The sequence below is a fragment of the Acomys russatus genome, chromosome 2 (genome assembly GCF_903995435.1).
Source record: "Acomys russatus chromosome 2, mAcoRus1.1, whole genome shotgun sequence".
Classification (NCBI taxonomy): domain Eukaryota; kingdom Metazoa; phylum Chordata; class Mammalia; order Rodentia; family Muridae; genus Acomys; species Acomys russatus.
The window spans coordinates 36,080,777-36,152,865 of record NC_067138.1 but is presented as its reverse complement, the minus strand read 5'-3'; the positions used below and the strand labels follow the sequence as shown (position 1 = coordinate 36,152,865).

Below are 72,089 nucleotides of genomic sequence, written 5' to 3'. Positions count from 1 at the left end.
CACAGAGTGGGTTAGTGTTGTCACTTAGATAACAATGTGTTTACAGGCATGCGACAACCCTTACTCAAATAGTGTTAATTAAAAAGCAGGTCACAAAATAGTTCACATTGTATAAATCTTCTTGGGGGGAACCCAAGCAGGTGAATTTGTGTTATTTTGGCAGGTAGGGTTGAAAGTTGTCGGGTCCCTGTTGGTATCGCCACTGGCAGGGAAGCGAACCGGGAAGAGCTGAGAATGAAAGCTAGGTACAGCCAGACTTGATCAGTCAGACTGGATCAAATGTCATGGTTTTCTCCTCCTCCTCCTCCTCCTCCTCCTCCTCCTCCTCATCCTCCTTCCACATTTAAGAACAGTAAAACATTGGGAAAGGGTTTCCATGTGTCAATTATCACAACAAAGCTTTAGGCATGGCTACACAAGACCCTCCTTCTAGAGTAGCAAAGCACCTGTGACCTTTGCAACAAGACTAAGTTCTATTGGCTGATAAACAGAGCTGAGCCTAAGGAGGAAGGACTTGTAATAAGCATAGATTCTATTGGCAGAGGATGCAAATGGGCCTTCTTTCATAAAGATGAGTTCAATTCACTGAGAGACCATGGGGCCCAAATGAACAATGTTTAGCACTTTGGAGCATTCAGGAAATCTGGCTCCACAGAGCAGCAAAAAAATCACCAGGTTGTCAGACAGCATCCCTCCAGCCTTCTGGGTAACCAGTCACCATACATTTCCTTCCATTGAAGAAAATAGACTCTCACGTTGACAAACTTGGTTTCTCCAGTGCTCACTCTAAGCTATGCTTCCTACAGCAAGTGTTTTCTCTTCGTTCATTTTTAATTATTGTGAAATAAACATTTTTTTTTTTCAAAATCAAAAAAGAGTGGTAGTAGGAGACAGTGTCAGGAAAAAGATCTTTGGGGTAGAATTTTCCAGAATAGTAACGCATTCCGAGATTGCTTCATAAATCAAGCGTCAGCAACTAATGGGTATTTTGATGTGTGAAGATTGTTTATGAACTCGAAAGAATACTTCTTATAACCAACCAAGAGCTCCGGGACCCCTGAGAAGCATTTGAAAAAGACTGCCTGTTGTTCAGGGAACTCAGACATGTTGACTGAGAAATGACAACAAGATGCCTGGAAAGATGCCCGGCAGCCACCAGCCAGGCCTGTTTCCTTGTCAGTCTGGAGACAGCAGCCACTGGGCTCTGGAACATGACAAAAGGTGTGTTCGACCTTTTGTCGTTTTCTGCTTCGGTGCATTGTTTTTATGAGCTTTCTGCTAGACTCAGCCTTGCTGTAGCTAAGCCAAGTACCTGTGCTCACTGCGTCAAGCCGGGAGCCTCTTCTTATATGTGGCAATCAGATCCTCCTTCTGAGGTGCCTTTGCCTTCCAGACAATACTTGAAAGCCACAGAAATGGACATTTAACCTTAAAAATTATTGCATCTATGTGTGTGTGTGTATGTGTGTGGGGCTGAGTGCCATGGGCCGGCTGTAAAGGTCTGAACATAACTTGCAGGAGGCCGTTCTCTCCTTCCTCCATGTAGGTCTTGGGGACTGAACTGAGGTCCTCAGCCTGGGCAGCAAGTGTCCTTACCTACTGAGCATTTTCACTGGCCAAACATTTTTTTTAACTTTTTAATTTAAAAATGTACAAACTGTTGAATGAAATACATAGAATTCTCTTGGCTACAGTATGTGAGTATTAGGAAGATTAACTGTTTTGAATAAACTATCTAGCATAGTGCTGGCTGCTGATAATTTCTCACTCTAGTTTTTAATAGAAAAGTAAGCATGTTAATTCTCCAAATCTATTTACTTTGAATAGTTGAAAAGTTAGCTTAACTCTTGGCCAACGGAGAGTAGACGTCTTAGATCATCAACTAAGGCTTTATCTCGAGTGTCTAGCATAGATTCCTTTGTTTTCAAACCAGCCAACTGCCTTTCCTGATTTCATTTAGAGTTACTTTGCCACTCTTGAAATAGGCTGCGGGGGCATCGGTCCCAGGAGAATCGACCTTGATGTCATCAAGGAGTTATTCGTGACTGTTCTTGACACCCCCTGCCCTGCCCTGGAAAACCTTAAGACTGTGTCACCTTAAGCATAAGCTTCTGAGACAGATGGTCTTGTGAAGGGGGGAAAAAAGTCTATTCTTTGGAATGTTCTAACATGGAAACCAATATCCAAGAACGAACTGTGAAAACAGTGTCTCTGCTATTTTTAGAGCACCTACCCTCCGCCTTCTCCTCCTCTTGAATAATGACCCTGACCCTGACACCCAGACTTACAGTTCGAGGACCAAAAGCCGATGAAAACCATACCAGATAACTCTGCCGAAAAGGATAGCGCAGCTGTATCAGGTGGTCTGGAGTGCTCCTATTAGGTGGTCTCAAGAGCTCATGGATAACAGTGGGGCTTGGGGGTTGTCTAGTGAGGGTGGAGAAGAGAGCAGAGTGAGCAGCTGATGGCCAGGCACCTCTAAGAACAGGTGTAGTCACTCTCCTCCTGAGTAAGGCAGCTAGAGCTCAATGCCTCAAAACAAAGGAGACTCGAAGTTCTGCCCTCATGGTGGGCAGAGTGCCTTTGTAGGCTGGGCACAGGAGCAAGGTTTCAGACTTGCCTGATGATGGCTTCAGCTAAGTGTTTCCTTATTTGGGAGCGGTCTCGCCATTTGGCTATGTGTTGCTAACTACGCTCTTAGGTCAGATTTAGTTCACATACTAAGTTAGGTTGTGGTTTGCTGTGTTGGAACTCAAAGTATGGAGACAGCCTCACAGGAAAATGGTCTCCCGTTTATAATCCTGAATCCCAGCTTCCTTCTTAGTGTGGGCCTTGGGCAAACTAAGTGCATGCCTGTCCTGCTGCTGGGCCTGCTACAGGGTAAGCCTCCTCCTTCCCAGTGGCTAGCTTGAGAGCAGGCACGTATGCCTCTCATTTGGACAGTGAGATGAGAGGAGGTTGCCCCTGAAGTCGCCTTAGAAAGTCTCCTCTTTGGTGCCTGGAATAAATTCGACACAGAGCTGGCCAGCTATGCAGAGCCAGCTTCAACCTGGCAGAGGCAGAAAAGGGGAAAAATTCCTGAGTCACCCGGGTGAGGCACTGAATCAACAGCCTTCTGTTTATGTCCGTTTGTTTGCGTTCTTTCTGATTAAGTCAACTAGAGTTGAATTGTTCCACTGCTTGGAGGCAAAAGCCTCCTTCCTATCTAGTGATATACTGCTACCATCTTCTCCATTCGCCAGTGAGGACAGAGCTCAAAGCCATGCCTCTCTCCTGCAATGACAAGTTCTAACCTGCTAATAAATCTGAGAATGGCACATAGTCCTGGGAAGGCAAGGGATGACAAAACTGGTCCAGACACTCAAGGGACTGGGCCATCAAAAGAAGTGATCTGGTTTCTCATCAGATGGGAGGCCTGAGGCATATCCCCTAAGTAGTCAGAGTGACACAGCATCCTGACCTTTGGGTAGGACGGGAACAGAAAGGACGCGCCGCCCAGTAGATCTTCAAAACCAGTGGTTTTCAGCCCTCAGGTCTCAACCCCTTCAGAGGTGGAACAACCCTTTCACAGGGGTTGTATATCAGATATCCTGCATATAAGATATTTACATTATGATTTATAACAGTAGAAAGATTACAGTTTGAAAGTAGCAACAAAAGTAATTTAAGTTTGGGGGTCACCACAACATGAGGGACTGTAGTAGAAGGTCACAGCATTAGGATATTTGAGAACCACTGTTCTAAAGGGACATTAACCACTCTCACAATATTAAAAATACATGTCTGCAGCATTTTTCTATATACAAAGTGCTTTTCTGATAAGACCTTAGTTGTGATTCTTTGAATAATCCTACTGAGGTATAAGTTTGCTCCCATTTTATGGATGAGGAAACTGAGTTTGGGACTTGTTCCAAGTCTCTCGTTTAGGTGACAGATCTGGGAATGAGATTTCAAACCTCATATCCTTTCCTTGTCGTCACTGTATTTGTGAATGTGTTTTGCGTTCCTCAAAGTGACATGCTCAAGGGCATATAGTTTTAAAATTTTGCAAATAGTTTGGGGAATTGCTATTTAAATGTTATTGCTGTAACTCTAAGCATCTTGAACTGGAGCCAAGTCTCGCCCTTCTACCAACTTCCATGACAGTTTCCAAGCAACGTCCATCCCTGAAGCCTAGAATCTCCTATTGTCTCTGGGCAGGGGAAACCTCCTCCATGAGTCTGTTGGTCAAAACTCCTATGGAATTAGAACCTGCAGCGCAGACGGCACTCTCATGGAAAGATCTTTGCCCTGTGCAGTTCCTTAAAAGTGTGAGGGAGGAGTCTCTCACATCTCTTCTGTTCCTCCCTCCAACCAATTCCCCAACTAAACAGTTTTACTAAGAAGACAGACCTCTTGCCGTGGGTTCATGGAGAGATTAAGTGTTGGCTCCTTAATGCTGCTGGCTGAGGTTTCTCTTTGCTGGTCCATGAACATGATTATAAACCGGCTTGCCTCAAGTGAGAGCACTTCCTACTGTCCCCTTCTTCTGTCCTGATTAGCAGCAGTGCACACTTCTAGGAGGTGCACCTCCTTGACTTTCCTGGAGAGGATTTAGCTTTTTTTTTCATTTCTTAAAATTTTCTAATTGTATTTCTTATATCTTTAATTAATTAAAATATAATCACATCATTTCCCCTCTACCTTTTCTCCCTCCCACTCCTTCCATATCCCCCTTCCTGGCTTCCTCTCAAATGGCTTCCTAGACTTTCATTAGTGTGGGGGGCTGTGGGGGGTGTAAATAAATATATAAATGCAACCTACTGAATCTACTTAGTATTGCAAATATATGTATGTATATATGCATACACATATACATATATACGTGTATATACATATGTATACACATATATTATGTATTATATATATTAGGTGTACCACTTGGTTCTTGATAACCATTTAGGGGGACTCATCCTTGGGAAAGACTAATTTTTCCATCTTTCAGCTCTCTTTAATTGCCAGTAGCTCTTCATCCCGGCATGGGCCCTATGAGATTCTCCCCATTCACATAGGCATGTCAGCTGGTGTTGTCATTGTGCTGGTCTTGCTTAAGCCGCCATATTGTTGAGATTTCATGAACACAGCTTTCCTATCTAGAAGGCTCGATCTCACAGCACACTTCCTGGCTGCTTCACAGAATACTTCCTGGCTGTCTCAGCACACTTCCTGGCTGTCTCAGCACACTTCCTGGCTGTCTCAGCACACTTCCTGGCTGTCTCAGCACACTTCCTGGCTGTCTCACAGCACAGTTCCTGGCTGTCTCACAGCGCACTTCCTGGCTGTCTCACAGCATACTTCCGGGCTGTCTCACAGACACTCCCTGGCTGTCTGGCTCTTACAACCTTTCTTCCTCCTCTGAGATGTTCCCTGAACCTCAGGTGTGGGGTTGTGGGGTAACTATAGCAGTTGGAGCTGGGCACCTCACAGTTGCTTGTTCTCTGCGTTTTGACCAGGTTTTCCACAACGGTCTTCGTCTGATGCAAAAAGGAACTCTTATCAAAGAGTTCCTCATCACTGACCTGCTTCCACGCCACGTGAGTGCGCTAGAGAGAGGGGTTGGCTTTTTAGAAGACATTTTTTTAATACCAAGTACCAGACACTAACCTTGTCTTTTTAAAAAATTTACTATAATTTATTCAGATTACGTCCCAAATGTTATCCCTTCGCTTGTATTTTCCTGTTGCCATCCCCTCCCTCCTCTGCCCTGTTCCCCTCCCCTAGACCTCTTTATTAACAGTACCTGTTATTGGCAGTGGATTTCTGAGGAATCTGAAGATTCCTGAAGATTTACTGAAATGCAGGTTGACTCAGTGAACCACAGTAGGTCTGAGATAGACAACTAAGGGTCCCGTGAGGGTGAGCTTGCATATAGTAGCCACCATGACAAGACCCTTGCCACAGGTGCCAGATCAGAATCTCAGAGCAGGTCTGATTTATGGAGCATCAAATATGTACTATATTACATAAATGCTTGGTGAATCTGGCCGGCCCCCAGCCTGGCCCACAGTGTGTTTCCACTGCACTGGAGGCAGATATCAAAGGAGGAACTGCCAGTTAAAATAAAATATTAACTGCCCCACCCCCTTATTCCAAAGTTGTAGAATTTTTAATTGAGTATATGGTTATCAAGCTAAACTTCTAAGCATCCTTTGCAGCTACATGTGGCTGGCCCTGTAACAAAATTCTGGGTGGTGCACTATTAAAAATGAATCTGTAGAGTGTGTCAGTTGTGCTTTTTAAAAAAAGCATGTGTCCCCCCCCCATCACCCTACCCCACCCCCACCTTGCCTGGCTTTGCTTTCCTTGGAATGCAGACAAGATGGCAGGTGTTGGAGACACCACCCAGAACCATGGGATGGAAGCCAAGTGTGATTCTGTCAAGGCTGCAGAGTAGAAGGAACCAGGTCACTAAGAGCTGCACACCTGCTGTGGCAGCCCTGGACCAGACCCTAGACTTTCGCATGAGGCAGAAGTGGACTTGTCACTTCTATGTCGCTGTCTGTTAAAAACACTAAGCAAATATGTGCTTACAAACAACATGCATTGCTGCTGAAGGTAAGAGTCACTTCACATCAATTTCTCAGTGAACACAATAAGCAAACATAACCTTAAGCTTCTTGGGCTGCTTTAGTGGCTACTGAGGAATTTGTATTATATTAAGCCTCAACATTTCATGACTTACGAGATTCATCACAAACTAAGTTATCTCCAACAACGCAAAAAGGAAACACACTCGCCAGCTTTTGAACGCGTTTTTCACCAAAGGCTCTGTTATGACAGCAGTATGCGTAGTGAGGTCAACACACAGCTCTTCCCTTCAGTGCCTCAATAGCCTTGTTTGTGTCACTTAAGGAAGTATTTGCCACTGGTCCCGGGGGTCTCCAAAGGTGCAGCACAAGTGCTTCCAACCAGTCACTCCCTTTTCTATATCCCACCATCCTCACAGCCTCACAAGTTTCCTCTGTCATGGCTTGTCACCCAGATGCCACCGCCCAGACCAGGAGTGCTGGTTCTCTCTATCCAAACCCCCAAACCTTTTGGGGAGGGGAGAGGGTCCACAAGTTCTTTACAAAACCAGAAGGACTTGTTTTGCCCCTTTGGTCACTCTGTCTTTCTTGGACTGTCGGGTCAGTTCTGTCTAGACTCCTTAAGATGCCGCTGTCAGCACTGGACCCGCTCTCTCCACCAGGGGTGGCACTTATCCAGAGAGCCAGCCCTGGTAACAGACATCAGCTAATCTCTTCAGTAGTCTTTCTTTTTTTCTCCCCTTCTTCTCCAGGACCCCATCTCCACTGCTGACCATCCCCAGACTGACAAGGGGAAGAATAAAGGTAAGTACGTATAAGATGCATCGAGCACATGCAGAGGGGCAGTCTGGCAGGGTGGAGGCCCAGGGACAGCCAAAAATGACTAGGAAGTGTGCAGACATGGGTGTGTAGGAGTGTTGGGCAGTAGGGGTAATGCATTAGCCTAGTAGCATGCTGGAGGCATGGAGAACAGAAAGAATGTTCAGGAAGAAGCATTGCCCAGGTGCCTTCTCAGAGGAAGCATTCTTTTCCAGACCCAGGATGGCTGCAGGGAACTCAGACACAACAGCCAATTTTCCAGCCACTCCAACCTCATCAACGTGACCCGGTGGAAGCTGGTGGCCAAGCCGGGCGGAGAACTTTTAGAAGCCGTTCCCTCTTCTGCTCAGTTGCCCCTGTAGGTTTATCAAGGATTCCAAAAACCTTACATGCCTGCCTGCTATGGCCATGAATGAGATGCCGTTGAGTGAAGGACAAACTAAGGTCACACGAGCCCTGAATTCATTCCAGGTTACGTGCTTATGTGAGGGTGGGAGATAAAGTCAAAGCTGGGACCAGCGAGGACCAAGGCAGTACTCTACAAGGACAAGTGTGATGCAGACACGAGCAATTGCACACAGGGCTTGTTGGGGCATCCAGGATGGCTTGAAGAAGTCACCTTGTCCAGGGTGAATAATATAAGAAAGCAAGAGGAGAGTCCACATCACCAGAGGCTAACTGGGTGATGAAAGCTAAGCTATGGTTATTGACCAATAAATGGGTCACAGGTTACCTAAGAGAGGGGATTCTAGCAGTTAATGGGACTGAAGCAGGGATGGAGCTGAAACTACGAGTAATAACAGTAGAGACGACGGACTGCTGCAGGAAGTGACACGGGATGAAGGTTAGAGGAATCGATTCCGTATCGTCAGAAGGGGTGGGGTTGTGACATCATGGGAAGAAGGGATGCAGGAGCCAGTGAAGTGGATGATACAGGAAGAACAGAATGCAGGGAGGAGGAGAGGACCCAGGGGAGGAACCTGGTTGGAAGGCAGGAGGCCTCTGGGAGAGAGAGGAGTCATGTCTCTGAAGATCTTGCAAATCACAAGACTACTCGCTCCTCCCACCCACCCACTTTTTTTTAAACAGCAGCAATACAAAAATCTGTGTTGGATAGTTGCCAGAAAGAAAGGGAAAAAATATTTTAAAATGATTTCCGTAGAAGTCCCATAAAAGAATAAATCTCTTTGAGTACAGGGAACATCTTTGAAGAAATGAGAACTTGGTGGAAAGCTTTAAACAGTGTTGGAGGCAATACAAGTTACAGATGCATAAAATCCAGCCTGGTGAAAGAGGAAAATGGCAGGGGTGGGGGCGGGGGTTTAACATTAAGTACATCTAGAGCAATGGAAAAAATGTCCTAAAAGACCATATTAATAGAGTGGGGTTATCTGCAACGGGAGAGACATTAGCTAATGTTTCTCTGGTTGTGAAACAAAAGCAACAGGCTTAGAGCCCTGTGGATTGTTTCAAGAAGGGTTGGGAAAGTTCTGTTGCAGTGCGTCACAACTCCCCTTACCAGTGGGAGGAAATGGCTTTCGCCCGCCTCCTCAGCTTGACTTTGGGTCTCCACAGTAGACCCCAGCACCCCAGCGGCTAGCTTGTGTGGACTGTTTTGTCTTTCCTGTACTTTCTTCAGTTTCTTTTTTTTTTTTTTAATAATTTATTTACTTTTATTTATGTGCATTATTGTGAAGGTGTCATATCTCTTGGAACTGGAGTTACAGACAGTTGTGAGCTGCCATGTGGTTGCTGGGAATTGAACCCTCGTCCTTTGGAAAAGCAGACAGTGCTCTTAACCACTGAGCCATCTCTCCAGCCCCATTTCTTCAGTTCCTTTAACAGTGAATGATGATGGTGATGAAAATAAAGGATGCTCTGTGCCATAGAGCTGTAAAGGGCAAATGAGCTTAACACCCTCCAAGTGCTTAAAACAGTATTCTCTCAATGACTGCTTGCTACATCATCATTATTGGTAAGGGACCATTATGTCTATTTTACACATTAGGAACTTGCATGTTTAAATTTCCTCACTAGCGTTAACTCAGACAGCTAGGAAATGTTAGGGGCTGGGCGATGCCAGGGACTGTCTTTTTATTTAAGTAACTAATTAGAGTGGTGAACTAACTGCTCCAGGCACCAAGAGAGAAAACTGAGGCACCAGGATGTGTGGGTACCAGCCTCTTGCCCAGCCTACCCTACTGCAAGCAGTGGGCCACTCACTCTTGCTCCTTGGACTTGCCATCTGCTGGGTGGCCATGGCCTCTCCTGGGTGGTAGCTGTCCTGCGGAATTGTCTGAGCATTTGTTTCTCTCTAAATGAGTAGAGAGGAAGCCATTTATGGGCAAAATCTCTAAACCTTGACCACAAATATCTGCTAACTGGGGGGGTGGGGGGGCGGAAGGGGGTTCTCCGTGCCTGGGTGGCTTATCATGTGAAACACAGCATGAGGTCACGGCATTTGCAAATGAGTCACAGACTGAGATTCCATGCTTAAACTGAATGCTGCGTGAGGTTCCGCTGCGCTGTATGGAGACTCACAGCCCACATTTACGGATTCTGGTGTACAATGACGTCCCCAGCTGCTGCCATTGTCATCTTTGCATGACCAAAGGAGAGCCTACTGCCTCTGTGTGCTGCTCCCTCTCTTGCCTCCATCTTTACCAGAGAGTGTGTCCATGGTTACCGTTGTCACCATCTGATATCAAAACCCAAGTTTGTCCAGGCTAAGGGGTGGGACTAATGCTGCCATCAGTCAAGGGAGGAGATAAATGAGTGGATGCCCCCTCCCTTTTGGCTTTTTCTTGTTTTTTTTTTTTTTGTTTGTTTTGTTTTTTTTGTTTTCCTTCTTATCAGCAGGGTATATAAATGTAACATAGTCTATCATAATTGTGTAAGGTTGCAAGTAAATAAAAACTGGACTTAATACGTGTTTAAAGGAATGGAACTTTTTTCACAGATTCGGTGGCTCATACTACCATCTCTCCAACCCTCCATTCCCAATCGACTCTTTAAAGCCAATTTTATACATACTAAAGTAGTTCTTTGTAGCCAGCATATATTTGTTTGCTTGTCAAGGGTCCGGTAGAATTCAGCAATGAGTCCATGTAGTCCTGGACTTTGTTCATTGGGAGATGTTTTCCTTACTCCTCCAATCTCATTAGATGCTCATGACAGAGCCTGGTGATCGGCCGGGTTCAGTGATGCGTGTTATGATGTCACCTATCATGTCTGGCATTATTGGTTTGGCTCTTTTCTGTCTTTTGGCTTATTAGATTAAGGGCTTGTCACTTTACTATCTTCTGGGGACCCTCGCTTTATTTCACTGATCCATTGTAGCTTTCTTTTTTTTTTATTTTATTAATTTATTCATATTACATCTCAATGGTTATCCCCTCCCTTGTATCCTCCCATTCTTCCCTCCCTCCCATTTTCCCCTTACTCCCCTCCCCTATGAATGTGTCTGAGGGGGACTTCCTCCCCCTGTATATGCTCATAGGGTATCAAGTCTCTTCTTGGTAGCCTGCTATCCTTCCTCTAAGTGCCACCAGGTCTCCCCATCCAGGGGACATGGTCAAATATGAGGGACCAGAGTACGTGTGAAAGTCAGACCCCACTCTCCACTCAACTGTGGAGAATGTCCTGTCCATTGGCTAGATCTGGGTAGGGGTTTGAAGTTTACGGCCTGTATTGTCCTTGGCTGGTGCCATAGTTTGAGCGGGACCCCTGGACCCAAATCTGCCTATCTTAATGTTCTTCTTGTAGGTTTCTAGGATCCTCTGGATCCTTCAACTTTGCCATTCTCCCATGCTTCTCTCATCTAGAGTCCCAATAGGATGTCCTCCCCTCTGTCCCAGTTTCCTGGTTAGTGAAGACTTTCATGGGACATGCCCCTTGGACTAGTATGCAGATATAAGTGAGTATATACCATTTGAGTCTTTCTGCTTCTGGGTTCACTCACTCATTATGATCATTTCTAGTTCAATCCATTTGTCCACAAATTTCAGGAATTGCTTGTTTTTAATAGCTGAGTAGTATTCCATAGTGTAAATGTACCACAGTTTCTTTATCTATTCTTCTACTGAGGGACACTTAGGCTGTTTCCATGTTCTGGCTATTATGAATAAGGCTGCTATGAACATGGTTGAGTAAATTTTCTTGTTGTGTGCTGGAGCATCTTCTGGGTATATTCCATGGAGTGGAATAGCTGGGTCTTGAGGAAGCCCTATTCCCAGTTTTCTGAGATAGTGCCACATAGATTTCCAAAGTGGCTGTACTAGTTTGCATTCCCACCAACAATGAAGGAGTGTTCCTCTCCACATCCTCACCAGCATGTGGTGTCGTTTGAATTTTTGATCTTAGCCATTCTGATGGGTGTAAGATGGAATCTCAGAGTTGTTTTGATTTGCATTTCCCTGATGACTAAGGAGGTTGAGCATTTCTTTAAGTGTTTCTCAGCCGTTTGATATTCCTCTGTTGAGAATTCTCTGTTTAGTTCCAAGCCCCATTTCTCAATTGGGTTATTTGGTTTGGTGGTGTTTAATTTCTTGAGTTCTTTATATATTTTGGATATTAGACCTTTGTCAGATGTAGGGTTGGTGAAGATCTTTTCCCAGTCGGTAGGCTGTCGCTTTGTTCTCTTGACAGTGTCTCCTGCCTTACAGAAGCTTCTCAGCCTCAGAGGTCCCATTTATTAATTGTTGACCTCAAGGCCTGGGCTGTTGGTGTTCTGTTCAGGAAGTTGTCTCCTGTGCCAATGTGTTCCAGTCTCTTCCCCACTTTTTCTTCTCTTTGACTTAGTGTCTCTGGCTTTATGTTGAGGTCTTTGATCCATTTGGATTTAAGTTTTGTGCAAGGTGACAAATATGGGTCCAGCTGCATTTTTTTACACATAGACCTCCAGTTAGACTAGCACCATTTGTTGAAGATGCTATCCTTTTTCCATTGAATGAATTTGGCTTCTTTGTCAAAAATCAAGTGACCATATGTGTGTGGATTCATATCTGGGTCTTCGATTCGATTCCACTGATCAACCAGCCTGTTGTTGTGCCAGTACCATGCTGTTTTAATTACTGTTGCTTTATAGTACAGCTTGAGATCAGGTATGGAGATTCCTCTGGAGGATCTTTTATTGTACATGATTGTTTTAGCTATTCTGGGTTTTTTGTTTTTCCATATGAAGTTCAGAATTGAACGTTCAATGTCTCATTGTATCTTTCTTATGGTCTCTGTTTCCTCTCTCTCTCTCTCTCTCTCTCTCTCTCTCTCTCTCTCTCTCTCTCTCTCTCTCACTCACACACACACACACACACACACACACACACACACACACACACACACACACACACCAGGGTTTCTCTTTGTAGCCCAGGCTGTCTTGGACTCACTTTGTAGACCAGGCTGGCCTTGAACTCACAGCAATCTGCCTGCCTCTGCTTCCCAGAGTGCTAGGATTACAGATGTGTGCCACCACACCTGGCTTGCTTCATTAATTTCAGTCTGATCCTTTATCATCTATTTCTGTCTATTGGCTTTGTGTTTTCCATGTTCCTGATCTTCTAAAACCTTGAGATTAGATTATATAAAATCTCTGACTTTTTAAAATATTTTATTAATTTATTCATATTACATCTCAATTGTTAGCCCATCCCTTGTATCCTCCCATTCCTCCCTCCCTCCCACTTTCCCCTTACTACCCTCCCCTATGTCTGTGACTGAGGGGGACCTCCTCCCCCTGTATATGCTCATAGGGTGTCAAGTCTCTTCTTGGTAACTTCCTATCCTTCCTCTGAGTGCCACCAGGCCTCCCCATCAAGGGGACATGGTCAAAATTGGGGCACCGGAGTTCGCATGAATGTCAGACCCCACTCTCCACTCACCAGTGGAGAATGTCCTGTCCATCGGCTAGATCTGGGTAGGGGTTCGAAGTTTACTGCCTACATTGTCCTTGGCTGGTGCCATAGTTTGAGCAGGACCCCTGGACCCAGATCCGCACGTCATAATGTTCTTCTTGTAGGTTTCTAGGACTCTCTGGATCCTTCTATTTCCCCATTCTCCCATGCTTCTCTCACCTAGAGTCCCAGTAGGATGTCCTCCCCTCTGACCCACTTTCCTGGTATGTGAAGACTTTCATGGGACATGCCCCTTGGGCTAGTGTCTCGATATAAGTGAAATCTCTGACTTTTTAAGCATAGACACAGAGTAAATTTTCTTAGAAATGCCTTCCCTGTGTCCTACAGATCACACATTGTCCCTCATCCTCCATTCTTTCTGGGATTATAAGTGCCCCACCCCCACCCCATGTCACTAGCCACTGACTGTTCAGAAGCACTTTGTTCAATCTCCATGGCTTCTTTTAATGCTGATTTCTTATTTTTTATTAACATCTGATGAGAAAATGATTTTAGGTTTTTATTATACTTATTTTGACTTGCAATTTATGGCCTAAATTATGATCTGTTCTGGGGAATGTTCCATAGAGTGCTGAGATGAGTGTACGTTTTGCAGATGTTTCCTTGGTTTTTTGTTTTTGCTTTTGGTTTTTTTTGTTTTGTTTTTTGTTTTTTCCTGAATGACTATTGGAGAGTATGGAGCCACCTACTAATATTGTTCTGTGGCCTCTCTGTCACTTACAATCCACCAGTTTTTCTTTGATGAAATTGAGTACATTGACATTTAGTTCATAAATAGTTACAATGATTACAACTGCTTGAGGTTCTAGTCTGTTTAGCAATATGCAGAGGCCTTCTTTATGAGCAATATCTTAATTGTACTTCTTAGAGTATTTTTTCTAGTCATGACTGTAGTTGATTTTAAAGTTACCATTTAACTATATGTCTTCTATTTTCTCCACTTATACTTTGCCCTTTGCCCCCCCCCCTTTTTTAAAAAGAACCACTTCATGTAGTTTATTTACATACTTAAAAATACAGTAAATATAATGTACATATGTGGTGCTGGCATAACATGTCCTACTATTTAACAGTAAATGTTTTTATGAGTAACAGGAACACACCCTAATGATAAGGTACAGTACAAATCAGGAACATAAGTATTAGTATCAGCACTATGTACTGTATATAACTGTATTGTGATGCTGGTATGAAACTAGCAGCGCAGGGGGGTTGTATACACCGGTGTCCTCACGGGTGTGACTAATGTGTTGCCTTATAACACAGCAGGGACCCCCACGTCATGAGGCTTAAAATATGCCCTGCCAACTTAGAGCATCCTTCACGTTATATTGTACCATTTTGTGCATAAGATCCCTCACCACTATACTTCATCACCTGGTAAACTCAGTGGGATGGAGGTGAATATATATGAAGCGAGGGGAAAGTACTGAGGGGGGAACTGGAAGGAAGGGACTAGGGGTGGATTTGATGAAAACACCCACTCATGGGTGGATGTCTCGACTTAAAAGGAGGTAGATAAAAGAAAATAAGACACATGAGACACGCTGGGCAGGAGGACCACAATTTGAAAACTATTTGGGTGCCGACAATGTGCCTCCTATGTTGTCTCTTTAATCAAACTAGACTGGAATTTATTAGGATTTTCTTTATTTTTGCTTTTTGAGAATAGGTTTCCTGTGGTCCAGACTAGCCTTGAAACAGCTATGAGGTTGGCCTCAAACTCCTGGTCTTGCAGGGTGCCTCTACAAGTACTGAGCTACAGTGATATACCACCACAGCCAGATCTCGATCGGAATGTTCCTACCAAATATTAAAGCCATGAGTTAAGAGACCAAAGTATAAATTAACTGTGCGGAGACATTCGACATGCCGGTTGGTTCAGCAGTGATGTCCCCCCTTTTGAGTCCCCCCCTTAAGTCAGCAGGGCCACCCCTTGTTGCTGTTGTTGCTGCTAGATGACGGAAGTGCAACAGCGCACTCCTCGGCATCAACACTGACGGATTTCCCACACTAGAGGAAGCAGCCCACGCCTACTGGTGCAGCGCTTAACATTGTCATAACAACAGCACTACCCTCCGTGAGCTTTTGTTTCACTCTCAGTCACTGTTTCCAGCCACGCACAAAGAGCCACTCAGGACAAACTTCCAAAGTTTTCGAAGTATATCCTCACTTTATCCTCTTCACCGGAAGTTATATTTCACGTATTCACGTATTAATTAAATGAACATTTACTGATCATCTAACATGCATTAGAGGCCCCAAATCAATTGTGTTAGATGGTACTGCCATCTTAAAGATTAGATTCCTTTGAATCAGAGCTCTGCGGTTTGTGTAAACTCAGACTGTAGCTTTCAAGGGCGGAAATACCCAAGATGTCTGCTGCCCAGCCTGCTGCTGTTCAGCCTGACACCGCCTTCAGAAGCAGGTGGGGAAGAATTGGGTTATTCATCTTTTCCTGTTTTCCGTTTTGCTCTTGGAACATACGATTCCATTTTAAAAATTGGTAATGTTTGTCCTGAATTTGTTCATCTGAAAGAGATTTAAGGCAACTTTTAATTTAATGATTGGAACATTTTGGGAGCTTTTTCCAGGGCACCAAAACTTTTAACATGGGTTATGAATTCTGTTGCGCTTGACTGACTGTTCCCAGCTGTTGTGGAGCCCTAACCAGCTTCCTCTGCATTCTCACAGCTGGACCTCACAGGCACCAGCTTCTATCCTGATGTTTAGTGTCGGTCTTAGAACGAGGCACTCTCTGATTATGGTAAAATACCACAGATGACCTGAGATGAGCAAATATCACAGTAAATATGGACTAATTGGTTTTTTTAAACTATCTTGGATATACCTAGAAATGAGTCATTCTAAATAAATTATTATCTAGATGAATCCTTGACCCTAGAATCTGGGAACATCCAAAGTTACACACAAAGACCAGAAAGGGCTACAAAGAAAATGGAAGAGGAAAACAAAAAGCAAAAGCTGTTGCGGTTGCTGCTTATGAATAAGAAAGTAATAGCTGGTCGTTTGTGGGTTAAGCTGTGGGAATCTGAAGAGCTTCTTTAGCTGGCTTGGAGCAAACACCCTGCCCCCTGAGAGAACTTTTTGGTGAGGCCCCACTGAGGCAGGAGAGGGCTTACTTCCCTGGTTTCTTTCCTCACTCCTTTCCTGATCCTGAGAATTTTGCCATGCTTCCTTTGTATTCTAAATATTCTTTAATTACAGGGGAAAATCCTAGATATATTACTAATATTAATCTGTTTTTAAGGAGCTGAACATATGTCAAAAAGAAAAACATTCAGGGCAGGGAATGACTGTCTGCTGAGCGCCAACAAGGACACATGCAGATGACAAATCTTGATTTTCTCTTCAAAAGACTTTGACCTTCAAAATCTATGATATGGACAGTCAAAGTAGCAGAAGTACATTTCTATGTTAAAATGGATTTTTAAAAAAAGACTAAAGAACAGACTATAATTGGTGAGGTCTATCAATACTTCTAAAACCTCAGATGAAGTCCACAATAAAACCACATGAGAGTCTTTCTGAACATGGGGACTTTCTTTGTCATGGGACATAAGAGTGAGAAAAACATCCATAATTGTGTTTCCAGAACATCCTCCTTCCTGTGCCAAAAACTTCATGCAAGTTCAATTCCACGATCCCTCAAGGGAGGCCCCCAAACTACACTAGAAGAATCCAGGTAAGTCTTTATGCTTTTAGCCTCGTGTTCCAATAAAGGAAAGGAGAGGGAACTCAGATGATCACGGAAGCCAGGACGGATCCAAACAACAAAAGAGCATCAAACCTGCATGGAACAGAAAACTGCCCTTTATCCCCTCATGGGAATTCTCCCCTTCCCCCAGCCACCAGATTTTTCTTCTCTGACCACCCCCAATTCTTGAAGCCGCACACTATGTTCACACCTTACAGGTGTAAAGCATCGTGGCAGGTGAACACACATAAATTCTTTAAATTGTCCAGCACATTGTTTCCTGTGTCATAAGTACATCTTGACTCTATAATTAGCTTTTCTGTGTTTGTGTTCGTGTGTGTGCAAGTGCATTTTTGTGAGGCCATAAGTCATGTGTGCACATGCATGTGGAGGTCAGAGAATGACTTCCAATGTTGCTCATGGGCCTTCCACCTTATTTTTATGAGGTAGGGTCTCTCAGTAGCCTTGGACATCACCAGTTCTGCTAACTCAGCTGCTGTCTTCACCTCCACAGTGGTGGGCTATAATCACATGAGCATGCCCAGTGTTTTTAATATGAGTTTTGGGGCTCAAACCCCCAGGTCCTCATGCTAGCATGACAAACAGCTTATAGACCGAGCCATCTTTCCATCCCCGTCACCGAGTAAACTAAGCCAGTTGTTAATTCACAGCAGAGTTCCTTGTACATCACAGGCACCGCGCCCTCTTTTGGGAGATGACAGTCACCAAAACCCCTGACCCAAGACACAAACTAATACAAGATATAGCTACATATTGCAAAATGTCATAGGCAGAAAGTCACAAAGTGCTATGCTAGAAAACGACAGGAAGAGTGTCTCCGCGGAGGCAGCCTTTAAACCGAGTTCTAAAACAGGAAAACAACTACATGAAGGGAAGTGGGAGTAGAAAAGCCTTCCAGGCAGAGACACACTGAAGGAATAGAAGGAGCGCGACCTTAAGGAAGCCGCAGATGGGCAGAGTGACAGAAGATTAGTGAGCAACCATGAGGAGGCAAGAGACGAACGAGAGGGTCAGAGCAAGCAGGCCAGAAAAAGGACCCAGTGCTCCACGTCATTCGATCCCTGGGGCTCAGCCAAGGCCTCCACAGTCCTCCTGGTACCCAGCACAGAGCTTTGCTTGAGTGGACCGGGCAATGGGAATGACTCACAAGTCACAGTCATGGGCTGGTACTTCTGGAAACTTCCTGCCCATCAATCACCCCCAGCATGACTTTAGATGAGCTAAGAGGCTCTCCAGGGTCTCCTTCAACCTTGTGTTGGCCACATTCAGGCCTCACTTGGTCTTCCCCAAGGAGGTGAAGAGTTTGGTGGATAAGAGTTTGGTCTGGGTGGGCCAACAGCATGGAGTGCATCTGAAAGCTGAGAGCCACACTGCCTCTTTATTCTGGCTTCAAGCTTATGCAATTTGAGGAAAACATTTAACCCTCAAGCCATGAATTCCCAACCTACAAAATAGCTCTAAGAAGGGCACTTTCTTGGGGTTTCTGTGAGCATTCGTGCTCAATCCATGAGCATCAAGTTCAGCGAGAGACCCTGTATCAAAAAACAAGATGAGTGAGTGAGAAGGACTTTTGATGTCAACCTCTGGCCACTACGTGTGCACACATGAACCAACATTAAAAATGCACATAGCACACACACACACACCAAAAACAGCAACAAAACAGGGGCAGACACACAGACAGACAGACCTTGCTGGGGAAGCTGACAGGCTAGTGGTCTCCCGCTGCTATAACTTTGGACCATGACATCATACTCCCAAGAAAGCAGGATCACGCTGGAGCTAAGTAAGTGACTTCTTCCCAGCAGTTGTCCCACAACAGACAGTTGCACAGCAGCACTCCACATCAGTCTTAGAACTATGTTACAGCCTGTGCCTCCTGATGACTCTTGTCGCCTGTCAATTATCACACTTGCATCTTGGACTCTTGCCACCTACTCCTGAAGACCTGTGTGTCGTCTCTGGTCTCTCCTCTGAACGCTTTTGTTCCTTACGGCCCCTGCATCTTGAAGGTCTAGAGAACTGCTGAGAACACACTGCTGCCTTCTGGAGCCCAAATAACAATTTCTAAGTCCCTTGCCTGGGTATGGCCCTGCCAAAGAAGCTGCCCTGAGAAGAAGGATAGACAGCCATGAAGGATTTAAAGCCTGAGGGGGTTCGTGTTCAAGACAAACCATGCCAGGACTTTGTCTGGTACTGACTGATACTTGTTTACATACAAACCCCGCTCCCTGTCTGTGTGCCCTACAGTGCCATCAGAGATCTCCTTGCAGAAGGGAGAACCTTAGCCGGGGCCTCCTCATCCTGTCTGATGCTGACCTCACTATTCCAACACCCTTTCCCTGTTCCAGTGTGCCCCAGGAACCAAAGCCATGACCACCTTTGGCTGTGCCTAAGCAGAGGCCCCAGGAGGTTCTGCCTTTGAGATCTACTCTTGGTCAAGAGCCAGAGAGGCAGTATTGGTTTATGCTTCCAAAAATACCCCAGTTTCTTCTCAGCCCTGTGCCTAATTTAAGAGTAACTACAAATACAGGGTAAACACATGTGCTATTTTGGTCCCCAGTACACATCCCCTTTTCTTCCAAATGCAGCACTGGATTATAGCCCCACACATCAGCCCGGCTGTTGCAATGGCAAACACGAAAATGGTCTCTTGGGTCAGATGAGCACTGGCTACAGGAGCCAGCCTGTGACTTTCCTGCCCCCACTGTCCTCTCTGCTGGCACTCCTAGGGCGGTGAGAGGGGCCTTCAGTGTCTCTCCAAAGAAAGCAGTGACTTTTCAGGACGGACAACACATGGAATCTGAACCACTATTTGCACTGTAGCCATCACCACTAAGGCCTTAGCCCTTGAAATCTCAGAAAGCTATCCTCCCGGCCTTAGAAGCCCAGAGAGGTTACAGAGGACTGACACCCAGCAGGTCCTCAGGAAGTCATTTAGAAATGTTAAATGGTTCTACACCATGCTAGGTGAGAAAACCCAAACACGGAAAAATCAATAAAATGAGAAGTAACCACATTGTAAAACTATCCTGTTAAAATAAATATTGTCAAGGACGTTAAATAACCATGTCTCCAAGGGCATGCGCAGAGGGTGAAGAAGAGGTCAAGTTGGAGCATCTCTTCTGATGAAGAGGGACGTGGCCACTGTGATGCTCAGCTTCAGCCTATGAGGGGACAGCAGGAGTGGGAAAGAACCAATACCTCCTCAGCTTCATCGAGGGGTTCATGGGTTTGGGGGTGGCAGCATGATCCAGGCTACCATTGGCTGAAGGATCTCTTAGGTGGAGGGATGGTTTTCCTCTGTCATCCCTCTGCCTTCCCCAAGTCTCAAGTATGTCTGTGGGAAGTCTGCACGGGTGGTGTCAGGGGCCATGTGTCTAAAAGCTGAGGCAGGCAGTGATTTAAAAGTTTGCAGACCCATCCTCTTGAATTAACTCTAGATGGAAGACAATTGTGAAAAACAGCAAATAACCAATTCTGGACATACCTGCCTCCCTACACACACACACACACACACACACACACACACACACACACACGCATGTACACACGTACGCACACAATAATACAGAGATCTGAGAAATAAAAACAACTGAAACCAACATTTATTTCTCATTTCCTCACCACTTCCATGCTTTCTCATTTCCTCCACACGATAAATATATAACAAAACTTGAAAGTACAAATAAAACATGCCCAGCATACATGTAAGCACTTACGAGTGAACAAACCCAGACAACTCATCAGTTCCTGTACCCAGGTTTATGAAGTACATCTTCCTCGAAATAGTGCAAGGTCTCCAGGGTCTGCTCCATCACAGCAGGGTGGAGGACCTCCATTAAAGATGGTTGGTAACACAGAGAAACTGTTCATACCAAGGAACAAAGCTGCCCACTTATCCCCCCACCCTCACCCATGCCCCGGAGCTTTGCTTTGTTCTTTTGTGTGACACATTCTAAGTTCAGTGTAATACCAAAAGATGAAGGAATGCAGGATGGAATAGAAAAGAGGTAAATCGTGTCTCAGACGTTGGTGCTAGATGACGGATATGTCTCTGAAACACCAATATACAGGATGCACAATCAGCTCACCTTTGTCTCAAGGGAAAGGTCAGGTTGTGGAGCTAAAGCTTTCATAAAAGAGGAAAATGTCACGGGAAAATGGAAAATAACTCTAATGTCGACAGAACATAAAATACCTAAGTAGTATAAAATATTGCAGGACAAAGGAGGCATGCTATCAAAGAAATTATAGCTCACATTTTGGATGAAATTATGAGATTAAACAGATGGGTCCCTGATATAGCACACGATGCATAAACTCTACCAATTATAGTTCACATTTGGATGAAGTTAAACAGTTGAGGCAGTGATATAGCACGTGCATAAACTTGACCATTTCTTCTCAAATTCAGCTTTTCAGAGGCCTAGCATCAGGGGACTGAGGGTTTTCAACTTTATCTTTCTTTATGCGGATGAATACAACTGCTAAAATTATACCTGAAAAGAGAAAACTCAGGGTCAAACAAGTATAGTCATCAGATGTCCTGTCACTTCTCCAGTCGTGATGAGGGTAGGAATGGGGAATGACTGGTGACCCTCCATCTGTGGGGTCAGATGGTGTTTTGTTGTTCTAGTGGCTGCAGAACTCTGGGTATCGGCTCCCTTGGATAAGTAAACGGATCACTTGTTATCAGTATGTAGGAAGCCCCCAAGTTATAAGCAATCTGGAAGCTGACATAATTTTTGCTGAGGAATAAAGGAGCGACATCCTAACGCCTCCGAGGAAAAGCATTTCTCCTTCATAGAAGGTTGCTAACTTGGCTCAGAATACAGTAATTTGTATAGAAAGCTTGGTGTGGTTTCAATTTTGAATGTCCTTCAAAAGTCCCCAATTCAGCTTTACTAGCAGGTGGTTTCCCCCTGGACAACATACCCTGAAAGGGAACAATAGGACCCTAGCCCCTTCCCCAGCTCTCTCACTTGTTCCCAACAGAGAGGTGAGCAGCTTTCCTCAATAAAGGGCTGCCTTCCTGTGGACCCCAAAGCAACAGGCCAGTCAGTCAGCTATGGACCTCTGAAGCCAAAAGTCAAAAAGAAGCTTTCTAAAAAGAGTTGATTATCTTGTGTATTTGTTACAATAAAGACCAATCAATATAAAGAGTTTAAACATCAGCAGAAAATCCAAGCAAGGCAACGACAGGTAGTGTCTCTAAACCAGGGTACTTTGATCTGATTGACTGGTGACCGATACTCTTGCTTGGTACTCAAGTCAAGAAAGCCCCCCAAAACACCCCCTAAAGTGATGACACGAGGAGCTAACATTTCTGAGGCCCGGGACAGGGATCCTCGGCCCTGAGAAATCATACTCACCAATGACCAGGAAAGTGGTTAGAAGTATACCAACTGCCATGCCCACAGTGGGTATCCCATCCTGGCTGCCTGCTGGCCGGAAACAGCTTCCTTCCACACACTGGCAGAAAGTAACTGAAAGCAGACAGTGTTTGGGAGGATAAGGTTTTCAGTGAATGGTTGCAGAACCAATCCCACTTTAAAGACAAGCATTTCTTGAACTGCCCATGGTGACAGATATTCCACGGTGCCTACCTGACAAGGAGACAGTCCCTTCCATTGGTGGCCTCCCCCCATCGTTGACGCGGACTGGGACTTCATAAACTTTTTCCTCAAAGCGCGTGTGCTTGGTGGAGAGTCGAGCATGAGTGCCTGCCAGAATAGGAGCAAAATGAATCACATGACCACACTACTTCAAGACCCCCACTTGGCAGGAATAACGCTCAATCTTGGCATTGCATATGACTGGAGAACAGTCTGATATAGGTGATATTTCAAGTAATTTAACCTGTATTTTCCCATGACTCTCACCATGAAAAGTGTGTTAAAACCTCATTTAACTTCTTCCTTACCTATTTGTAGCACCTTTATCTCCTTCTTCTGTCTTACTGTTCTAACTTTATAAGTACTATGCTGACCAGGAGGAGTCAGGGAGGGTGGCACATCCTTCTTTAAGCATGATGTTGGCTGTGAGCTTGCTGAGTATCGCCTTTGTCATACTAATCTATGCCCCCTGTGTTCTTAGATGCTCCAGAACTTGTACCATGACGCCCATTGTCCTTACGTATCTAGTGAGATGATTGTTGGTTTTTGTTTTGAGTTTCCTTATATGATTCTTACTGATATATATGTGTTAAATCATCCTCCAAATCTCTGGGATGAAGCCGACTCGGTCTCGGTAGATAGTTGCCTTTGGTGTGTTCTTGAGTTTGGTTTCCAAATATTTCATTGAGATGTGTGTGTGTGTGTGTGTGTGTGTGTGTGTGTGTGTGTGTGTGTGTGTGTGTGTGTCCAAGTTCACAGAGACACTGACTTTTTCTTGTTGTTGTTGGGTCTTTTAATGGTTTTTACATCAGGGTAATATTGGCTTCATAGAAAACAGAACATTTCCACATTCTAAAATTTTTATGTAAGTTGGGCAGTACTGGCACACATCTTTTACTGCAGCACTGGGGAGACAGAGGCAGGCAAATCTCTGAGTTAGAACTTGCTGTCACCTTGTAGGGACAAGAAACCCAGGCTTGACTTCCCATTGCAGCTTCAGTAACACAGACCTAAGAGAGGACTATAGCTCTCAGGGAGGAGAGTTTGCACACACATGCTGTGTGGATCCATAAAGGGCTCATGGGGCTCAAATTGCTCAGTGGGCAAAATTCTTGCTGTGCAAATGTAAGAACCTGAGTTGTCATTCCTAGAAAGCCAGGCATGACAGTGTGCCTGTGACTCTGGCAAGGGAAATGAAGAGGAAAAGAGGCAGAGACTGCTGGATCCCTGGAGTTCATTGGCCAGCCTTACCCAGTGCACAAGCTTCAGGTTCACTGAGACCCTATCTCAAAAATAATTAAGCTGGAGAGCAACTGAGGCAGGCAGGTTAACATCAAATTCATACACTCAGCAGACATACCGAATACAAGTTCCAAGTAGTTCAAGCACAGCGTCCCCAAGTCTTCCACTAAGTGTTAGTGAGGGAATGCACACAAATGAAGTTCCCAAGGCTGGGAAAGAGCCACTGCCAGCTCTTGGGACCCTTTTCCTCCTACTGGGTTGCCTTGTCCAGTCTTGATATGAGAATATGTGCCTAGTCTAATTGCATTTTGTTATGCAGTATTCAGTTGATATCCCTGGGAGGCATGATCTTTTCTGAAGGGAAATAAAGGAGTAGTGGATCTGGAGGAGAGGGAAGGTGGGGGGAGGGAGTGATGGAGGGAGGGGAGGCTGTGCAGAGCTCAGATTGAGCTCACAGAAGGATTTTTAGCTCAGGTTGGGCCAGGGCAGACTTTTCAAGTTGCTAACCAAATTTAACTACAGTTGAAAATGAAAGTCAATATTAGCAGGAATTTTTAAAGTGCCCTATATTTAATAAAAATTTGTCCTGGGTGTGGTGGCACACACCTTTAATCCCAGCACTCAGGAGACAAAGGCAGGTGGATCACTGTGAGTTCGAGGCCAGCCTGGTCTACAAAGTGAGTCCAGGACAGCCAAGGCTACACAGAGAAACCCTGTCTCGAAAAAAAAAACTTTTGTCACCAAATACATACATGATAGAGTAGATAAGGACAAGAAAATAGTCATATATTCAATAAGCTAGAAGCTTAAGAATATTATGTATAGAAATGAATACTATGAAAAAGGCACAAATTAACTTGCATCAGTGACAACTAAAATGTTTGATGTGAAAAATACATTTGATGGAATAAATGAAAATAGGATATGACAGAAAAATCAGTGAGCTTAAACACACAAAAATTGAAACTACCCAAAATGATACACACAAAGAAAACAGAAAAAAATGTACATCTCCAAAATATTCATAGACAGAGTTCTAAGCAACCCAAAGGACACGAAAGATAATTCCGTGGTATTATAAATTAGAGAAGATGTGAAGGCAGGCATAGTAACCCAAGATAAGTCTGTAGCACTACATGCCCACCTCAACAAAGAAAAGATATCCCAAATTAACTGCCACCAACTCCACCTTAGTAAGCATAAAATAAGAGCAAATAAAGCACAGCATAGGAATAAGAAAGTAAAGATCCAAGCAAGGACATACCAAAGCACAGAGAAACTCTGATATCCAAAATATGCTTCTTTGAGTATGTGAACAAAATAAATAAACTTGTCCCCTGATTGATTAGGAAAAAAAGAAAAAGAAAAGAAATAACTTGCCAATATCAGAATAAGCTGACATCAGTATACACCTATGTGTATTGAGAGCAAATGTTATGAGTGACTGTAGAGCGATGGATCACACAGACAGAAATGAACTAGAAAAAATTACTTGAAAACTACAGACTAGCAACCTTACCCAAAAAGAAACATGTGGTCGAATAGACTTGTATAACAAAGAAATAAAATATGCAGTTATATTTTCCACCAAAAATCTTTCTGATCCCAAATGTATTAATCATCAAATAAATTCTCTCCTGGACTTTAAGGAAGAAATGGTCCCTCTACTTTTATTACAAGAATCTACATCTTAGGTGTGGCAGATAGATATGATTCTATAGAAAGATAAGGTAGGATAGTTAGATAAGGTCTTCAAAAACCTCAGAGACGTGCAGAATATGGCATTTAAAATTTTTTTTTATTTTAAAAATTCACTGACAATGAGACAGGTTAAATCCTGGCAATACCTAGCCTACCTCAAAGAGGATGATGAGCATCAAAGAACCTTCTTATAGAAATGGCTTCAAACGTGGCAAACAAGCCACTGGGACAAATGTTCTCATTTCTATCACAGACAGAATTCTGCCTAAAAAAAGGCAAGCTTGGATGCGGGCAGACTCGAAGGCCAAACTCTGCCAAGACAGGGTAAGCAAGTCCTCAATATCAATAGTTCCTACCTCACATACATGTCTGACAGATACATTGCACCAGGATGCTGAAGAAGGTTCTCCAACATTGTTGAGAGTTTTGGGTGACTATTCAGGTAGAAAACTGTCTCTGTCCTCTTCTCATTTGGAAAACTACTAACCTGCACTCCTGGCATACTCAGGTAATCAAGTTTATTCCTTCTCAAGTCTCTGAGGGGGTTGAAGACCAGGTAGCTTAGTTTTACAATGAAGCTTAATTGTTTAGGGGTTAAGATGTTTTTAGATCTAGATAGATGTTTTAAGTTGATAACGACAAGATGTGATGGAGACTGATTTACATTCAGAATTTTAGACACACCAAGAGAAGAAAGATGTTCTCTTCAAGGCTGTCAAATACAAATAGCCAAAACACTAAGAATGTAGGATTTATATTATTTCTGATTGTGTCATGATTCTTCCTGCTATAGGTAGTTTATTGTATATATGTGTAATAATATAAATGTATATGTAAAAAATAAAAAAATATTTAAAAAGAAAAAAGAAAGAAAGATTAAAGTCTATAAAAACAACAACAAAAAAAGAAAGAAAAAGAAATGGTCCCAGTTTCACACAAAGGCTTCCAGATACATGAGCAGAGAGAACCTCTCCCAACTTACTCTATTGGATTGGCTGTTGCTGATATAAAAGAAAAGATTTTAAAAGCATTGTAAGGAAATTTTATATAGATTTATTGTATATATAGATTGATGTATATGTATTTATTATATAGATTTATTGATATAAACACAAAAAGTCTTAATCTTAACAAATTAAAGTTGAAAATTACATGAAATACTCCGTTATCAAATAGACCTTATGCCAGCAATGCAGTTGTCTAAGATAAAAGGTAATGTAGACCACCAATTGCTGACAAAACCTCCAACTTAATGATACAAAGGGAAACAATGCTCAGCAAGTTCTGAATAGAAAGCCAAAGTTTCAAATACAGGGCCCCTACAGAACATACTTACTAGTGGAAGACGGACAAGTCACCTTCTACACTAAGAGAACAAGGCAAGCATTTGGGTTCTCATTACTTCTACTCACCTACTCAAACTTTCAGCCAATAATAAGGCAAGACTGGAAGGGAAGAAATTAACCTCTGTAGAAAACTGATGGATTCCAAATTATATGGAAATTAGTAACAATGTCAATGAGTTATTATACAAGAGCATTGGCCAAGAAAAATCACCAATTATATCCCTACATTGTAGAGACACATAGATACATAAGCCTTAAACCATTACTTAAAAGAGCAAATCATTTTTGTAAGAACTGAACACTGGAAGTTAAGATATGTTACCGAAAAAAATTAAAGAAGACCCCAGTAAGTAGAGACACACACCTCCTACCCAACCCCAAGTGCCCATATAGACTCAGTAGAATCTAGTCCCAACCTCAACAGATTTCTTTTGATAGAAATAGACAAGTAGCCCACTGAGATTTATACTGAAATGCAAAACATCAAAACAGATGAGTCAACTTTGAAAAAAAAAATAGGAAAAATTATACCACCAGCCTTATTATTCAGCTATAGTAATTAAAACAATAAAGTGTTATAAGATAGATTTTTCCACTCGAAAGTTTATAAAATTTTAAAGATAATCCATGTTGAAGTGATGTTTTGAATAAATGGTGTTAGGATAATTAGGCAGTCATATTGAAGTAGAGCACCTTGACTCTGGCTGCTTACCCTACTTAAACATTAACACGAAATGGATTGTTTTAGTGACTTTGTGTTAGGCAAATTTTCTTTTCTTAAATTTTTTTTTGTCTTTAATACAGTGTCCCCTTCCCCGACTCCTCCCAGGCCCCGCCTCACCTCCTCCCAGGCCCCGCCTCAGCTCCTCCCAGGCCCCGCCTCACCTCCTCCCAGGCCCCGCCTCAGCTCCTCCCAGACCCCGCCTCAGCTCCCTCAGGTGCACTTCTCCCCCATTTTCCTTCAGAAATGAGCAAATACACTTGAAGATCACAGATTATATAAGAAATTAATAACTCTGAAATTATAGTTTTTCACTTGGCTGTTTAAAGATATGGCAATAGGAGCTGGAGAGGTGAGTCAGCAGTTAAGAGTGCTAACTGCTCTTGCTGAGGACCAGAGTCAGTTCCCAGCACATCGTGTTGGCTCACAGCCATTGTAACCACAGTTCCAATGGATCCAGAGTACTCTTCCGACCCCGCAGTCACTTGCCTGCATGTGGTGCACATTCACAAGGCACACATGCATAATAAAAAGTAAATCTTTAGAAAAGAAAAGGCATTGCTAAAAAAAAAACGCAGTTTCCTGATAAAGCACATGATACGCATGCGCGCACAAACACACCTAACAATTCAACAATAGATAGAAGCGGAAGAGCCCAAGCTGAGAGCAATATTTGAGCAGAGGCTTCTCTGATGTATGGATGGCAAATCGCCACATGAAAAGAGGAGAGGCTTCAAACATTAGTCACTAGGGAACTGCCAATGAAAATATAACAGGAGACTGACGTACACCCACTAGAATAGCTAAAAATAACCGAGCATAGCAAATGCGTTGGGGCGAGTGCTGAGCAGCTGAGGTTCTCATGCACTAGTGGGAATGCAAAGTGCTAAGAGCAAATTGGGAAATAGTTTGGCCTTTTCTTAATGAGCTAAGCGTTAACCTACGATGTGATGCAGTCACTCAACTCCTTGATGTTCAGCTAAGAAGTGTGAGGGGGCATGCTCCTACCAAGCACTGTCCACACATGTACTCAGCAGCTAACAGTGAGCAGGAGAACGAGAGACACTGGAATACTGCTACGCAATGGGGAAAAAAATGGAGCTCTGGTACACACAACAAGAATTCACACCCAAATGATCGTGCCAAGTGGAAGAAGCTGAACATACATGACGTTATGAAAATTACGACACATTGGTAGCAACAGAAAGATGAGCAGTTGGCTGAGAATACATGGTGGCCTTAGTGACGTTGCCAGGGGCAGGAAAGAATAAGGTAAGAAATAACCTGAGAATGGCAAAAATGCTCACTTGATTGTGCCGATCTGGTGTGTGTGTGTGTGTGTGTGTGTGTGTGTGTGTGTGAATTCTTATAAAGTTGTACACATTGGTGAAATGTAACCTACTGTATGCTAATTGCATTTTAATAAAAATATTATAACATCTATTTCTCGGCTTCACTGGAAATTTACAAATAATGTTCAAGCTGTTCATCTGTCCATGTCTCAAGCAGGATGTTGTGTAGTGTCTCAAAACTTCTCCTTCTGCAAAGCCTGGGGCTTTGAAGACTCCTCCTGTGTGCTTCTAGAGCACGAACCATTCTCTTGGAACAAGAAGAAAACTCTGTGTCAAGTTATAAAGCCCACCAAGGGAAAAAAACCCACAATTCCTTTATCCATCGTTGATTTTCCTCCGTGTACATGTGATAACTCACCATTGATTTTGGAAACTTCCCAGTCACTTTGTAAGCTTTCTCTGCCAAGGGCGAATGTAAACTGGGGCCTCCAGAGCGACTGCTGGTCGTCATCAGTAGCCTCAAAGATGAGACTCCCAGGGGCACTGAGGGGATGGCAGAAGAATAAGCCCGTGTACTCCTTAGCTAGGCGAGGGGGGTTGTCATTCACGTCTCTAAGGGCCAGGTGGAAATATGCCGTGGAACTCAAAGACCCACCTAAGAAATTGAAGGGTTGAGATACAAGCCAAGAATTATCATCATCCTTCATAAGGAGGCATGTTTCTCCTTCCTTAAAAAAAAAATAATATTTAAGTAGCTGGATCTATTAAAGTAGTAGAGTCCTTGGTCAGTATAAGATCAACAGAATTCCTACTGCAAGATGGAAAATTCCACTTAAAGACACTCAAGCCTTTAATCACCAGCCTTATCTCTAGGTAGTGTACTTCTCCTGTTAGCTTATCTTTATTTTAATCTGACAGTTTCCTGGAACTCCATATTCAGAGCCAGTGGGCAACTTGTATCACAACTGAATTAAATAGGGTGCAGTGGTTATGCAGGGATGTTTCAAGTATCATGGCATTTCTGTGCAAGTGATGTCCCTTTCAAAAGTCCATCTTGCCTTATCCAGCCAGCAGGTCCCCAGGTCCCCTGACACATGATGGATCAGAATCCCCAAGGATGGACTCCCAGGTCGCTAGTGAACAAGTCTTCTAGTAGACAGCCTTGCACAAAACTCTACTCCAAAAATGCATGAGCTCTGACAGGCTGTAATTTAAGGCTCTGTGGGCCACTGGTTTCTGGTCTAGTAGACACCCTCAATCCTCTTTGAGGAGGTGGTGAGAGAGGCTAGCGAGGGACTCTGGGTCTTACCTAAAAGAGGCTCTACCCCTCAGGAAGCCAGAGCTGGCAGCACCCCTGATACCCTGACAGCCTCGGGCAACTGCTGCCTAGTAAAAGCCAGATTAGCACAGGTGTTCTCTAATGCAATCACAAAGGACAGAACACACAGGCACACACACATGCATGTGTGCACACATGCATACACACACATGTACATGCAGACACACACACACACTTTTGTCCTGGCTTCATCCTGACTTTATGGTCATACTCAGCAGTGATTTTTTAACCTCGTCAATTTTCATGCCATCCCACTTATTTTTATTTATTCCCGCCCCCCGCCCCCCGCCCCATAAACTGGTTTGTTTTTGGTTTGCTCACCTATTTCAGTGGCCACCACTTGTACCCGATACACACTTTCTGTTTCCCTGTCCAGCGGAGCCGTGCTAAAGATCTCACCAGTGACCGAGTCGATTTTAAGCCAACCCCTCTTGTTGTCTCTCAGTGAATAACTTCATGAAGGGGAGAACAGAAGAGAGCCTGTGTTACTTTGCATGAAAACACAAGATAGGCCGTGCTCCCGTACTACGATGCAGCAGCAGCATTTGGGTGTACCATGGAACAGAATCACAGAGTAGGCATCTCAAAAGAGGAGCTGACTTTACAGCAGTGGCTCTCAACCTGTGGGTCCAGACCCCTTTGGGGGTCACATGACCCTTTCTCAAGGGTCACCTGAGATCATCTGAAAACACAGACATTTACGTTACGAATCACAACAGTAGCAAAACGACAGTCATGAAGTAGCAATGAAGATAACACTATGGTTGAGAGTCACTCATCATGGGGAGCTGTATCAAAGGGTCGGAGCATCAGGCAGGTCGAGAAGCGCTGCTTGCCAGCATGGTTCTGCAATTATTTTATCTATGTGTATCAGAATGATACACTCTGGAAGAAAAATTATACCTTCCTAGCAATCAGGATTTTAAATTGGAGTGTCTACTGCAATCTTTCAGTACAACCCCCCCTCCCCCGCCCAAGGAAACCCAGAGAGCTAGTGTTGGAAACGTGGGCCGCTGGCGGCCTGGTGAACCCTCACTGAAGAAATGTCAACCTCAGCAGAGGAGACCAAGGCAAGAGTTGAAGAACCTGGCCTGTGGACACAGGGACAACCCAGGAAAGTGGTAAATACAATGTTACATGCTTGCAAACACAGCAAGGTTGTTTGGACTGAGAAAGGCCTTTCTGAAGGAGATTGGCACAGGCAAGAAGGGTGCCTCAGAGATACACAAGCCAGAGCAGAGAGGCCAAGACCATTCTGATGTGTGCACAGTGCACGGACGTGCGTGGGAAGCAGCAGATGGAAAGGCGAAGTCACAGAGACCAGGAGAGTGTGAGCGTGGAAGCCTGGGCTGTGTTGCGTGGAAAGGTGATGTGGCTGGAATTGTGTCTTCAACCGAACTCATCCGTAGGTGTAGAAAAGACTAATTCGAGAGAAATACATCCTGACTGAAGAAAACCACTAGGCTTTGCCTTCCGTACAGCCTCCCATTATGACTGTACAGACATCGATAGCTGAATCCACTAAGTCTCACTCCTGGAAATGTCACCTCAATCAAAATTTAATAAGAGTTAAAGAATTGCATGCATGCGTGGCCTCAAAACATTGTCTATAATTCTTTAAATGCCATTAATCTACATGTCCAGGGATAGGAGTGATTAAAATTATATTTAGTCAAATTAATTTCCCCCAGTATATTTTTGACATGTTGTATATGCCAGGCACGGTATTCATGTTTGTGCGTGGATGATAAATGAGACAGCTCCTTGGTACTTGAGAACTCACCCTGACAGAAGTGAGAACCCCAGGGCAGGCTCTGAAGAGGAGCCAGACAATTGGCGTCCTTAGTTTTAAAGGCTCCCCTGACTGCAGTGCACCAGGTGACTTAGCTAGGGGACGGTGGGAAAGGATGGTTCAAACCAGAGATGCCAATGCCTTGGAGCACATTGGAAGCCGTGAGCAACACTTGGCTTCTGGGCCTGCGTCAGCAATGGTCTCTCTACTGCGGGAAGCTGGGTTGGATCGGGCTCTACTGCATTCCGACGGGACTCTCTACGTTTACCCAGCTGGAGGGGTAAACTTCTCCGTCTACAGCTTTGGAGTCAGTAAACTTAGCTCTTGACTGTGTCACATGCACCTGGGCTGGCGTGCTTGCTCCTCGCTCATTCGCCTTCCAGAAGTATACTTTACAGAAGACCCCCTCTCAGTCTCCCTTGCACACCTCATCTGCTGATCGCAACTCTGGTTTCATGTTCTATGCCAGTTTTTGAGCCACCAGAGGAATTCCCTTAAATGCTTTTGTTTTCTCTATACTAACATGCACATACCTCTGGCTAGTAATCATATTAATTTAGGTACTCTTTTCATTACAACCAGCAATTTCTGTAGCATTCTCTTAAGGAATGCAGACGCCTCTGTTAGACAACAATGGGTTGTGGGACTTAGACACCTTGGATGCCATTGTGACTAGTGACTTGGATGTATAGTGTTGTTTCCACACTGAACAATGCCGTCTAACCCTCACTAGGTGCTAACTATTCCTCAGTAGGATGCGGACATGATTTGAGGCTTGCCCCCTCCCCAAAGATGTGCCTACATTAGAAGCCTCATTGTCACATGGTGATTTTGCTGAGCACAGCGTCGTTGAGAAGCAGGGCCAAGCGGGCTGTCTGTGAGTAAATTAGGGCCATGCCCTGGCAGGGCTTGTGAGAGCTCGGTGGCTCCAGCCTCTTGTCCGCAGTGTGATCTTTCCCCCTTGCTTGTGCTGCTGTTGTGCTAACAGCAATCCCACGCAACCTTCATAAGTGTCTGGTGCTATGCCCATAAACATCCAGAGCTGGGAGCTAAATAAACCAATTTTCTTTATGAAAGGCCCCTTGCTTCACACTTTCTGTTACAGTAAGAAAACTAATAACAAATTCAATGCAAGAAAGTCAGTAAAGACCATATACCTGAACCTACGAGTCTATAGGATAGCTGGACAGGAGGTAAGGTTTCACTCAAATGTGCAGAGAAACTTAAAGACTAGAACTGCATGCACCAGCTAAGTCTACTGAGGTATTTGTTTGTCATAAACATTCTGGACTATATTGTACAAGACAAACAAATGCTTACTAACCATGTGATCTGTAAGCTCAGGTAGGTATTCTACAAATGTGTATATGTGCAGGTAGTAAGTAAATTAATCATTGTACATTCTTGCAGCAAATAGATGTGGAGACTGTTGCACCAAAGAAAAGCATGAAAATGGCTAAGACAGAAATATTCACATGTTGTTTAGCATCTTACCTGATGATAACCCCTCTGGGATTGAGTCTTGCTGCCCCAGGCTAGCTCTCTGGAGTGAGGAGGAGCCCAGTAGCCCTTTGGCCTGTAAGGTGGCTTCTCTACCTTTGGGCGTTTGTCTTTCTACAACTCCAGCCCACTTTCCCCCAGACCTTTCTCTAGAACCCCAACAGTTCAGAAGCAGGGCCCGGCCATGGCTCACCCAATCTACCAGTCTCAACTGAGGCTTGCACCAAGAGGACAGAATGGCATTTGACACCACGTGTCTAAAACACGGAACCAAGGCCAGAGACCCTGCCTCTGATGTCTGCTCCGTTGGGCTAACCCCGAAAGCCAGTACAATTGGCTTCTTCACCTTGCCAGCCCTCCTTAGCTCTCTGGCTATGGTTGGAGCATGCAAGTAGGCCTCCCCAGCCCTACCATCCTGTACCTCACAGCCAGGCCTTCAGGATCCCTGGCGCTCACGTTGCCCACTTTAGTGCCTGTAGCAGCATCTTCGCTGACTTCTGCCTGGAATATTTTTTGGGGAAATACAGGTGCTTCGTTCACATCCGTCACCGTCAGGTTGAATGAGGCGAAAGAACTGGCATTGTACTCTACGCTGTCCACCAATGGCTCGGGGTTTTCTGCTTTGAACACAATGTTCATAACTGGTTCAGTTTCAAAGTCAAGAGGCTGTGGGGGGAGAGGAAACAGGGAAATTAATCTTGGGATGAATAGCTCCCTTAAAGGATTTGTTTCTTTAAAAACTTATACAGTCTTAACCAAAACCTGCTTCTCAAGAAAACCAAAGCACAGCTTTACTTCAGGTGCTAGCAGGGGGTGGACTGTTCTCATGTGCCTGGGTTGTCCTGCAAGAAAGACTCTGGCACAGTGCTCCTGGATTCATTTAACCCCGGAGCACCCTACACATGCACTCAGCAAAGTCTAGACTCTGCTCAGGCAATGACAGCTAAGCAAATATTCCTACTGCAAAGATGTCCACATGGCGCGGGGGATGACGTCCCAGTGATTTCAGAACCCAAGACACAAAATAAGAGATTCTAGAAGAGATGAGCAGAGGCCATGCAAGGAGGAGGATGTGTCCCTGTTACACCTGGCCAGGACCAGGAAGAAGAATAGCATGCTGCTGGGCGGCCAGCACTCAGGAGGCAGAGGCAGGTGGACCTCTGTGAGTCTGAGGCCAGCCTGGTCTATAGGGTGAGTCCAGGACAGCTAGGACTGTTACAAAGGGAAAACCTGTCTTGAAAAACCAAGAGAAGGAAATAAAGAGTTGATTCACAATAGTCCAGTCCGTTCCCAATTCTGTAAGATCTCAAGATAGGCTTAACTACATGTTCCAGCACAGAGAGATGCATCCATCCTATGAGCAATCATCCCTATGGGACCACATGGCCCCTCAAAGCAGAAGTTGGTTGTTCTATAGGAAGAGAAAGGCCAAGAAGGAGTGAGAGCCCCACTGTAGGCCACCATCTCAAAGATAGACTCTGAAGACTGGAAACTACAATCAAAATATTGCGTAGGATTGGGGACTGAGGGCTTTTAAGATTCCATCATGTATTTGTACATGTGTATATGTGCGTGCTGGTGCATACATGCCATAGTACATGCACCAAGATTAGAGGACAAGCTGTGAGGATCTGTTCTCTCCTTTTACTCCATGGCTCTCAAGGATCAAACTCGGGCGGTCAGGCTCCTCCTCCAGAATCATGCCTGTCTAGTCACTGCTATGTTTCCCGCCATGATGATAATGGACTAAAGCTCTGAAACTGTAAGCCAGCCCCAATTAAGTGCTTTCTTTTATAAGAACTGTCTTGGTCATGGTGACTTTATGCAGGTGTATAGTTCTGAAGGACTCGAGACATCTGGGCCTCATCATCTTCTCATCAGTGCACTGTGAAGTCCAAGACGGACACACATGGCATTGGCTCCGCCTGCGCCGCTGACATCTGAAGGAATTCTTCTCCCCCAGGAGCTTGATCAACACTCTCCAACTTATCTGCTTCCCCCATCCCATCCCATCACCGAAACAGATGAGCTACCCCTTCTCCGCAACGGCACAGCTCCTGCGCCAGGGCTTTAGTTATCTTGTTATTACTTTGTTTCATCCCTGGCCATCCACTCTGTGAGAGGAAGGACTGCAGCATATTCCTCTCACTTTTCATCTCCTTCCTGACACTATGGGTACCCAAGTACCCATAGTAAGTCAGGTAGATAAAAGGCTTGATCCCTCAGGACACTCAACATCCTTCTATGGCCTCCTGGATGTAGACACAGAAACATATATACCATATACTTATGCCAAACACACACACATGTATATGTATATGTTTATGTGTATATATGTGTGTATATGTATATGTATGTGTATATATTTGTCACATCTTTTTCTATATCCAATTGGCTAAAAATCTGGGGCATCCTAAACAAAAATCCATCCCTGAGGGTTGGTTGTTGTTTAGCCCTTCAAGACACTAATCTGAGGCCCAAGCTCCAGAGGAAGGCACTGAAGCCTCTGGCTACACGATCCATCAGCATTGTCTGTCCTTTAGTAAAATGCTCTTGCAAGAGATAAGCTTAGTGTTATATAGGAGAAGAGGGTGTTTAAGGACCTAGTTTGGCTAAAAAAACACAGTCTCTCTCTTGATCACTGCCAACAGGAGGATAAGCTTCTGGTACAGCTTGTGCCCTTCAGAGATCCAGGACTCCAGCTGTGTTCTGAGATTACCTTCCGGTGGTCAGCCTGCCAAATTTTGTCACTCAAGTTCTGTTGTCATGGCGCCTGGGGGACAGAGAGCGGGGGCTTCCTGACACCTAGGTCCTGTGATAGCTTATGTGACTATCAGTAATTGTACATGAGACACGGTTCAATTATTCATTCAGTCAAGCAATACTCAATCCCTTCATCTGCCATGTGTCAAGTGATAGTCTAGACCCAGGAAGCACAGCCACATACAAAATAAGGATGACAAGAGTGTAGTGAGTGGCCTGGCTCTGCTGTAATAGCACCTCATGTAAGGCTTATATGGAAAGACAACTATAGCTCTCCCCTACCATCATCTCCCTAAAGGATCCAATCACCACACATGGTTAGGTTAGCTGGTACACGAGAAGACGCCACAATGAAAAACGACACATGGCAGTTGTTTACTGGGGCAGTAAACAGAGTGTGTTTTGCCTCACAGCATAAGAGACACGGCCCATCACAGCAAGGAAGGTGTGGCCGGCCCCATTGTGTCTGCAGTCAGAGAGCAAATAAATGGATAGGAGGGAAAGCTGGTCCATAAAACCTCTTAGCTCTGGCCCTAGCTTCTCTGGCAAAACTTTACCTCCTAGCAGACCCTCAACCTTGTAAGGCAGCACCACCAGCTTGGGACCAAGTGTCCAAACACACAAGACTATGGACAACATTTCACAAATGATCCTCTGGCTGGCATTATTTTTTTCCTTTGCTCTTTTTTATTTTTTGTGCAACTACTCTACTTGGCCTTCGCTTTTAGCCTTTACTTTCAGCTTTCCATTACTCTAGTTCAAAGCCTTCCTTCACCTTTCTTTTGCAGCCCCAACCAACAAGTGACATTTCAGTGGCTTCTCTGTTGCACCTCTCCCTGGAAGGCTTCACGCTCTCCCTGGGCAAAGTGCTCTAACTCAACAGCTATTGGATGATGCTATGGGTTGGCTCCAAGTGAGTCATCTGGTGAACCCCTTATGAGTTCTGACACAAATTAAACAGATATGGAAGAAAGAATTGAGACTTGGGTACATGGTGAGAGACAGGAACGGGCTGAGGGAAAGTTGGATGGGCCCTAGAGAAAGAAGTGAAAACTGTGAGTTAATACTATCTCCAAACTCTCTAGTCTTTATAGAAAGGGGAAAGGCAAGAGCCGGTGGGCCTTAGTGACACTATAAAGAATAGAGCTGCAGTTCTTATATATGTGTGTGTATATATATATATATATAGATAGATAGATAGATAGATAGATAGATAGATAGATATAGATATAGATTTAGATATATAGATATAGATATGTGCGTGTGTATATATATATATATTTAATAAAAAAGTTCCTTTTACAAAAAACATTAAAGTCCATTAAGACAATTACATTTGCAGAAGTCAGTGATTTCCAAGAAATGAATATGCAGCCTTACACAAGCTGCAGTTTTTTTTCCTTTTTTTATTTTTATTAATTTATTCTTGTTACATCTCAATGGTTATCCCATCCCTTGTATCCTCCCATTCTTCCCTCCCTCCCATTTTCCCCTTATTCCCCTCCCCTATGACTGTTCCTGAGGGGGACTTCCTCCCCCTGTATATGCTCATAGGGTATCAAGTCTCTTCTTGGTAACCTGCTATCCTTCCTCTGAGTGCCACCAGTCCTCCCCATCCAGGGGACATGGTCAAATGTGAGGCACCAGACAAGCTGCAGTTCTTAAAATCTCCTTTTTGGTGAGACATACAGGCCCCTCACCCGGATTCACAGAAAGACTGTCACTCTCCTCCATTTTGCACCAACTCCTTTGTCTTAAGACTTTAGATCATCTTCCTGCTTACTCTGTGCATAGCCACGTTAGTCACATAAGGAGCATCTATCCACAGTCTCACCCCTGGAGCTAGAGTGGTGGCTTAGCCATTAAACTTTTGTAGAGACCTTGGTTTCCAGTACCCACATTGACTGACCTCAGCATTCTCAGGAATTGCGTGTGTGCGCACGCACACACACACACTGAAAAACTTTTTTTAATGAATCTAAAAATCTCATCCCTATTCAAGGTACAATTACAAGAGTAACAGAGGCATCTTCCTGCTGGATTTTTACAGTATCCTGGTCCAGATCTGAAAATCTAAGTTCTTGTTTGTCTTGGCTGTACAGTCACAGCTAGCTCGGCACATAGGAACAAGAGACATTGCACACAGACCAGCCCCAAACAGGAGCTATCATCACATGGGTAGCAGATAGCTCCATCAGGTGATTAGGACCACTTAATTATGCATGCCTATCACTCCTGCCCCTTCCTCTGTGCAAACCTAAGTCATGTCTGTGCCCCAAAGATGGGCTGAACCCCTAATCTCATTTGTCTTCCCACTATATCTGTTGGCTAAAATCTTTTCCTCTTCCCTCTTACCATCACCACTGTTTGTTTTTTACAAGGGGCGGGTGGCCAGACCTCACTGGCTAGGATCCCCAGAGTGGCACTCCCAGCTTAGGATTCCACTTGCAAAAGTGAGGGTAGACAGGAGTTTAAAAACAAACTTGTCCCAGGGGTCCCGCTCAAACTAAGGCACCAGCCAAGGACAATACAGGCCGTAAACTTCAAACCCTTACCCAGATCTAGCCAATGGACAGAACATTCTCCACAGTTGAGTGGAGAGTGGGGTATGACTTTCACACGATCTCTGGTGCCTCATATTTGACCATGTCTCCTGGAGGGGGAGACCTGGTGTCACTCAGAGGAAGGATAGCAGGTTACCAAGAAGAGACTTGATACCCTATGAGCATATACAGGGGGAGGTAATCCCCCTCAGGAACAGTCATAGGGGAGGGGAATAAGGGGAAAATGGGAGGGAGGGAAGAATGGGAGAATACAAGGGATGGGATAACCATTGAGATGTAACAAGAATAAATTAATAAAAAATTAAAAATAAATAAATAAATAAATAAAAACTTGTCTATGAAACCCTGAAAGGAACTCCACAGTCTTCAGTCCTATTCAACAGGAGCTTTTGCCTGGTGTAAGAGTTTTCCACCTAAAAGGAAACCCACATGCTGTCTCTAGCCCTAGAAAGGAAAATATATAGAGTTGCTTAATTTCAGATAAAGAAGTTTTAATATGTATCTCATGAGACATGCTTATACTTAAAAATTGTTCAAATTGTATTTTTGAATCCAAACTGACAGTATTAGATACTTGGTTGGTTAGTAAAAGATTCCAACAAGTTACCTTGACTTTCTTTGGGGGGGGGGGCAAAAATGACAGAATGTGCCAGGAATCCACTGCCATAACTGAGAGGTCACGGTGACTACATCACCTTTGCCTACTGGTCCTGACATAATCACGGGTTTTTAATAATCATTAAGTGGGTAATCTACCTTTTTGATCTTGACATATCCTGCATTGGTCTGAGGATCTGTGTCAATTTCCAGTCTTCCCTCGGCATCTCCCTGTACAACCTTGTACAGGATCCTAGAGCTCCCCGTGAACGCCTCATCGGCATCTGTAGCTTGGATGATTAAGATGGTGGATCCAATGGCTGTGTCTTCAGGAAGAGTCTTGTCTCCATACTGAGGAAGAAGCAGGAAAGGAAACAAGATGTCCACTGTCACTGAGTTTACTCACCAACATCTCTGGGGTCAGGGCAGAGGTCACAGCTGGCTTGAACCCCCAACATGGTTTTCCTCTTGACTAACATGTTACAGGTGGTTTTAACACCATTTGTTCTCATGAACCATACCATACCAAGGGACATAGCATTGTTGACATTCTAGAAGGATTCTAAAACAGATTCCCCCTCCCACATCCAACATGCTTAATAACTGTAATTATTTGAATAATGATGATACACTAGCTATAATATTTGAAATGCCTATCTTGTGACAGATACTTAGAATTCTTGAATCAGCCCAGGAATAGACATTAGGGTCTCAAAACATTGAAGTCAGAGTTGGCTACAAATCCTAAACTTGCTATTTGTTAGTTGAATGACATAGTTATCTCATTTCTTTAAACATGGGCTTGATTCCTTGTCTAACAGGAGAATGCATTCTACTCTCAGCTATGGTCATTTAGAGAATGGTGAATTAAATGCTCTGAGTGGCTGGTACACTATGAAAGATGGGCAGCAAAATACCCTAAAGGGTAGCAAATGACCAGTGACACTTGGCAGAGGAGCCAAGGGCTAGCCTGGTCAACTCACCCAGCCTGATTCAGCTGATATGATCAAACCCAAACCCCCAAAGCCTGTGTTCCTCACAATCCCATAAAGCACTCTGACTTCCCTGAAGCCCCAAGATCCACTCTTCCCCACATCATGGTCCCAAAAATGGTAACAGTCAGGGACCAAGAGAAGATGCCGGCAACGGAATAAGCAAGCCCACTTTCTCTCTGGACTGCCAGGTTGGCACCACCAAGCTTTTAAATTCCTCGTTGCAGAATCCCTTCTGCTCAATCTACTTGACCACTGTCTGGTGAAATGCAGGCAACTCACAATGCTAGGAGAGGGAAAAATGCCCTAGAGGATAGAAGCTGAGAAAAATGAGTTCTTTATTTCATGCTTGCTTAACCTCAGTGGCTGTTAGACAAGATACGTCCCATCACACTTCCTAAGGGTTCTGAGCTCTGCCATAAATGAATTCCCTTCTTCGTTACAGCCTTGTCCTCTTCTGATTTATGGACCTCATCAGAAGGCCCTGGGCTGCCTCAAAACTGACTTCTAACATAACAATCTAGTCAAACGGGCTTCTCTCTCCCTTGAGCTAAATAAATTGAGACATCCTATTCAAGGGAGCAATGATAACACCATACTATGGCTTCAGCCATTTGCCCTGATGTCCTTTCTGTATTGACACTTCTTAGTCTATGCCCAGTTCTAATTCTTGCAAATGTAGGGAGTACGTCCTTCTTTGGCTTAATCCAGAAATGTTTTTCCCCCTTTCCTTTCCTCTTACCTAGTTAAATACAAAATGAGTTAAAGTTGCCAGTATTTCTGATGCTAATTTTTTATCCCAAAAGCTTCGCATAGATCTAGCAGCTCTGTCTGCTGCTTGTTACATGCAAAATCTACAAGGAGCCACAAGCCGCCATTCAATTTTCAATCTGAAAAGGGTTGTGGTTGTAGCTTTTAAGCAGCCTTTAGAATAAATGAGCTGCTGGCAGGAGTTTATAAATAGACATCACCAGATACTATCAGTACATATTAGTGTCCCTGAGGACTCATTATGAAGATTGACCAGGATGCCTGGGGCTTTGTTTGTGTTTTTATTTAAATTAATGGTTTGGTAATAGGATCAAAATAAAGATAAAATAAATAGTGGCATCTACTCACGTCTGATCTTTCAAAGATGGGGATCTGGTCATTGATATCAATAATGTTGACTTGCACAGGACAGAGGGTCATGAAATCTGAAAACCAAAGTCACACCACAGGATTCTCATTGCAAATCATGCATTGGCATCGGGATTTGGCACAGAAACATTGACAAGCAATGTGACAACTGGCACCACAGTGTCACAGTTCATGCGAATGGAGGCTGTTCTGCTCTCCACTTACTCACAAGCAGGTCACCAAGGGAGGTGTAAGCCAGTCTTGCCCTGAGATCGAGATGCTCTCCTGAGTGTCCCACTGTCCCATCCTAGCAAGGCTTTCACCTCTTGTTGGCTTTCCTTAACTGTGCTCCCTTTAAACAATTTTGGCCACCCCATTGGATAAAACCTTTCACTTCCGGCTGTCAATCCTCACAGATCTGCCCACATAATCACCCCCAGAACATGTCCTCAGCACATTAGCTATGGTGCTGAATATAATTTCCAATACTGAAGAAAGCTGGAGCTGATCGCCAGAACACTTGCAGGTAGAAATGTGTTGGTACGCATCTCTGAACTTACTGGCCCTATGCTCTGCAAAAGTCTTGTTTGAGACCGTGCTGGGTTTCCTGCTTGCTATGCTCCTCCTTGTACTAGTGTGTGTGTGTGTGTGTGTGTGTGTGTGTGTGTGTGTGTGTGTGTGTGCGCGCGTGCGCACGTGAGTGCACACCACCTCACGTGCCATTCCTCAGCTGCTATTCACCTTTTTCTTTTTGATTTGGAGTCTCTCACTGGCCTGGAACTTGACAAATGGTCTGGGCTGTCTGGGCATGAGCCTTGAGCAGGTACTTGCTGTCTCTGACTCCCCAGTGCTAGGATCACAGATGAATGCAGCAGAGCCCTGCTCACTGGGTATCTGTCTGTAGTGACCGGAGTAGGATGTTAGACACCTAGAACTAGTTGCCGGCAGTTAAGAGCCACCTACCGTGGGTTCTGGAAACCAGATGGGGGTCCCTCTGGGAGCTCGGCAAGACCTCCTAAGCACTGAGCCATGCCTCACACACTCCACATTCTTCTACACTCCCACATTTTCAAATTCCTTCAGGTCTGATGGTTTTGCACATGGAAGCCCCACTCTCTCATAGGTTTTCCTTCACAACTTAGCACACCTAAACTATGGGGGTAAACTGACCTCTCAGGGAGCCTTGCAAGCTCTCTCCCTCTTCATGGGCTCCCTTGTATGTGTCCCTATAAGTTGTTGACTTGTGTGTCCATCCTTCCTGACAAAAGGAGCACTCCCTTAGGGACAGACACTGGCTCTGGTTCATCTGTGCATCCCTAGAACTTTGTCTGGTACCTCGGTGAGGCAAATGATCAAATCCCGAAAGCATGGGCAGCTAATGTGTGAATCTGCCACTTCGCCACAGACAGCATGATTTAGTACACTTACCTCATTGTACCTCTTCATGTAGTGCTAAGCAGCATCAGACCCTCATTATGTGTGAAGCTGTTAGCTCACTTGGGAACTTGACAGACAAGGGCTATATACTGGAGCCTGCTTAACTCAAGTTCTCCCAGGGTATCAACACCCATGGAAAAGGAAAAAAAATGAAAACTAAAGATGAACCAGTGCTCTTTTCTTTTCTTTTCCACACCTATGTAAACTGTGTTCCTCAGAAAACAACTACAGAATTACTTCATGAGCCAATTACTTCCTAAGACTCTGGGTAGTGCCTCGGAAATAGCAGCACATTTGTCTGCGGATGTGTCTGAGAATGGGAAGTTTCCATGAGATTCTTAAAAGCTCCTTTGCCTCAACAGAAGTTTTAAAAAAACCTGCTTTGACAGTATACAGGGATTTGTGGGCAATTAGAAGCTAGCCAGAAAAGGCAGAACTCTCTCTCTCCAAAGACACATAGCTCCATCACTTTCGAACACAGATATTTTAAGTCTGAAAACAAGGATAAGGAAAGATAACTTGTGTTCCTGTTTTGTGATTACTGCCATCGTGAGACTGTGCCTGGCAGACTCTTAATGGCTGGACTAAGGATCTGGTGGCTGCACTGTTATGCTGTGACTGGCACCGCATTTGACCTCATCTCCCATTGGCTGCCCCCAGACAATTACTGAGCAAGTAGTGATGCAAAGATGGACCTATCCCCAGAGGTAATGGCCCTGCAGAATTCCAGGAAGCTATCTGGAGTTCTCCTTAGACTGTTCAGTGATCTAGAACATTCCTGTCAGCACCCCTCCCAGCACAATCAAGACAGTATTGCTGTCTGGTGATCCCCTAGACTTCAAAGTTTCCCTTCCATTTTTCTCAAAGGCATCCCCCCTTTGAGATGATCACCAAGTCTCTCTTGATACCTGGTTCTCAGAGCACCAAAGACAATATAATGTTTCCTGATCTGGCCCTCTAGCTCGTGAGAGAACAGCCTCGTCTGGCTTTCTTGAATTCCCAAAGATAGCAAAGAATTCTACCAGTGTGGAACAGTGTTACAGATTGTTAAGTAGAAGAAAAACAGCTGGGGACAGTCACCTCAGCGGGTGCAGTACTAACCTTTGTCAGACACCTCTATGGTCAAGTTGTACTGAGGATTGTCTTGCTTCTTCAAGGAGTGTTTAGCTAACTGGACCTTTCCCTCATACTCTTGAATGAGAAAGAGTCCATCAGAGGGAACTTTGGGGCTTTGGTCTACAAGTTTATACTTCAAAATACTGTTGGCAGTGTTTGCTTCATCCATGTCATGGGCAATAAAGGTTCCAATGAAGTTCCCTGTGGAAAGACAATGAAAACCAGCTCACACCAGCTCCTCGTGTTCATAAAGCAGGTCCTGAGAAAACACGGGGAAGAGTGTTGGGTGGTGAACAAAGACGTTCGACTGATTTTGGCTCCTTGCAGTTTTTCCACGGTGTGCATTGTTGAACACCGGGGTGGGCCTGTTAGCCAAGACTGCCCTAAAGTGTCGTCGATTGAGAGACCTAAACAAAAATCTGTTCTCCCAACGCCCTAGAGGCTGGACACAAGAAATCAAGGTGTTGATGAGGTCATTCTGCTAAGGTCCTCTCCCTGGCTATCTCCCCCTGCCCCCATGCATTTTTCTATATATATACTTTGGCACCCTAATTTATCATAGGAACTCCAGTCAGGTTTGATTAAGGCCATCATTGGGTCCTCATCCCACTTGCTGTGTGTTTGTGGGTGTACATTGGTATACACGGGGGTGTGGGAGCCACAGGGAACCTCAGCATCACTCCTCAGAAGCTTCCCAGCGTGGGTTATTTGTTTGTTTGCTTGCTTGCTTGTTTGCTTTGAAACAGTCTCTCTCTCTCTCTCTCTCTCTCTCGCTCCTCCCCCCTCTCCTCTCCTCTGCTCTCTCTCACCTCCCTCTCTCTCTTCTCTCTCTCTCTCTCTCATCTCTCTCTCTCTCCTCTCTCCTCTCTCTCCTCTCCTCTCTCTCTCTCTCTCTCTCTCTCTCTCTCTCTCTCTCTCTCTCACAACACACACACACACACACACACACACACACCTGCTCTGCCACACAAACATATATACAGACACACTTGCCATGCCACACCCATACATATCTGCCATCACACACACACACACACACACACACACACACCCCACATGTTATGGCCCTATGTATTCTGGACCCAGGAGCTCCAGAGGCGATTCTGTGTTCCACCAGCTCTTTCAGCAAAACTTGATTAGGTTTTGGGGTCATCCAGATCTATAAAATGGGAAAGGCAGGTTTTCCTTACATGCAGTAAGAAGTTCTCCTGAGATTTACTTGAGCTGAATACCACTATTTGAATAGAATCACACCCTTCACTTCCCTCAGTTTGCATCCACTGGCATCTTACAGGGGTTGGGCTTTAGAGGACAGAAAGGAGAAGTACTGCATCTGAAGGGAACTGGGCACCCACAGGGCTGATGGCTGGGCTCAGGGGCCATTTGGAATTTGTACTCTTTTCCAAATTCAACACAACTGAGGAAACTTTGTGGTGAGGTTTGACCTCCCAAGAACGGTATTTTAAACATCTCCTCTAGGCACGTGCACATGAGGTGCTGAGAGAGTGTTGCTCTTCTCTCCACAGGAAACTTCCAGCTGTCAGAGGCGCAGTGATATCATCACAGACATCTCTTGGTGACAGCAGGAAGGCTCTGGATGAACCAGGAGAGAAAGGAACACCCAGCCTCTGAGTGACTAGAGCTGGGCCAGGCTCAACCCAAGCTGATTCAAGGGCAGACATGGCAAACAGGAGAGCATCTGGGGCTGTTCTAAGGTGGGAGAGACTTCATGAGACGCTTGGTCACTGATGGGATTCAGGAATTACAGTCAGTACTGAGAAGACCTGAGAATACAGTTGTCCTGTAAGATACTGACGTATGTAGACAGCAAAAGGGCAGAATAGAGGAATGCGTCAATGCTTTGGGTTCGTGCTTCTGCCTGTGTATGTCTGGATAGCTGACTAAGCAGCAAGCCCTGGAGAAGAGGATGCCTTGTCTGTACCTCTCACACGCTGCATACAGAAGCATGTTCCATTGATTTATATAGAATTCCCCACCCTTTAAAGACTTCATGAAGAACCTTTACAAAGCAAATTCTCACTTCTCATGAAGCAGGTAACATACTGACTCCCTGACCAATTTATTTGGCTGACAGTGACCTCGCCAGTCTAAGAAAACTACACTACCCTCCTCCCAGATGAGCAGGCAGCCTTCAGATGGCCCCTGGCTCTCCTCTTCTCCTGTCCTCCTGCTTGTCTGCCTTGCCACTGAGAGTGGGGCCTAATGACTTGACTCTGATGAGATGAATGTGGCCCAAGGGTTGGGACATCACTTCCAAGATCAGGTTATAGAAACACTGTGACTTCCACATTGCTTCTCTCTTCCTCCTCTTCCTTCTTCCTGTCCCTGAATCAGAGGCCCAAACTGAACTGCAATCAGACGCATGACTCACAGAAACTGATGTAATGAGTGTCTGCCATTGAAGCTGCTAAATCTGAGGGCAGTTTGTAATGGCAACACTAGATAACAAGTAGAGCGTATGTCCAGCCCCATATGAGGAGACTCGCAGTATCATCTAGAAAGTCTCTAAAGGGTTTTCCACCTCCATTCAGCACCTCAGGCTACCTCTACCTTCATGAAAGCATAAAGCCACAAGGGTTTGTTGGCTGTTGTGTAATTACTCTGTTACACAATCGTCACATGACATCATTCCTTATCTTTACTGAAATCTTTCACGCTATGATTTTAACCCTTCCTATCAAAGCAAAAGTTGTGGTAAACGAAACAAAGCCCGCCTCAGCAGGACGCACAGACAGCAAGTCACCTCTGTATGGCCCTCAACACCAGGAGGGAAGGGATGATCACAAGCGAGGAAAAGCCACCAAGCCACCAGGAAAGCAGCTGCTGTGTCACAGCTGTGTGGCAGCCAGAGTGGAGAGATTAAAGGAAACCGACAAGAATGTCCATCCCCAGGCAGGCAGGCCCCCACCCACAACGAGTGCAAAGCCGCTAACCTCACAAGCTTAAAAAGCATACAGCTCAACCCTGAAAGAAACGCCAGCCTACTCAATGGGCTCAAGCCCAAGAAGGCAACAGACAAGTGTCTCAAATCTAAGGAAGAGACCGCAAACCCTCAGAAACGGCTAGCATTCTCACAGTGTTGTCCTATACAAACTTAAAGCTAGTGGGGGAATACAAATTTCTCAAATGTAGACAGATCAAAGGGACACGCATGTCTGAGACTTAATTTCACTTGGCAGCTTCCTCAGTTTTCACTGGCTTCCTAGAAAGGGAAATGCGGGGTGAAGTTGGACTTGGTATTGTCTACTTGTTGTGGGGCGTCTGGCTGTGGTTGCAAATGATCAAGTTCTTTAGCAAGTCGGATGAGGTTTTCTCTCTTGAGTTGTTTAGAAGTCAAAGAAGATAACTGAAGGGGAAAATCCTACAAAGGGGACCTCCCCCCCGGGACATGTACACAGGGTGCTGTTGTGCAGGGATGCCACTATTGGTGATACTGAGGGTAAGTCCTGTGAAAACAGTGGCAGTGATGGCACCAACTTAGGAGGACCAGGGATACTGGTCATTTCAGAGCGTTGCACCTGTATAATTCTCACGATACCTTCCTTCTCTGTGCTGTACTAGATGCGAAGAGTGCGCTACAGAATCGGCTTGCCTGATGCTCCAGAGGCGAGGAAGGGCTCACAGGAGGAATAAGGAGGATGGGCACACGGCATCAGGCAGCTCTCATTTCTTACCCAGTTTCTCGTTCTCCTGGACTTCAAATATAGTCATTGTGGACAGACATGTCGGCGGGTTGTCATTAATGTCAGTAACTTTCACATGAACGTCCAGTGGGTATGAAAGCAGCTTCCCAGTCTCATCCTTGGCAGTTGCAAAGAAAACATACTGCAATATCGAGGTCACAGTTAAGACTCCTTCACTGTCCACTTTAGCAGGTACAGAAAAATAACTGTTTCATTTACCATCTTGCACCTTACTGTCAACATACTTAGAGCTGAGAAATGGGGGGCGGGGTGAAATTGGTTGGGTTTATAGGGAAGTTATCTAATTCTCTGAGAATGCATAAACTTCTAGGACCTGGAATATGGTTGTTGGGTTTTATTTTGTTTTGTCTTGTTTTAGTGTTCAATTAATTTTGTCCTCAACCGTAAGTTGACACAGGATTTGTCCTTGTCACCCATGAAACTTCCCATTTTACTCACCGCGTCCTTTTCCTCTCGGTCCAAAGGCTGAGTCACATAAATATTTCCTTCTTGGTCAATTGAGAATGGGAACTGTGGCAGCTTCTCCTTGTCAACCAAGGAATACAGGGCCCCGGGGTCGTTCCACTGCACCTGCGTGCCCAAGTGAAGGGCGAGGAAAGGAGTGTGGACAGACAGCCTGAAACGGTAGTACGCGGCTTCTTGGCTCTCACTTCAGAATGTCGCGCAACTCTCCCTGCATATGAGTAGTCTCTTAGGACATCTGAGTTACTTTTTCTTCATTTTCAACCTCAACTAATTTCAAAAGCAAGCAACTCCCCTGTAGCAGTTCTTGCAAACACACAGAGTCGTGAGTTGTTTTCTTAAAGAACTCTGACTGGTATGACATCAGCTTATGCACAGCAAGGTGTGCATCGTGGCGTAGCTGGTATCCTCTGGGACTAACTAAACCATGATGTTCTATATGATGAGCTGCTAAGATCCGCAATGAAGATGAGTTAAGAGCAACAGAAGATGCCTTAGCACGGTGGGTCTCGACCTTCCAAACGCTGTGACCCTTTAATGCAGTTCTTCGTGCTACTTTGTTGCTGATTTTGCTACTGTTACAAATCATAATTTAAATATCTGATATGCAACACCTGTGAAAGGGTCAACACCTCCCCCCACCCCCACCCCACCCCCCCCCCCAGCCCCAAAGGGGTCGCGACCCACAGGTTGAGAACGTCTGCCTTAGGCTCTTCTTCATTCATTTCATTGAGACATGTGATGAGGTACACCCTCTCAAATATTTAACTCTGGAAGATTTCAGAGATAAAAAAATAACTGCCAACCCCTAGAGTTCTTTTACAAACAATAAAAAATACTCTATAGTAAGACCTGATACATAGACAGAGCCCGGCGTCTCTGACATTGTTACTAACAACATGTATTGAGGGCTTACCATATGCCACACAACTGACTGTAAAGCAGCTATAGTTCACACTCTGCTGGATGAGAACAAAACACCCGTCTAAAGTGAGTGTGAATGAAGTCTCTCCAACAGTGTATGCGCATGCGGTGCGTGTGCGTGCAAGCATGCGTGTGTGCGCGCGTAAGTTTTCTGCCAATGATGATAAGCCCTGGAGATGTAGGGCCTTGACTGATTAATTTTCTTTGTAATTACATGATGCATAATATATCTTGTAAGACAACCAGTGGCAGGCCTCCACACTGCAAGGCTGGTTCTTAGTTAGCCGCCGATGTCACCTGGACATTACCTGGGTGATTTTGATGGGGTGAGGGTCGGTCGAGTTCTCTGCAATCTCCACAGGTTCTGGCGCTTTCCAGATGTTCTCTCTCACAATGATATCCACAGATGTGGTATCAATGAAGGAATTCTCACTCTGGCCCCCCATGTCCTTCACTGAGACCACCAGGTTGTAAAAAGGATTCTTAACTGGGTCCAATTCCAAGGCTCCTAAATAAGGAGAAGGAGGAGAAAGGAAGTGACTCCAAGGGTGGCAGCCCTTCCTCTGACAGAGTCACAAGGGTTTGCCTTGACTTACCTTCCCGGGTCAGTGATATTGCCCCTGTTTTGTTATTGATCTGAAAGTACATAACATTGTTGATACTGGGAAGCTGGATAGCAATTTGATAAAAAAGCTGGCCGTTGGGAGTAGCGGGATCATCCAGGTCTGTAGCATTGACGTACATGAAAGGCTTTCCTGGTAACAAAGCATACACAGAAGAGGTGAACTGAAACATAAACCATCTGTATCTGCATCCTGCCTCCTGAGATGCAGAGAAAACGGAGAGAGTGCCTAACAGTGGGGAAATGGGAGATCAAATCTTTATTTTGCTCCCTCTCCCTACAATAGGGTTTCTTCAAAGTATGTCCTGGAGCCTATGGGAGTTCTCGAGCATATTTTAAGTTTATGGTGTTAGAAATCACATGTAGAAAAGATCCATTTAAGAATAAGATAATTCAATGGGTTTTAATGTGAATTAGTACAGAATATAGCATTAATGAATCTGCAAGAAACACCTACTTTTCAAGTTCTGGTATTATATCAAAGGATGTCTACAATGCCCAAAAATACTATTATATTATTCCTCTTTTTCTAAGCTACACATCTGTGTGAGGCTAATTTTGGTCATGCACTACTTCAACAAAAATAGCATGTGGTAACAACACAAATGCAGAAAATACCATTATCCCACCTGCTTTTAATTCATCCGGACATTAAAAAAAAAACTTGCAAAGATTCAAACAACATCATTTTTTTCTTATTAAAGTATTAAAGTGTCTTAAAAAATATACTTTTTATTAAATGTTCTGTGTTCTTTTAAACTATTTAATAAACAAGTGTTTTAATTTCTAACACAGTAAGTGCTGGTACATTAGCCAATGCTGTACTGACTCAGTTCTGGAGAGCACAATTTTGAATTTTCAAAAAATTTTTAAGTCAATTATTTTTTAGATTTTTTTAAATAAACTTGATTATAAAAAATGCAAAAAAAAAAAAAAAAAACACCACTATACACTAAAAGTAACCAGACCCAAACTCTATAAACTCATTTTTTTAATAGCACTGACAATTTAGTAGGGTATTTATACCCTAAAACCTTGCAAACAGTACAAATCACTCTCCTTCTCACTCAGCCTGGGAGAAACAGATGTTAAACACTGACCAGGAAACCACTAGAAACAACTCACAGATTTAAATTCTTGTGTAAGTTACCCTTAACTTGTAAAATAGCACAGGAGTCCTGGGCACCCAGCTTTTGAAAAATTACTTCTTTGGAAGATTTGATTCATGGAGAGAAAAGATGTTACTGTCTAGAAGATTCTGACATAGCAAAGTCAGCATAAGGGAGTCTTTGGTGTTCCACCCCAGGGACAAGGGACAGGGACAGTGTGGCTGCCTTATGGGCACTGAAGACTGAGAGAGAAAAAGGTTGAGTAACATAAGAGGTTACTGATATGAGTTGATGGAAACACCCAGGGTCTGGACATGGAGGGTAGGCCAGTGCAGCATGGAGGAGTGGGCCACAGCTGGGAAACAGCCATGAGAGAAAGGACCCACAGTGACTGCAAGCATCCTGCAAGGATATGGGAGAGCAAGCTCGCCTTCCCAGAATGTCTTGGGTGGCCTAGAGCTCCATGGCACTTGAAAGTTTCACTAAAGAAGCATAGTTTTGACTTTCACAGTACATTTGGCAAGATAAAGACTCTTTGAAATATTTACTTTGTTTTTAACTATGGGGTGGGATGTACACACAAATGTGGGTGCCCAAGAGGCCAGAAGAAGGCATTGCCTCCCCAGGAGCTAGAATTACGGGCGATTCATGGGGCACCCAGCATGAGTGCTTAGGACGGAACTCAGGTCCACCGAAGAGCAGAAAGAGGTCCAGCTGAGCCATCTCTCCAGCCTCCTAGAGACCTTTTATTGTCATATTTTAGAAAGGGGAGTTTTTCAGGCATCTCGTAGATAGAGGTCAGGCATACTTCCAAACACCCCACGGTACCCAAGACTAAGCAGGACCAAGTCGGGAGCAATAGGTACAATAAATCAACACTCAGATAGCTGTGAAATTTATGTAAGAAAGTAAATTCTTGAGGAGCTATAGTGACAACGGTCAGCCACGCAATTCCGCTCTTCCACCATTTGCTATTTCATCATCCCACGGACAGAGTCAGGCTCCTGCCTATTTTACCTGGGCGAGAGTTCTGCCTCACTGAGCCTTCATATTTTGTCTGGAGAAACATCGGCCGGTTGTCATTGATGTCCTTGACCTCTATGGTGATGGGAACTGGGCCCTCCACTATAGTTCCATGAGAATCCAGGGCCGCAAGCTGTTGTTGAGGAAAAGAAAACCAGTGGTGACCCTGGACTTCAGTTTACATGCCCAAAAGTCACCTATAGGAACTTAAAACTCCAAAGACCAGTGGCCTGATGACTGCAGAACATAAAGAACCCACAAAAGTCCAAATTGTGTGCTGCTAAGATGGGGGTCTAATCAGTTAAGGCAGCCTGGTGATGGCAGCAGCTTTCTAGCTATCCGTTCAGGGTTCTAGACTCAGGGCACACCCTACTATGGCGGATGTATGCTATGACTCCTCAGAGCTGACACAGTGGTCCATCTACAGAGCCCATGGCAGAAGGCGGCAGACAAGATGCTGCCTGGTTGCTCTTTTTCAGTTAGGTCTCTGCCATTCTGGCTGTTCAGACACCCACTAGGAAGCTATGTGGGGAAGAAAAGGAAGAGCACTTCCAGTAGGCCTCGGACCATCAGTTCCTTCTGCATTCTGGGGCCCCAGTGGCTCTCTCTGCCCAGCACTGATGCTGCCTTCACTGTGGCTGTGGAGCCCACACAATAGCCACAGGCCAAGCACCAGTGCACATCAGGGCACACTGTTGGGTTTCAGCCCCAGTACCTGAATGGCCATCTGTGGCCTTTGATAATGTCAAGTAGATTACTCTGGTCAAAAAGCCTCTGTAGTTGGTTTCAAAATGGTGGGGAGAAGGAGAGATAAAGGAAGGGAAGGAGGGAGAGGAGAGAGAGAGGGAGGGAGGGAGGGATGGAGAGAGGGAGGGAGGGAGGGAGGGAGGCAGGGAGGGAGGGAACGTGATATGAGGATTGCAGTTTTGCCACTAACGTCTGGAGAGCTGAACAAGAAGCAAGGGGCAAAGGTAGTCGGGGACTCCTGGAACAAGGGTGCCCCGGAGGCTGGGGTTCCATCCTGCTGGTTTCGGCTCACCTGGAGATGGTGAACTGCTCTTGTCTCTCGGTCCAGGGCTTGTGTGTGATACAGTAATCCATCTTTTTCTATTGTAAATATACCATCCGTCTCCCCCGATAGTTCAAAAGCCACAGCTGGAGGGTTGGCCTTAAACTGAGAAAAAGCAAAATACAGACTAGGCTCTGAGGAAATGCAGTGTTGTAGACTCTATAGACGGTCCCCAGTTTCAGTTATTTATTTGTACAGACAGAATGAAACACCCTGAGCAAGGACAATACAGGAGGTAAACTTTAAACCCCTACCCAGATCTAGCCAATGGTCAGAATATTCTCCACAGTTGAGTGGAGAATGTGATACGACTTTCTCACGTACTCTGGTGCCTCACATTTGACCATGTCCCCTGGAGGGGGAGACCTGGTGGCACTCAGAGGAAGGACAGCAAGTAGCCAAGAAGAGACTTGATACCCTATGAGAATATACAGGGGGAGGTAATCCCCCTCAGGAACAGTCATAGGGGAGGGGAATAATGGGAAAATGGGGGTGGGGGGGGGAGGAATGGGAGGATACAAGGGATGGGATAAACATTGAGATGTAACAAGAATAAATTAATAAAAAAAAAAAAAAGAAACACCCTGAGCCCCTTCTGGTGGCCTACGCTAGAATCTTGTTTGTGCATTCTTTATGATGCACTCAGAGCATGTTGCTCGCAATTAACAAAGCAGCATCCTATTCAATATGCTGAGAGGAGGCTGAGGGACTTTAAACTGTAGCTGGGGCTAAAGGTAATCTTCACTGAATATCTGAGAGCACTGATGTTACTAGCATCTAAGAAACATTAAACATTTTAGCTTTACTGCTAGAACAAAAAGATGTCATTCAGTACTTTCAAACTTGTGACAAGGATGAAGACACAAGTTCAAGTTAAGGAAAACAGTCTACAAATGCCTTCAGCATCACATGTTGCTGAAAGATAACCTCACCGTGGCTATTTACAATGTGGGAGAATGAAGCAACCACTATTTATGAGATAGTTGTAGCTCCTTTTAAGACAATAGCAAAAACATAGGAATTTCGCATGAAAATAAGACTCTATAAAAGTTGTTCAACGTCATTAATAATTTCAAGTACATCCCATAAATATTAGGCTGCAAAGAAACACATATGTTGTTGATGAAATTTAATTTATATGACCAATCTGGAAATGACTCGAGGCAGGAAGAATATAGTCTTTGATAGTAAACAATAGTATACAAAATTTGTCTTGGAATCTTTAAACATGAATTACATGCTTAGAGTGTAAGGGAACTACTTATTATACTAGCAAAACTGAAAACTCAGATATCTGTGAATTTGTGATTTCTTAAAGCATACAGCGTGATAAATATTAATCATTAAAACTTTAATTATAAAGGACAAAAGGCACAATGCTGTATAAAGTGACAAAACTACACAAAAGTAAAGCCAGACTGTGGTTGTCCCAGAACCAAATGTGTGCACTTCGGCAACGGTGCACAAATGAGGGAAGAATAGCATGGATAAACAGGGCCTTACAAATTTGTTTGTTGATGTCACATGGTAGTTAATAAACAGAAGGGTAACTGTTAGTATTTTAAGATGAGTCTGATGTCAATGGGAGAGATGGAGTGAGACTGCTGTTCCTCCATCAAAGCAATTAAACTGTTGGTGGAAAATTGCAAACACCAACTTATCAACTATGTCAGAGCATCAGGGATTGGCTCAAACCCTGCTGGATGTCACTAAGCACCAAGATATGCTGTTTTAACTTGGCTAATCCCACTGACCTTCCTAAAATCAGAGTAGGCTTGGAAATTAGCAGCCTCACCAGGGCAGTGTGACAGAGGGAAGAGGGGACAGGAGCTCCCAAAGCCACTGCCTGAGAACCATCACTCTCTAGCCCGCTGGTGCCGTCATTCAATCTGAGTCAGTGCTGTCACTATTAACATCCTCGCACATTTTACTGAAAGGAATCATCAGCAATTGGTGGGCAAAGTGCATTTGCCATTTCCTCATTCTGGATGCTACAGCAGGAGGATTGCTGCAAGTCTGAGGCCAGCTTAGGGATACGTAGTGAGTGCCAGGCCAGCCAAGCCCCGCCCCCGTCATGAATACATAAACACCCTACAAATGTTCAGGGAGCATCACTGAAGAGAGGCCAGAAAAAAATGTAAGTGCCGAGTGATGAAAGGGAAATGCCGGCTTCTGGACATGACATGGTTTCTGTGCACATGAACTAAGTTAAAATTCCGCCATGGGTTGGGAAAGGACTACTAATGCCACCCCTAGCTTAGGAAATACTGACCATTGTGGGGACAGTCACTATTCTTAGGAGAGGGGCGGTCACTAGCAGGTTGTCTATGTCCCAATGCATGACCTCATACTACACACACATGCATGGTTCTTTTAGGATTCCGTGGATTAAAAATAATAGTCATAAAAATAAACATTTAAAAAGAAGACATGAAATTGTTTGGGAGATGTGTTGGGAAGGGCCTGGGACAGGGGGATTTGAAATGGGGAGCAAAGGGTGGATATCTATAAGATACATTGTCTACAAGATACATTGTGCACGTAGACCTTTCCAAGAATAAATACAAATAACTTTAAATAATCTTAAAAACTGTAAACAGTGGCTATGGTTGAAGCTGAGGCAGGAACAACAGCTGAAGCAAAGGAGAAACTGATCAAACATGTAAAGGAAAATCTGGGGTGTAAACTGTCCACAGGGGACTTTGCAAACTTCATGTGTTACTTCTTGGAGGCCTCATCCATTAGCAGAGCTGCCAGGGTGGCCAAGAAGGCCTGAGAAGGCCCAGGCTCTTCACCTCTGCCTGATGTTGAGGCTCTGAATAAGTGGGACATGAAGGGAAAGGCAAAGATGTGAACGGCCCGCCACGCTGCTGACAGTGTGCTCCAGTATGCTCGAAGTGCCTGCTGTCAAAGGCTGAGATGTATTTGGTTCAATACACCTATGATAATCTCCGTCCAATCATTAACTGAGCACCTAGCTGAGCAGGAATTTCCGTGGCTGAATATAGCAATGAGTACTGCCTTTTCAGACTTAGCTCATAAACATCGCCTAAGCAAGTAGTAGCAGTAAAATGCTCCCGGGAAGGAAAAGATAAGGTGTCTAAATTACCACATTACATTATTTAAAATGTCTATGCCTCAACAGATGACTGTGTGACATACAGCTAAATAAGTAAATAGCTAATGTATGTTATAGATACAAAGCCTGTCCCTGAGGAAGCCCTGATGTTGAACTTACTAAAGAGCCTAAATGACCTGCTTTGAATAGATCCAGAGCTAAAGGAAGCCATCTCTAGAAGACTGGGGAAAACATCAAAGCAAGTCTTACCCAATAGAGAATACAGACATAGAAATTTTGTTTAAAGAAAAAAAAAAATAGGAACTCACTAGGCACTGTGGTGCCCGCCTGCAAACTCAGCACTCGAGGAGACAGAGGCAGGCAGATCTCTGTGAGTTTGAGGCCAGCCAGGTCTACATAGTGAGTCCAGGACAGCCAGGCCTACACAGAGAAACCCTGTCTTGAAAAAATAAAATAAAAGGAATTCTGGAGTTGGAAGCATATTAGAAGAAATAAAAATTTGAAAGAATATTTGAAAGAAAAAAAATTTGAAAGAAACCTGAAAGAATATTTGAGCTAGTAGAAAAATCAGAGAATTTGAAAGTGAAGTATCTACATTAAGATACAAAAAGAAACAACAATATCAGCAAAACTGAACGCCTCCAAAGGCCAGCAGGGCACCACCGAGCGAAAGCACACATGTGCCTCAGGAGTCTCAAGGCGGGGAGGAAGAGTAAAAGGAGACAATGGATTATCTGAAAACAGGATACCTAAAACCTCCCAATGTGGAGAAAATACTCATAGACACATCCAAGAAGACCAGTGAACTCTGGAAGGATGAACCCACAGCCACACAATCCTAGATGCGCCACAATCAAATATTTGAAAGACCAAGGATCTTGAAGACAGCAGGAAGGACTCTAGTAAATCTAAGACTCATGGCACACAGGACCCTCTCAATAAAATGAAGGACTTTCTCAGGAAGGCCCATGGCAGTGAAATAAAACATCCCCAGCGCTAGGACTGATGAGTAAGGCTTCTAGTCCAATGAAACAATTCCTCAACGTGAGTTAAGTTATGCAACCAGACAAAATAGGACTTATGGCAAACTTATTATAGATTTTTTTTAAATATAAGAGCTAGGCAAGGTGGTTCATACCTATAATCTCAGCACTTGTGAAGCTAAGGGAAAAAGATTGCCATTAACTTGCTAGCCTGGGCTACAATAATGAGTTGAGAATAGCCTGAGTCAGTATACTCAAGTAATCAATTTTATTCCTTCTCAAGTCTCTGATGGGGTTGAAGACCAGATAGTTTAGTTTTACACTTAAGCTTGGTTGTTTAGGGGTTAAGATGTTTTTAGGACTAGATAGATGTTTTAAGTTGATAATGACAGGATATGATAGATATTGATTTACATTCAGAATTTTAGACTGACTAAGATAGGAAGGATGTTTTCTTCAAGGACACCAAATACAATTAGCCAAAACACTATGAATGTAACATTTAAATAATTCCTGATTGTGTCATGGGTTCTTCTTGCTGTAGGTAGTTTATTGTATATATGTGTAATAATATAAATCTGTGTGTAAAAATATTTAATTAAAAAAAGAATAGCATGAGCTACAGAATGAGATCTGTTCAAAAGGAAAGACAAGATACAGGGTTAATATACCAGGAAGCTATAGCTATCATAAACATTTATGTGCCTGATGACAGTCCCTAAAATGTATCCAGGACTGAAAGAGCAGACAGAAATATTATGGATAATGAAATCATCATCACTGACAATTTCAAGAGTTCACATTCAATAATGTATAGAACAAGTCGAAGACCAACAAGGAAATAAAGCCTTGAATAACACCACAGACAAACATAAAGCTAACAACAGCAACAGACTACTCCATCCAACAAAAGCAAACTATACCAAATATTCTCCAGGATAGAGCCTATGCCAGGTGATAAAATCATTAAGAAAAAGTTAAAAGATACAAGTCATACAAAAATACTTTCACTTATACAATGGGGTGAAATTAGAAATTAATAATACCAAACTAGGGCATCTACAAATATGTGAAGTAACAACATGCTCTCATAACCAATGAGTTAAAGATTAAATCTAAGTGGAAATGGGCCTACCCTGCATGTCCATGTACTTGCCATTTGAAATAGAACAATATAAACACGGATGCACAAGTATCTCTTGTAGGACACAGAGTCCTTTGGAAGCATCTCCAGAAACACCTAGATATGACATGGTAATTCTATTTGATAAAGACTAGTGTTCGCCACTCCCACACCTAAGGCTCAGGAAACATTGGGAAGAGGAGGCGAAAAGATTATAAGACTCAGAGGATCAGGGAGCTTACTGTCCAATTGTGTCTTCTAGCAGTGTCAACATACTGAATGGATTATATTTTGGAATATATACGTACACATATACATATATACATGGATAACAGTTCATGAAAACAGTCATGAACCCGCAGGAGAATGGAGAAGGGTGTGTGAGGGGATTTAGAGGGAAGAAAGGGAAGAGGGAAATGATGTGGTTATGTTAATCTCAGAAAAAGTTAGAGAATTCATACAAATGGTTGAGTGACCCAAAAAGACGGTCAATGGGAATCTGTCTCTGTGGAACTGTGAGACTGAGGCGTTAATTGGCTTTGGAGTCAATTAGGATTATTTAAGAGGTGCCTGTTAAATGATTTCCTACTTTGAATTATTTAAACATAAATTTAAGTATATACTGCAGTTACTATTACCGAGAGGGAGTTATCAGACTGAACTCAGGGGAGATAAGTGATATGTGCTATGGACTCATATTTTACATTGTACTCTTTTTACATTAGAATAAACGTTACTTAACTATGGGGAGAGGGAAGAATAGCGTTTGCAAGATATTGTGCTGGAGTGACTGGCTATCCAAATGCTGAGCAAGAAAGTTGGGCTTCAACCTCACGCCCTACACTAAAACAGGCTCAGTCAACCTCACACCCTACACCGAAACAGGCTCAGTCAACCTCAAGCCCTACACCAAAACAGGCTCAGTCAACCTCAAGCCCTACACCAAAACAGGCTCAGTCAACCTCACGCCCTACACCGAAACAGGTTCAGTCAACCTCAAGCCCTACACCGAAACAGGCTCAGTCAACCTCACACCCTACACCGAAACAGGCTCAGTCAACCTCACACCCTACACCGAAACAGGCTCAGTCAACCTCACACCCTACACCGAAACAGGCTTAATGTGCACCAGAACCTTGAATGTGGGACGTAAAACTAGTGCTCAGAAATCACACAGAACCTCCTTGCCCCGAGGGAGGTGGTGCTTGCTGAGACAGGACAGCAAAAGTACAAACAGGAGAAAAAATAAATTAGACCACATCAAAGCCAGAGACTTACAGAGCACATCCCCAAAAAATGAAATCAGAAGCTACAGCAGAAATATATGGAAGTAAGACACTGCCATCTAATAAAAGAAGCACGGTATTTGAATAGGCATTTCACCAAAGAAAGCAAAAAGCCACAAAGACACATTCAGTCCGCACTAGTCTTAATTTCTGTTGCTGTGATAAAGCATCCTGACCAAAAGCAACTTGGGAGGAAAGGGTTCATTTCCCTTATACTTCCTATCACGGTTCATCATCAAAGGAAATCAGGAAGGAACTCCAGGCAGAAGCCTAGAAAGAGGAACTGATGTGGCTGCCATGGATGGATGCTGCTACTTCCTGGTTTGTTCCCCAGGGTGTGCTCAGCCTGCTTTCTCATGGCCAGGAGAGGCCCTGACCACAGTGATCTGGGCCCTTGCACATCAGTCATTAATCAAGAAAATGCCCTCACGCACATCCTTCCCAGGTGGCCCTAGCTTGTGCCAAATTGACATTAAAAAAAAAAAAAACTAACAAAAACCAACAGTGGGGAAAGCAAGCCTTAACTACAAAGAAATAAGACATCAAAAACCCTTGGAAAGCTATAATTTAAGAAAAGATAATAGCAATGTGGCAGATGCAGACAGACAATGCTAAGAGAAATGTAAAACAACTCACTTGCATGAGAAAAAATTCATAGTTCATCAAAAAGTTAGACATAAAATGATAAACCTATAGGTTGCCTGATGAGCAATAGGTGGTCAACACAAAACTAACTCAGTGTCACCTTTGCAGAGTCCATGCTTCAAAAAATCACGTCAAAACTGTTCCTTTTTACACTTTAATTTAATTTGTATTTTATTTATATATATATACTTTTCTTCTTTTGCAGATATATCATGGCTTGCAGTTTAGTGTTTTAATGGGATTCCTGAGTGTGCAAATGAGTGGTTTCTGTTTCTTAAGCCTTCTTTTGGGATCTTTTCCTTCTGTTTATTTTGTCCAGTTCTGATGTGTTCGTTTTTGTTTTATCATATTTTATTTGATTATTATCTGTTTGTTTTCTAACGAGAAAGAGAAATGGTGTGGCTGTGGAGGGAGGGAGGGGAGGTGGGAAGGAGCTTGGAGGAGTATAGGGAGGGGGAGCTCTAATCAGGATATGCTATGGAAGAAGAATCTATTTTTAATAAAAGAAAAAATGATGACTCTGCAATTTGATGTTCCTCCAAAAGGACAGAAAACTTGTTCTCACAAAAAGCTGCACATGAATGATTGGCCATGGCAGCTTGTCCTTTACAGTAGTGAGTAAAAAGACCCAAATGTTCATCGGCTGACTATTGTTTTTAAATTATCTATATTATCTGTAGGCCCAGCTAGCAATCAACTAAGACACAGACACTTGTTATATTTTAAAATAGTCTTAGTTAACCTGGGGCAGGGCAGACATTAATCCTCTAAGCTACCTCCCATAGTGGGGCAGGTGTGGGATCCCTGTCTCAATCCCATGCCATCTGCTTCCAATAACTTCTATCAAGTTACCTCCCATCTGTAATCCCATATACTTGCTAATGTTCTTCACCTGGACTGGATTCTCCATCCATGCTGGCTTCTCCTCCATCTAACCCATGGAGGCCTTCCTCTCTTCCTTTCAGGTCTCCTTTCTCCTGATGGCGGTCTTTCTTCTTCCCAGAATTCCTCTCTCTCCTAGCCCCACCTAGCTCCTTTGCCCTGCCCAGGTGGGATGGCTTTTTATTAAGGAAAAGGTAAGTCACAGGACAGTAAGCAATAATTAGCATCAAGATATATCAGACCATCCCCCAACAGCTGACACATGACTATTCAAGATGTGGCATAGCCATGCAATGCCCAGCTATTCAAAAACAGTGAAGTTCAGATGCATGCTACAACTTGAAAAAGCACTGGAAACATTACGGTATGTAAGAGAAGCCATGCCCAGAGGACCACATGTAGTGTCGTTTCATTTACATGAGATGCCCCAAATGGGCAAATACATAGAGACCAAAGCTGATTCGTGATTTCAAGAGCTGAGGCAGGGGAGGGCTGAAGGAGTACTGCTCATGGGCACAAGGTTTTTCCTGGTGCTGGGGACATATTCTGTAATTAGATAGCATGATAGGAGCATAGCTTTGTGACACATTGGAAACCACTGAATCATACATTTTGTTTTTCATTTTATTTATTGTGCATGCATGTGTGTGTGTGCATGCATGTGTATATGTGTGTGTGTGTGTTCATGTGTCTGTGTATGATGAGGTGGGGAAATGTGCACAACAGTATAATGTGTGGGTCAGAGAACAACTTTGTAGAATTGATTCCTTCCCCCCACCTTTTCATGGGTTCCAGGAATTAACTTGGGTACTCACGCCTGTCCCATGACATGTGCACACCCACACACAAATAAACACCAAAAACATTTTTAGGGAAACTAACTCTTGATGGAATCCCACAGGAACTGAATTTCACCATATGCATATGGAGAGGCATCAACATTCTTGCACTTACCCTATTGTTTCCCCCTGGACCCTCCCCCTCACCCCCCTTCAGCCTGCATCCATCAGGAACACCGGGTTAGCTTGTACAGTCACAAGTCTTCCTGGACGCCAGTGGAACCTAGTGGTGAGCATGGAGTGAAGGGCTCGTCTACTCTATGCTGAGCTCAGCAGCGTGCAGGCTTCTGATGTTCATCCGCTCCCACCCTCTGCTGCCTTACTGCTAAACAAGCCCTTCCGCTCTCTAAGCCCTGCTGATCCAGTGACTGTTTCCTTCCACACAAACCATCTCAGCTTCCAATACTCAGTTCAGAGATGCTGAAACTTGCCTGTTCAACCAGGACCATCATCCTTGAAAGTCAATTCCGCTCTTATTACAGCTTTTAGTGGCAAAAATGGTATCTGAGCAGATACATGTGGTAATCGACTCAGTGTGTGTGTGTGTGTGTGTGTGTGTGTGTGTGTGTGTGTGTCTATAAATTTGTACATGATAAATACATAAAAGTGTTATCTGTCAATTTCAAAACGATATAAAACTCATCACTCTTTCTTCCACTGCCCTTTGAGTACCAGCCTCTCACCCGACTCTTCCATGCACAGGTTTCCTTTTTTTAGTTCCTCTTCTAACCAGTAAGCTCACAGGGTGGGCGATTACTGATGCTCCCATCACCAAGCGTAGTGCTTTGTATACAGTAGACATTCTCTTTATGCTTAATGGAAAAAATGAACGTGATACCTAGTGTGTAAACCTCCTACCAGACTGTAAAGTATAATATGCGAAGGAAATGAAGAGCGAACGGTCGGGAGAGTCTAACACGTGCTCCCTGGTAGGGCAGAGACTGAGGAAGTCTGCGCTACAAACTCCTAGCCAGGGCCCGGCATTCTCCTTGGCCCTGTCCAGCTTGCAGCCAGAGGGTAGATCTTCCTGACCAGAAACTTCAGTCAAAGCCCATTTGTGATATTCAGTGTACTGGTGAATTGTCATGTGCCATTTAAGCTTCTTGAACAGGGACTCCGGGAGCAAGGAGAGTTCCCGACCCAGATTCCGACTTGTTTCTTTCAAGTGTCCTCTAAGACTTGTTCAGAAATGAGCTGGCCTCCCTGACTCTGCTGCAGAGAGGAGGAAGGAAGGAAAGATAGCACAAGAATAGAAACACTGTGTCCTTGAAAACAGTCAAGAACCATACTATTTCCACCCAAGGCCACTATTGTTTGTCCCACATTTGAAAGATGCCTCCAGTGGGAATAGAAGTCATAAGCCCATAGGGAGAGGAAGTGCTCTGCCCGGACCCTCTAGTGCATTTCCAAGGATACATTTCCCGCTGGTGCATAAAATGCCAGGTAAGCTATGTCCTCTCTCTGTATAGGCTCATACTTATGATGTCATCACTAGAGAGACAGAGGTATGAGGATCCTAGGGCCTTGCTGGCCTGGGGAAGTCTTGCCAAGTCATTGAGTTCTAGGTTCAGTGTGAGAATCTGTCTTGTAAAATAGAGTGGAGAGGGGGAAGGAAGCTGGCTCTGGGAGCCAAGGTGCTTCGCTTCACCTGCAGGCCAGTACTCAATCTGATGCTGTGTGACTACATTGTATATGCAGGGTATGTGCTCGTGTGTGTGTGTGTGTGTGTGTGTGTGTGTGTGTGTTTTAAGACTTCAATATCAGAGGTCTCTATTATTTTCCACATTAGTCCGTGTGTGTGTGTGTGTGTGTGTGTGTGTGCATGAATGTGTGAGTCCCTGCGCACACAGGAGAGAGCTAGAGCAGAACACTGGGTGTCTCCGCCTACTACTCTCTGCCTTATCACCTGGGGACACAGCCTCTCTCGGATGCGGAGCTTGCTATTTGGGGTAGACTGGCCTGCTGGTGAGATCTCAGGATCTGACTACCAGGGTTACAAGCACAAGCAGTTGTGCCCAGCACTCTATGCGGGTACTAGGGATTGAAACTCGGGTTTTGTTCTTGCACAAGTGCTCTTACCCACGGAGCCATCTTCCTTCGCCCTCTCCACTCTATTTTACAAGACAGAGTCTCACACTGAACCTACAGCTCAATGGCTTACGTGGCAAGCCTACCTGGGCCAGCAAGGCCCCAGGACCCTCTTACCTCCGTCTCTCTAGGGACAGCATTATAGGTATAAGCCTATGCAGATACTCTATATAGATCGAGGATACAGCTTGTCTGGCATTTTGTGTGTGTGGGGGGGGGGGTGCCGAGGGTCCAAACCCAGGTCTTCATGCTTGTGTGGCAAGCACTTGATGTTATGAACCGAGCCATCTCCTCAGCCGCTCCTGTTTTCATGGCTACTCAACCACGTTCTAAGATTATGGCTCGGATGCAAATCACTGGCCCCTCAAAAGGCTCATGTGTGAAGGCCTGGTCTCCAGCTGGTGCTGCCACTGAGGTGCCTGGATCGTAAGGGGTTGGGTTGTGAGCATCTTCAGCAGACTATTGCATTAATGGCTTCCTTTGCTCAGTGAGCTCTTAGGAGGTGGGGACTACCTAGAGCAGTGGGTCTCAGCCCTCCCAATGCTATGACCCTTTGACGCAATTCCCCATGTTGTGGCAACCCCTAATCATAAAATTATTTTTGTTGCTGCTCCATAAACTATAGTTTTGATGCTGTTATGAACCATAATGGAAATAGCTGTGTTTTCTGATGATCTTAGGTAACCCTTTTGTAAGGGTCCTTTGACCCCCAAAATGGTCCCGACCCAGACGTTAAGAACCCCTGATTTAGAGAAATGGGTCACTGGGGGATTGCCTCTAGAGTACCTAGCTTACCTCTGGACCCTTCTTGTTCTCTCTTCCTCCTGCTACCACAGGCCAAGCAGCTTTCTTCCATGAGCCAAAATTGTTCCTCCTCTAAGTCGCTCACCCTCCACCCTAGTAATTTGTTGTAGTTGTTACTTCAGTGTGAGATGCCACCCACAGTCTCGTGTTGCTGAACATTTGGGCCCCTGATGGTGGCCATCCTGGAAGCCTGTGGACCTTTCAGGAAGTGGAGCTCAGGAAGTACTTCACTGGGTCACTAGCGGGAGGCTTCCGGGTTTTATGCTGTGACCTCACTTCCCGTTTGCTCTCTGCATACAGAGTGTGTACGGACTTTGACCAGCTGGTCACACACGCTTCCTGCCATGTCTCCTGTACCATCTCTGGTGCTATGAGCCAAAAGAAGCCCTTCTTCCCTTACGTTGGTTGTGTCACAGCAGCAGAAGATGGAGCTAAACAGTGACGGAAAAGATGGCTAATATGCCCAGCCTTGGACAACTCACAGGCAAGGACATCAACTTGGGCTCAGAAGAGGCAAGAAATCAGGCTGTGGCGACACAGAGAAGCCCCAACTTCAAACGGCTCACTCACCAAGCTAAGTGAGCAGATGTCCTAACCGCCTGAAAGCCAGTGCCTAATGTCAGTGGCTTTTCCACTGGAGCAGAGGCAAAGTCTACAATGCCAACTGCCAGTGAGAGGGACAGAAGCCTCAGCCAGTTAGGGAGCCTGAGTGAGGATGCCGGATCCAACTCACATCCTACACCCACCCCCTCAGAGGCTCAGCTTCCCAAGTCACAGAATCTGCTGTTCAGAGAGATGTGTGCACAGAGGTCGGCTGTGAGCAGAAGTCACAATGACAAAGATCAGCCTTTACCTGGAATATGATTTGACTTGGCTCTTCGCCTTCAAAAATAGAGAATGTCATGGGCTTCAGGGGACCGCTGAACTTCCCTTCTTGGCCATGTCCACTTGTCTGTTAACAGAGAATGAGAAAATGCGCACTTACTATGAATGTATGAGTGTCGCATGCTGTCTTTATTTGACTTTCCAGAAACAACATATAGCTGAAAACAATGTAAACCTCATCAGAACGTAAAGTATTTACTAAGAGATTCTGCTGCCTCATCAAAGTATAGGTTTAGTTTGGTTGGTTGGTTGGTTGGTTGGTTGGTTTTTGTTTTGTTTTGTTTGTTTTTCTTATTTAGAATCTTAACTCCCATGTTACAATGGAGATTTCCAAGAATGAAGCCCAAAGTGAAACATGGGTGTGACGGGCAGGGACAGCAGATGCTTCGACCTAACTAAACAAAAGCTTGCAGCCTCCTGGGAGCCACTCTGCCTTCTAACTTATACGCGGTCACACCAGCTTCTTGGAACACCTACCAACACTTGCAATGTTCTATGGCATTTGTGACCCATCCTCAGCATTTTGGAGTCTATAGCAGCTTCAAAGGCAAATGAATTTATAAGAGGGGGAAAGGACATGTAGCTAGCTTAGCACAATGGCTACTTGGCACACGGTCACATGGTAAATTCTAGTTGAACTGGAACTGCAGCGCACCTCACCACTGAGCAGTGCTTTATAGTCATTTGAAAATAATAAAATTGCAGTGCTTACTTCAAGCTGTGGTCCAATATGGTTCTAAAGTCCAAAGTTTTAAGAAATCTAAGCAGCTCTACAGTCATTCAAATCCAGGCCAGGGTGATGAGGAACGTTTATAGTAGCTAAGCTGGTATTCATGGGAGCCTCTCCTAAGCATATTTAGTCCTGGAAATAACCCTACCTCTTGAGGAAGGATTGTACAGTTAGCCCTGTTGAGACTAAGGCATAGAAAAGTTATCTTCCCACAGAGTCACTAGAAGCAGGATTTGAACCTACAATTCTGGACCAGCCTTCTCAACCCATAGGCATTATTGTCCACCAGGGGGCACAAAGGTGATGGAAGGAAAGCTGGCTCCCTCCATACCAACCCCTGGGGAATATTCCATAGCCAATGGCTGCCATCGCCGCTGTCACTTGCTCCTGAAGGAAAAGGGGGCAGAGTAGAGCATCCACACCCAGGACCAGAATTCAGTGTCATATTCTGGACACTCTCCTCGCCCCCTTCCTAGGTGCTCTTCAGGGAGAACAAACAGTTCTTACCACCAAGGTGCTTCCTACTGGGAACAACCCAAACAGCCAGTACCCAACGGTCAGGGGACGGTCCTAAACTACATCTCAACCACTGGATCTTGAGTGACTCAACACTCCTTGTCTGGTAAAAGACAACAGCAAACAAAAACAGAGGGCCTTGAGGTTTGGTCTTCTCTCCCCTCAGTTGTGGCCGCTCCGCGGACCAGCTGCCTTAGCCATCACCAGCCTCTTTGCTGCCTCCCACTACAGAGGTAGGAAAGTCAAGTGATCTCTCCCAGGCTCCCTTGCAAACAGAATGCTATCTGAGTCCTGTACTTCTTGTCCATGCCATGAATTGGGAGGGGCGGGGATTAGGAGGCCAAGCTTTTGTTTCCTTAACGAGAAAGGACAGCTATGGCTGGCATTTCTACCCTTTCCTGCTGATCTCAGAAAGGCACTTGGCTTTGTATCTGGAACTGGAGCAGTCACCCTGAGCTGTGAGGAGACAACCCAGCTAAAAATGATAGTGGCCCAAAGAGAATAGCATTCCCACCTTTGATACATCATGGAATGGTTAACCCTGCCCTGCATTTGTCACCTGAACTTCCTGTTATCTGTGAGAAATGACCCTCCATTTATTTAAGTTGCTGTAACTCCCAATTTCCTGTTATTTGCAGCTAAAAGCATTTTTAACTTCCACAATAATTTTCCAGACTTCTAGTCGCCGCCTCTCTGAGCCTGGCTTCCTTTAGGAGCCTTTCCTTCCCTCTTCTCATGTCTTTTCCAGCTCCATTACTTATGGAGGTGAGGCAGAAGTGGACCCAGGCATCCCGGGTCACTCTGGTGGGTCTAAGACAAGAGCAGCAATTTCTGCAGCACTACCAGCAAGCTCCGAGGCTTGACTCTGAGACCACCCAGCAAGCCACCCACCCGCCTTGCAATTACCCACATCAATGGAAACTTCCTTAGCCCACAGACTTCACAAGCAAGGCTACGTCTTCCACATGCAGATGGAGTAGCACACTGCAGGGAGGGAGAGTCAGTTCCAGGGTTCAAAGTTGAACCCTTGTATCGGGACAACAGACCTTCCTTCCCTCCCATTAATATGATTATTGGGGCTATAAAGATTTCAAAATGAATATGTACAATATGAGTCACCAAACCACATGTCCAGAGTTGAGATGGGCGGCATGGTGGAGGTGGCAAAAAGACAGCTTTCATCAAGAGAAAGGCAAGTCACCTTCCCAGACAAGAAGATGAGCCCATAACGAAAGCCTGCGAAGATGACCTCATTCATTATGGAGGTCAGGGTCCATATGGATGTAGGTGCTGGACATTTAAAAATGCTCTCACACTAATGTCTCTTATCTACTAAGTGCTTGGGCTCTGCTGTTCCTTGATTCAAAAGCTCCTATGAGTCGAATGCTAAGATTAAACCCATCTCAAAGGTCAGAAAACTGAGGTTTAAAGCTTAAAGTGACTCAATCCATTTGAAAAGCTAGGCCAAGCAATGGTCGTCATACAGACCCAGGCTCTGAGGACTCACTTAGCAACTGAAGAGCAGTCCCCACCTTAACCTTGAAGGAGGTTCTGGAAAGCTTGGTCTATTCTATGGCGTGGGGGGAGGCATGTATAAAATATGCACATGGGTTAAAATGTACAGGTATATTATACATAATGTATGTTAATAGAAAACATTAACAAATTTTTAACTGTGCAGGCCTTAAGCAGCTTTTAAAAAGTTAAAAATTTGGTATATTGTTTTGTGGTAAAGGAAAAAAGGAAGCAAGATTCTAGGTACAGCTATCTGAAAACTTCCTTTTATGGGAAAAAAAAGAATATCCCTGAAATCTTGGTTCATAAGACAGTGACGCTTTGGACACCCTTCTGCACCTCAGGAACCTTGTGAGTCAAACAGGGAGGGTACCCCACAGTTTACCCAATAGCTGGGGCCCAGTTTGCACTCAGTGCCATGCTGAAAGGCTGTCAGATAACAGCCCCAGCAGAAGCTGTGGCTAAAGACAAACTTAGGTAGGAACCTCCAAGCCATTTATGAAAATAAAAATACAGAGCATAGAAGGATGAAGAGAGGAAAACAAATAGCTTCTCGATGTGATTTTTGTGGGTGGTTTTCATAGTTTTTTTTTTTTTTAAGTTGAGTAATAGAGAGTAGTGAATACATCACTGTAGTTCCTCTCTACAGCCAGAAGCAACAGGCAACCTGTGGGTTTAGTTTAGACTCCAGGATGCAGCTCAGTGGTAGAATGCTTGTCTGTAGTGGACATAAAAATGTTTTTGTTTTGATCCCAAGTGCGGGATATGAAACAGCCTTGTGTGAGGGGCACATGATAGTTGTCCACTAGAAAGGGAACTGCCTGGTGCTGGGGTATGGTCTTTGCCAGTTGAAAACATCCCATAGGGACTATGGAAGGGTATAATAGCCCAAAAAACAAAGATTGATCGCCTTTGCATAGCTTTGCATTGCTTGACTGCTCATTGCTCTCCCTTGGAGGCACTCCTAGAGAGGGACCCTCCAAGAAGTCTTCAAAGAGGCTGTATTTCGTCTCTGCTGCTGCTTTTCTGTTGAAATCCTGATAAAGAGTAGATTCGCTCCAATAAACTGAGTCTAAAAAGGTCTACTTCCACTGTCCCTACCAACCTTCTTTCTCTCCTACATAGAGTCGGTGGGTTGGGAGGGAGGTAGATGCATTAAGCCATCCCAAATAAAGTAGGTTTTAAAAAGGTTAAAGCCTACACTTGTCTATGTACAAGGTCCTGGGTTCAGGACTCAGTAGCATACAAATAAACAAACAAAGCTACAAATATAGAGCTAAGCCTTGCGATTACATGGCTTATCGGTGTCTAAGAGCTGAGGATAAAGTGTCCCCTCCAGCTGATGGCCAACCATGGGGCTTTCATTAGATACATCACATCTATTCTGCACAACTTAATTTTTGATAGGCTGGCTTAAAAAAACAAACAAACACGTGGTAATAACCATTCTTTTCACGGTATACAGAAGAAGGATGTCAGGAAATATCCTACAAACACCCTCTGTGCTTACCAAATAAAGTGTGAGAAGGCACAGGGAGTGAAGCCGCACAGAGGCCATCTTGCTCTTCTCACGTGGATGCCTGGGAATGAACCAGAGATAAAGAATGTTAGTTGCCAGCTGTTAAATCACATCTTTCCAACAGTCAGAATTATCCTGTCACAACCCTAGCAAAACAGGGTCCTTACTGGCCACCTCTCTCCCGTGTTGTGAATGGCCAAGCTTCCAGAAGCTTCTCCATCCCTATCTACTGCAAGGCTCCAGTCCATACCTCCACATGGGCTCTGGAATTTCATTTCTGTAATTGTCCCACCTGACTTGAGAGTCTGGAACCCCAAGCAGAGCGTATCTCTTTCTCTTTCACTCATTTTTGCTCTCCATTTGCTCTATGGGTTTTATTTGTTCCCATCGATGAGGAGCTGCATGTGGCAGATGCCAGGAGAGCAAGGCCAGAGAGTTTTCATGGTTTTGACTCAAAGCTGCAAATACATGAGATTCCTCAAGTGCAAGGAAGCCAAGAACATCAACGGCCATCCAAGACCTCACCAGCTGCCTCCTTGGTCTTCAGAGTATTAATTATCACAGCCTTTTGATTGCTCCAAAAGATCGCTCACTCTTTTCTCACCCCTCCTTAAGGCTTCACATTTCGCAGAAACATTCACTTTCATCCTGACATGTGTCATGACTAAGTCATTTCAGTATGCAAATAAAATTCCTGCTTGGCCTATAAAGTAGCATGGTGGCCTATTAGAACACCAGACTGCCAAAGTCAAAATAAATAAAAATTTAAAAGAACAAAGAAGGAATCAAAGCATGTATTCATGTCACTAAAATTCCAAATGTTTATTATTATATTTAGGGATTATGGATGATCTTGGCTTGGTTCATTCTTTCATTTGTTTAACATTTTCTACATTGAATATGCATTTTAATGACAATAGCAAAGAAAAACAATTAAAATGTTAATTGTTATAAAACTTTTAAATACCCCTAAGAAGAGGAGCATGCTATCCCACTTTGGCCTCATAAAAGCCCTAGGAGATCAAAACATGTGTCACCTTCAGACCTCCTGGTTGAAAAGCCCCTAAAATGACATCATGGAGTTGGGCACACAGTGGAACAGAGCCAGGCATCCCGGGCTGCAGCCCAGCCCCACTCCAACCATAAGCGAACAGTTTCGCTGCTCTGCACCCCAGTTTCCTCATGTGGAAAATACCTAGTGATTACATAACAATAAGGATGTGGTAAGGGGTCATATGGAATTGTCGCTGGGAGGTTACAGATGAGGAGACTGGAGTCAAGATGAGCAAATTCCCTAAAGCCCCTTGCCTAAGGAGTGGCATGGTCAGACATCTCACAAGGTAGGTGGACTCCAAACTCCAGAGCTTGCTTCAGTTCCTTCCTCGATGACCATGTGATGTGACAGTAGCAAGGACACAGACACAGTCACACCGGTGGGGCTCACACAAGCCATCATATTAAACAACTCACTCCAAGTTTCCTCAGCTGTTTTCAGGAAGAGCTACAGTCAAAGCCCTTCTGGACTCCCAGATTCACAATTCATTAGACTGTTTTAAAGTGCAGTTTTTGCAACAGGAATGAATTTGGTAGACATGTCAGATATCATCTCAGATTAAACTAATTATAATTAAATGCATGTGAGGCATGTGTCTTACTATTGAGGACTGTTCATCCATTTTGGGAAAATGTTAAAACAAGTTACAAGTCATCCTGTGTTCTAGAACATTGTGAGAAGAAACACAAGCAGCTCCTTGTAGCCACAAATTCTTAGTCTGCAGGTTCAACTAGATACAGATTTTAAAAAATACATATTGGGCTGGACAGGTTTACAGATTCAACTAGGCACAGATGAAAAATATTGGGGTGAACAAGGGGCATGTGTCAGTACCAAACACATGGGAATTCGTTTCTTACTATTCCCAAAACAAGAAAAGACAGTAACGATCCTGTGGAGTTTACAATGAACTGGCTGGTGAGATAGCTCAGGAGGAAAGTGCGGTACTGAAAAGTAAGATTGCCATGACTGGATGACTAGAAGTCACTATGTAGAGCCAAGTACAGCAGACTTGGAAGACAAATGTTACAT

At 44.3% G+C, this 72,089-nt stretch overlaps 1 protein-coding gene across 1 annotated transcript; it reads right to left on the bottom strand.

Moving 5' to 3' along the window:
* Positions 1 to 20,717: 20,717 nt before the first annotated feature.
* On the bottom strand, positions 20,718 to 70,061 carry Cdh17 (cadherin 17). Its single transcript, XM_051160367.1, has 17 exons — positions 69,995 to 70,061; positions 65,692 to 65,790; positions 53,080 to 53,214; positions 52,035 to 52,173; positions 49,883 to 50,041; positions 49,595 to 49,794; positions 48,339 to 48,470; positions 47,871 to 48,021; positions 44,161 to 44,376; positions 41,623 to 41,699; positions 39,671 to 39,862; positions 34,009 to 34,253; positions 30,617 to 30,747; positions 29,375 to 29,611; positions 22,646 to 22,762; positions 22,412 to 22,525; positions 20,718 to 21,538 (listed from the first exon to the last, which is right to left on the bottom strand). The coding sequence occupies exons 1-17, from the start codon at positions 70,040 to 70,042 to the stop codon at positions 21,450 to 21,452; spliced, it is 2,481 nt and encodes an 826-aa protein (XP_051016324.1). The 5' UTR covers positions 70,043 to 70,061; the 3' UTR covers positions 20,718 to 21,449.
* Positions 70,062 to 72,089: the final 2,028 nt, after the last annotated feature.

Coding starts and splice junctions, on each gene's coding strand:
- Cdh17 (XM_051160367.1), bottom strand. CDS start 70,042: ATGGCCTCTGTGCGGCTTCACTCCCTGTGCCTTCTCACACTTTATTTG. Junction 52,174..53,079: donor GAGCAGTTCACCATCTCCAG/GTGAGCCGAAAC, acceptor CCTCAACAACAG/CTTGCGGCCCTGGATTCTCA. Junction 22,526..22,645: donor AGGGACTGTCTCCTTGTCAG/GTAGGCACCGTG, acceptor GTCTGCTTTCAG/TTACTTTCTGCCAGTGTGTG.